Below are 72,089 nucleotides of genomic sequence, written 5' to 3' on the forward strand. Positions count from 1 at the left end.
CACAGGCACTAGGTAGGTAAACTGTCTGGAACCTGCAGCGTGAGACTCGGCTGATTAATGGACTGTCGCTCTGCCTTTTCCGGGGAGCAAAGGGCAGGCTCAGCCACAGTTCCAGCACACGTTGCTCTCCGCTAGGTGCTCCCTGTGCGAACACCTCCGCCATCCCGGCCCAGAAACACTTGAGGTGGATCACAATCGGAAACTAGACTGCGGCAGGGAGGGAGAGAGGAGCAGTGAGAGGAAGGAGCGATGAGAGCGGCTGAGAGCGGTACATTATAACCCACAAAGACTCCCTTTCTTAAGGATATTGTGAATTACTCATAGCAAGGGGCCTGAATTCGGCAATTCTCTGTCTTTGTGTTTAGTGTTTTTTCCTTCTTTTATTGGTGGTTCATTTAGTAAAAATCCACCTATAATGAGTTATTTTTGAACTTTTATGAAAGAAACTATATAGGAAATAACCCAATATCCTCAATGAAACCTTAAGTCACTAATTGGATCCATTGATAGGAAGTGTTTTGTAAGCATTTCGTTGGATCACCTGACTCTGATCAGGTGACATGGGCGGGGGCTTGCTCCTTCCTGTGACCCCCAAACGGGCCCCAACATCCTCACCATCATGCATTCCTTTGGCGTAGGCAAGCATTATTCTAGAAAAGACTCAAACAGAATTAAATCTTCTTAAACTTTATTTTACGACTGTTTGCACTCGACTTGCCTCTTAATCTGGGTGTTTTAATGACCATGTGTTTTGGAGCATGAATTTGGAAGTGGCACACGCTCACACACAGAGACAGGAAGAGCGATGCTATGCAAATCAGCGAAGAGTAGAGATGTTTCCTCATACTCCATGAATAACACAGTAATCTCATCGCTCACGCTGATGCACAATAAAGCAAAATCTGATGCTTATAATTAAAAACAGAAGCTTGTGTGTTTAACACGGTGGAGGGTGGGGCACTAAAGGTTTGCCGGGGGCTTTGATCTTTCCGGAAAGTTATCTACTCACACGTCGCGCTCAGGTCGCCACCCAGAAAGCCTGAGTAGGAGGGACCGAGAAAATACATTGGGGGTTAGAGAGAGAGAGTTGCAAGAAGCATAACCTTAGATATCATCGGCGATATCTCACAGAGTTGCCGATGTTCTCTGCTCCGGAAAAACAAATGAATGCCCGACACCACATAAAGAGATTGTGAGAAGAATCTCAGAAGCAGGTCTGGGAAATGGGATTACAGCCATCCACGTCCACAGCTCCTGGGGCTTAAACACATACCTAACCGGTGCCACTGAGAGAGAAAACAAAGAGCCAGGCCTGGAACTTCCGCGATCTCCTGTGGCTTTAGTGCCTGCCTGGCACCCTCGCTGGCCCCTCCCCCTGGAGGGAGGAGAGGGCGGCACGTGCGTCTCGCTGGATTAGCAAACGCGCCTCGTTTCGGCTGGATCCCTACCTTACGGCTTAGGCACCTGCAATGCCACCTGTTCTCTGCGCTCACAGTCACACCCTGGGCCGCGACACACCTAGCAGAGAGCGAGATTGCAAACAATGAGAGCCAGACTCACAGCCGTTCACCTTACAGGGAAAGGGAGAACGGCTCGTTATTTGGCCGCAGCCATGCTCACACGCAGGAGCGATGGGCGGCCGCTCTGCACGGATCTTACAGCACGGGGAGGTGCGACGTGCTGCAGCCTTGGTGATGTACGAGGCGGCACAGTGTCAGTGCTGGCGGCAGATTCACATTCCAACAAGGCTAACTAGTTATTTAGCAGAGATACGGCGGAGGATCAGAGAGCAGGGTCAGGGAGACCCAGGAGCAGCTGGGGTTAAGGGCCTGGCTCAAGGGCCCAACAGTGAAATCAAATTCAACCAGGGGATTTGAACCAGCACCCTTCTGATCCTGGCACAGAGTCTTAACCCACAGAGCTCCACAACATCCCCTGTGCAGAGGTGAATATTTCAAGTCCATAAATTCAAAATCCAGACCAAGGTTTTGTTTTAACCAACCGGCTGAGTCCTCTGTGATTGTGACTGTTTACGCTCAACCGATGGGTTAAAACAAAATTTTTAAGTTCTGGACCTGAACATTGCACCTCTGCCCCTGTGTTACGACTGTCAGGCGATACGGTGGCTCTGGGAGTAACACTGTAGCCTCAGACATCCAGGATGTACAGTACCCCTGTACTGGAGAAACAGCAGGCAAGATGGATGGATGGACACTTTAGAAACATACATTTATTGATCATTCAAGAGAAGCTTAGTCTGGCTGCCCTTACGCTTATATAGCACCTGAATGCTTATGAATGACACTGTCTGTCGATTCTACGTCACTTTGAACAAAAGGTTCTGCTAAATAAAACACATAGAAATCCGCTTAATCCACATTGTTTCAGCTGATAACCAAATATGGACACACTGTCACAATGTCAATTAAATCATATCATCATATGTTGGTCTCAAGCAAAATAAACCATTCAGTAAAATGATGCTTAATGAGCCTTGGGAATATCTGAGACGTATTTTGGTCTTAAGTTTCAGAGAAGGTCCAAGTGAAGTGAAGGCTTATGGCACTGAGGTGATGTCACCACACCAAAGCCCCGAGGACTCGTGGTACAGCAATGTTCTAATTAAGACCATCCGCCCCCCCCCCCCGCCCAACCTTGCACATGCACCATCGCTGAATTTTCACCCAGAGACCGATCCTCCTGCTCCGATTACCCTCTGGGGCCCCTTCATTCTCCTCTGCGAAGAGAGAGGTGTGTGGACTGCATTTATGTCCAACGTCAGATGCGCTAATCAAAACAGACAAATGCATACCCCCCCCCCCCCCCCCCCCGACAGACACACAACACTAGAGCTCCAGCCTAATTAATAGCCACTCTCTGATTCACGTACGGTGCTTGTTTGATTATTAGGACGCTTACGCTAATTGCATATGTTTAAACATTCAGACGGTTCAAAAAAGCATACTTATCAACGATAAACAAGATCGACTCTCGGCTCCGAGCTGGAAGTGAGGGGAGGGAGCCACACCCCTTTGTCCAAACCCTGGACTACGCCATCTGACCACAGAGTCGCTGTGGATGAAAGAAAATGGAATCACCCGCCATTAGACCAGGGCCTTAAGCCTACAAATGCTGACTCACCGGCTCTAGAGGAAAAGCCTGACTCTGCCTTTGAAAATTATTAATTAAACGAACAGAAATTAATTCAAATAAATGATATTAGTGCTAAAATTTCCATGCCTGGTCACCCCTGAGTTAAACACATACTGCTGGCCAGGGCGATTTCAATCCTGCTGCAGTCGTAGCATAATTTCAGTCCTGCTTTCAGGGTTTAAACATAATTTCAGTTCAGCTGCAGGGTTTTAAATGATTTCAGAGGTTCACTACTATTTCACTGCTGCATCTCGGCGTTCACACACACGAGCTTTAATATTTAAATGCGCACAAATACGCTACATCCCTAAGATCTAACAAACTGCACTTCAGGGAGAAGGCTGCGTTTTCTGCTCATCTGAATTCCTTTGATTCTAGGATCTCGACATTTTTTCCAGCGTCACACTTAATGGGTGTTGCACTGAAGCCAGAAAGTAACAAAAACTGTTTCGGGGAAGCCACGTGGACGAAAGGACGCTCTTCCTTCTTAAATTACCTTAACATAACTTTGTTTAATCCTTCTGCACTTCTGTGCTTTTAATTTTGATAATAACTGGGGCAACAAAACATATTGCAGCTATGATTCTTACGTACTTAAAGCATCAGGTTGAAGGTCATTTATACTTTTCCTGATATGGAAGAATGAATTAATGTGTTTTTTTCCCACCGTCCAGCACATTGACAAAATTAAAATACACAGTGAAAGTCAGGAAGCTGTCAAAGTTTTACAGATTATCTCTGAGCCTTTTCTGGAGTTGAAGTGCCTCGTGTGGACATCGGGGAAACATTTCAATCGCTCGGGTTGTGGGATCATTCTCTCAAAAGTAACATCAGCAACAGGCCTCGGTTCATCGTGCAACACATGTCAGAAGCTGCTATTCCGGTGAGGCCTGTGCTGGACTTGTCACATGACCGCGAGAGTATCAGGGCAGCTTGCCAGTTAGAGCACTGGGAGGTGACATGCTCTGCCAAGGCGTTCCTTCTGCTAGCACAGGTCAACTGAGGACTCAAATACCAAGTCGTTGTGTTTATTTATTTTTCCAATCAAGCAAATTTAAACCAGCAAAAATGCCCCATTTTATCATGACATGAAAGTAGCCCCTGATCACGAGTCTTCCCCACGTCTGCAGTGAGAATCAGTTCTGGCCTCCCAGGGTTAGTCTTGCGAGGTACCTTGGCTAATCACCTGTTTCCAGCACCTCTCCACAGGAGTGCCTCAGGGCTCAGTGTTAGGTCCATTTTACTGCCCCTTTCATGCTGTGTGAACCTGTGCTGCTTGGAGGTATTGTGCCGTCATCAGACTGGCAGGTCACAGTCATCACCCAAGACCCAGGAAACACCAGCAGGGGCTTCCATTATATCCCCGGGGGGGGGTTTGGCTCCGATGGCCTTCCAAAAGGCAGAGACCAAGCTAGGCTAGGAATGGATCATGTAGAAGCTGTCTGTGATTTGGGGTAGTAATGGGAGCTTGGGAACCTGTCAATCGAGCCAGGGCTGGGGGAGTACCGGGGGGGGGTCCAGTTACAGAGCTGTCTGCGGTAACTGTAACCCACTCCTCTAGTGGAGGTGACAGTCACTGGTGCCAGGCTCAAACACACACAGCCAGGTGTCACTCCCCCTCCCTGTGAGGACAGGCCTGGGGACACATCTGAGAGACCTGACACTCGTGGAAATGTTGTATGTGGGAAAATCATTCTCCGGTTCAGCCCTGCTCCTATGGAACGAGAATCCCTGTCTGAGAGCCCAAATTACCTTTGAGAAAATCCTGCAGCACTTCAATAAGCGAGAAAGCTGGAGGCCCCAAAGGTATTGATCCGGCCTTGTTTAAGTCTCTCAATGAATATTATTCAATCCAGCACATTTCTGCCGAGGTGATTTTGTTTCGCGGGTACAGGCAATTTTTCAGAAGTAATCAACAAGCGCTAAAAAAAAAAATGCAATCCACAGACAATGGAACGACAATAAATAATCCCCCACTCTTATGATATGAAAGGCAACCAAGTGTAAAATATTGCGACTGAAGTACATTTCTAAAAAAATATGAATGTAGTAATACTCATATTCATTTGTAACATCTGTCTGAGACAGATGAGACAGAAGTATACTGTAAATGCGAAGCTATCTCTCCCTTCGGTTTGTTTCAGATGCCATCATGCGCAGACGCTCTCCACAGTCAGTCTATATCCCATAATATGCCTATAATTGTGAACATTGTTGTTGTGTGGACAAACATAATGATCCCATCAAATCAAGAGACGCCAGAGTGCGGAAGACATGAATAGAATCGAGTGGCGGTGGGAAAAAAAAGAGTATATCAGAGTGGAACATGCATGGATCCCACACCCCCGGAAGCTTATTGTAGAGATAATAGCCTGGGGCCCTCTTTAAGTGGCGCGCCGGTACAGTGCAGGTTCCTGTCCAGGTTCCTGTCCAGGTAGTGAGCCAAGGATGAATGGGAAAGGAATAAGTCAAGCAGAACGGGTGTGGGGTCACCCGGGACACTTACCTGCACCATTAATAAGCCCTCTGCTGATTACCCCCCCCCCCCCCCCAACGCGCACATATCGCCAGCACTCCTTTATGAGTGTCCCACGGGGTGTTTTACTTACAGGATTCCACCTTGTTAAGGGCACAACAGCAACCAATATTTGTCTGACAATACAAACATAAAGCTGTTAAACCCATTTATACTTGAATTATTAATTAATTCAGGCCAGATTATTGGAGAGCTAAGCAGCTATAGACTGGAACATTCCCTGCGGCTGTGTCTCACGCGGTCTGGCCCGCATTGACCTGCCTCATATGCCTGACATACACATACCTGCAATTACTCCCCCCCCCAGCCTGCTCATACACATATATGTGTTTGCCCCCCCGCTGCAGTGCGCCAATTCAGCTCGCTATTACCGTCTGTGATAGCTATTATTATGGCCTCACGATCGCATAACTGTACCTGTGAATGAGAAAAGCGCTGGGCCCGTACTGCCTGCCTTCCCTTTGTTATGTTTTTTTGTTTTATTTTTTCTGCTTCCTGTATTATAATCGCGCATAAAGACGCTCGTTATCGGCGGCACAATAAATGCTCGTTTGCCGTGGCAACGCGGCGCAGGTCACTTCAGGACAGGCTGTAATTTGCCACCGGGTCTGTTTCGCTGGCAGCGTATGGGGCCCCCAGCACAATGCGGGATGGGTGACTGTGACCAAGAGCCCATCAGTAGGCACCCAAATGGGATTAAAACTCACCAGCACCTGGCTCCCCGCTGCCAAGTCACAGATCTCGGCCCCGTTTGGGACTCGGCGCAGGTCGGGTCTCTGGTCGGGTCTCTGGTCGGGTCTCTGGTCGGGTCTCTGGTCCACGTCCAGGCCCCCCCCAAGTCCACCAGCCCCACGTGGGCCCCGCCTCTCCTTGCTGGACGGACCCTCGGCCGAGGACCTGCAGGCATTACGGGAGGCAGCTGCAGGAGCGGGCAGTCTGCCAGATCTCCACTCAATTTACCCACCGGTGCAATAAGGGGGGGGGGAGGGGGGGGGGTCAGAAAAACAGCGGAAACACCTGTCATGGTGAGAATGATATGAAAATGGGGACATATTTTAGGGATGGGGGGTGGGGGGTGGGGGCGTGGGGGCGTGGGGGCGTGGGGGCGTGGGGGCGTGGGGGGAGCCCACCCTCCCTTGACCCTGTGAGACCCTCTAACTGAAGTACATCCCATAATCCCTGTCCTCACACCTTGCAATCAGGCAGCTGTCCGCACATGATTAGATGAGCTAGCTTCCCGCTCCAGGACACGCTCATAAGCAGGCCTATTGCCCCCCCCCACCTTCACCCTGCTGCAGTGCCACATTCAGAGGGCAGCCATTAAGGAGCATCGCTCCGGAGGAGAGGGGAATGGATCTCATTTCTATCATCACAGAGCTGTTCCTTTGTGGAATTCAGCTGAAGTTCCAGAACAAAGAGTCACATTAAACCATGCATGTAATAAACCGCATGGCTAATTTACCTTAGGAGGGTGGGTGAGGAGATGTCCTCTATTCCTGCTTTAGATGGGACTGTAACTCCAGCAGATATCAATGTGCTCTTGGTCCTTCATCTACAGCCTATGGCTGTTTATCTTGCTGTCTGCTGTGCTTGAGGTCGGTATCCTAGACTAAATCAGCAGAAATGTGCATATTTTGTTTTCTTATCTGTCATACGTTTTTATTTTTATTATTTTAGTTGCTCAATATGGCTGTATATTTTTCAGGTGTCAAGTTTGGGCTGCACAAGACACAACCTGGGGCATCTGGGAATCTGAGCCCACAGCCTTCCCTGCACAGCTCTTGGGATCTGAACCTACAACCTAACCTCACCACACATGGGATTTGAACCCACAGCCTACCCTTCTTGGCTCTTGGGGCAAAAACCCACAGCCTTCGCGCCACACCCATTCCCCCAGCCCCTTCCCCCTGTTCATTCGCACATGCCCAGCCCAGCCTGATAAGCCATTCTGCTGAAGTGCTGCTGGTCAATGCCGATCATGGCGTCCCACAGTTCCCTAACGAGATCATTCTCCTGCTCTCGTTCCCCTGACGCGCCAAAAACGTGCCAGGAATTAACATGCAAAGCTACAAGCGTCGGAGATGATGAGATTTTCTTTAAGTGCTTCTGATAATCAAGCGCTGGAGACAAATAGAAAGGACTCGCATGGGGAAATTACCATGTCAATCAAACGGCCGATCCGGGGGGAGCGTGGACGCTGTGCTGCTCCCGAGTGTGCCTGTCTGTCTGTCCACAGTGGGCTGATTCACGCTCCTCGTACAGCGTTCGGCGTGTGAGCAGAATCGAGACGACAGGCGGGGACATATCAGGTGCTGAAGGGCTGAGGAGGTGTTAGGGTATGGCGACAGGGTCGGGATAACAGAGATCAGTGGGTGTGTTACGACTGGGCACAGCGTGGCAAAGAAGGAAACACACAGACATCAAAGGACGAATAAATATGGCCACACATGCCATGAGAAAGGGCAAGAACGCAGCTGTGCGTGCAGACAGTGCTCACGCGTGGCAGTCTCAGTGACGTGCTCTGCGGGAAGGGGATCCGGACCCCATTTACCAGGCGGCTTCTTTTTTTATTTCTGAGAATGGACTCCCAGATAACCTGAGTGCGAGGCAGCAGCTCGCTAATTAATGAGCGCGAGGGCAAAGCGGTCCAGGGAGATCTATGTATGCAGAACCGTGAGCTCACACGCTCACGCTCACTCATACGTGAGACCCCCCGCAGGATACACGTCCGGACACGGGCTGATATCGTCGTCTGCGAGTCAGTGAAGGTCACTCTCACCTGCAGACCCCAAACGCAGCTTTGTCTGTATGTCAAACCTAGCGGACCTCACAAAAGCAGCAATTATCTCCGAAGCTGCCATCTCTCGGCCTGGATATCGAAGCAAGGTGAGAGCCTCGTGCCTCCCTGACCTAACAGCCCCTCAGTCTTTCAGTATTCGCTTTATTTTTTCATCCTAAATATCATATTTCAGTCACTTCAGTGAGTTATTGCAGTATTTCCATAGTTTCAGGCTTTATTTATCCTCAGAGTAGAAGTAAAGGACATGTTGTTTGTTTGTAGACATATTTAAATATATAATTCTTCACATCTTTACATCCCCATCTCCTGTCATCTTACACAAAAACCAGAAACTGTGACATGGCTGACTGTCAATCAGTATCTCCCCATTTGGCAGTTTGCTGCAAATGTCCAGCCAGTAATTATAGGCTGGCTAATAAGTGGGCACCTACTAACTAACTAATTAACGCACATTAAACCTGGCTAGACATACGGGGAGGTGAGACTTGCCACCTGCCCATGCCTTTAGGGGAGCATGAGAGGGGTCTTTCAGGACTGACCCCGCCACCCCATAAATGGTAAACATGCCACTTCCACCGGAGCTCTCTCCCCTAGCTGGAATTCACCCCGCCCCCCCTCCCCCCAGCGATGCTGTGCAAAGAAAGTAGGGCCATGCCCACTCACTGCAGAGTACTGGTGTGTGGGGGCAGGTGGGTGTGGGGGTGGACACCAGGGACCATTAAACTGGGGAAGAAAACGTGGGGATCAAAAAGGCCGAGGGGAGGAATCAAACGGGGAAATGCAAGCGGGGGGGGGGAGGGAGAGACATGGAATAATGGGACTGTGGGAGTTTGATGTCTCCATGACAACTGCTTCCGTGTGTTTCAGTGCTGGAAGCATTACACTAAATAGTATCCTTCTGATTACTTTATTCACAGATGGATGTGTGAACAGATTTTGTGTGTTTAAGGGGGCGGGGTGTTCATTACAGTTGGATAGAAGGTAAAAAATGTGGTTTTGTGTTCTCTGAATAGCGCGTGAATGAATCAAGCTGCATTGGGTTAATCACGGAGCCGGGAGCCCGCTTTGGCGCATTCATTAAAAGCAGGGCTAAAAATACGAGCTGAAATCACAGATCGGCCGCTCGCGGGGAGCGCAATTTGGAACGCCGCTCTCCGGGAGAATTAAAATCAACCGCACGCTGCCGCCGTTCGGAGAGGGAGCGGAGAGCGAGACCCTCGCCGGCCGGTCGCTGCGGAAAGAGCAGCACGCGGCCCACGCCTGCCGCTACCCGCCGGCCAGCTGAGGCTGTAATCAGCCGTCGCCACCGAGAGACAAACACGCAGATCTGCCACAGACCAGGTCTATCGATTCGCTAGGGATGCCCTGATCCACCAGGGGTGGGGATCGGCCCGTCGGACTGTCTCTTAAATCACACGGCTCAAGCCTGAGGAGACTTTTAACCCCCTAATGGAGATGAGCGGGTCACTAATGGAGAGGGATGAGATTCTAACAGGGCTAAGTGGAGGAATTAAAGTGGAATTTAGAAACAAAAGGGACGGAAGTGGAGAGAGATTCGGGATGGGCTCCGGGCTCTTCGCTGAGGGACTACTGCGTTTTTTCAGTACTCACTGTTGATTATTTATTTAACTAGGCGGCCTGGTTACAGAACTACAGTGTAAAAATATAATGAGGGCCTCCGGCCAATGAGGAACCCAGGGGGCGGAGCCTCAAGAGGCGGTGTTCAGGGGGCAGAGCGTCAAGGGAGTTGCTAAGTGGGTGGAGCCTCAAGAGGGGGTGCTCAGTGGGCGGGGCCTCAAAAGGGGGTGCTCAGGGGGTGGAGCCTCAAGGTGGAGTGCTCGGGGGGCAGAGCCTCAAGGTGGAGCACTCAGGGGGCGTGTCCACGGTTCACCGAGGCTGAGCGGCTTTTCCACGCAGGCAGAAAGACAGACAGCAGTAACGTCTAAGGTTGGTGTTTTTTCCATGTTGCTGCGGTGTGTGAAGCACTGGAGGCTGCAGGCTCCCCGGGTCAGTGTGGTGAGAGTGTCGCCGTGTGCAGTTTGCCGGCGGTTGAGGCTGCTCACCGTGTTTCTGAGGGCTTGCAGTTGTGCCCGCTAATACACTTAATAATCCCAAAACAAATAATAACACACTGAACCGCGCAGCGTAAATATGAACAGCTGGCACCTTTCCTCCAGATACTCCGGTTTCCTCCCGCAGTCCAAAAACATGCGGTTAGGCTAATTGGTGTCTCTCAATCGCCCCTAGTGTGTAACTATGTCTGTGCGTGAGTGAGCGTGTCTGTGCCCTTTGAAGGACTGGTATCCCATTTAGGATGTATCCCTGCCTACTGCACCAGTACCCTCACCCACCCATCCAGATCCCAATCCAAACAAACCTTCGGAAGTTGGATAGATGGAGCTTTGGCCTTGTTCGGGTTTCACCATCCTTGTGTGGACATTTTCACAATTAGCAGAGAAGGGGCTGTACTCATACACACACAGACGACACGCATCCCCTCTGGGAGGCCCCGAAAGACGGGGAAGGGGAGGGGGGGGGCCACAAGGACAAGCAGAGCACAAAAGGGGGACATCTGCACGCCTGCGTCCCTCACACAGCAGCTCCATTATTTACGTTCCAGGTGGAGGGCGGATCCAAGGGTGACCCTTGAGGTTCTCTATTGCGCTTCGGCCCCCGCCAGCTACCACACATCCAGCGCGCATGGGGCCCAGATGCGGGCCTGACGCTCTCATCCAGCCTCTGTGGAACCGCCGTCTATTTATAACTGCCTGCCCTCAAATAATGTTATTTTAGCATAAACATTCCCTCCTGACCAGGCTGAAGTATTAAAAGACGACACACTACAAAGAAGGAAAGTCCATACGGACAGGCGCTACATACAGCACTTGAGATGCTGCCGTTTGCACGTCGCCTGCTTTCTGAGCCCAGAATGGTCCACCGGCACGTTTACCAGGGAGAGGTTAGTGTGTCAGACACGTGCTGCCATTCAGGCCACCGGGAGACGGTTAGGGGCCTGTCACCACAGCAAGGGCGCTTAATCTAAACAGCAGGAGTAACATACTCCAGCTTCAGAGGCGGAGAGACGAAAGGGAAGCGAGACAGCAGCCGAGCAAGTCTCCCAGACACCGGGGTCCGCTGGGACGGCAGCTTTGTTACACTTTCATACAGGCGCAGGCGTCCACGACAACATGAACGCCCGGAATGGAGATAAAATCTGGAGGCCTCATGGGATTGCGGAGCAGAAAAAGGCCTTTCTGTGTCTATGTACCTGGGGGAGAAACAGACCCCCTCATTACCACCGTCAACGTCAAGGAGCAGGAGCATCTCTCATGTTCAGCCAGCGGCACACGTGAGCCGGACGGTTTTTTTTTGTCTTTAGCGTTGGATCGGCGGGTAATAAGAGGATCACCAGGATCAAAAGCCGCTGTGGCTATTGAGGGACCGGGTGGGGTGGGGGGGGGGGGGGGGGTATCAAGCAAATAAGTAGTTCCCACACAGATCTCTTCTGTTCTCTGCTTTTTTCCCTCTTCCTACACCTCCGACCAGGGTTCAGGCACAGAAGAATGTCCACTTCAGGAAAGCATCGTAAAGACATGAGTCATTCCTGTGCGACCGGTGGGGGGCGGGGGGAGTCAGGGGGGTGCCCCTTGGATTAGGAAGCGAGGTTCAGTTTCCGCTTTCATCCAGCAGTGTCGATGTCGTCGTGCTGCAGCGGGGAGATCGCAAAGGGCGGACTTCTTGGACGGTGAAATGTTTGGACTGTTCTTTTCTTATTTGGGACGCGAGGTGGGGGTCCTGAGAGAGGCGCTACGAGCTCTCTGATCTCTGCCGGCCCCCCTCGGACCCCCACGGTGTAATCCACGGCCCTCTGTGTTCCCATGGTAACCACGGTGGCGGCCCAGAGGAGCCCGCTCCCTGACAGCACGTAAGGCTTTGCACTCATTCGAGTGTCCTCTCTCTCGCTCGCCCTCACATCCCTTCGCGCGGAAGGAGAATCCGGCCTGATTACGGAGTGATACACAGACAGGTGGCTTTTTGCTTCACTTCCGGATCTTGATTTGACTCTGCAGCCTAATCAGCTGTTTACATTGGTTTCCGTTTTTTATGCTTGTTTTATTTCCTGTGGAGAAAATGCCTTTGAAGATGCAATTTCCACCATGCCTGAAGACAATCTGTCCCTCTTACAAGTGATGTACAGACGTGTTTCATTTTTGATTTCTTAGTTCTTTACTGCATCACAAATGCAGGAGCGGAATGCAAGTCTGATTGCGATGATAATGTTTGATGCTGATTATACAGTTGCTGTGCAAAGTCTCAGGGATGTTTATAAACATTTGTGTCTGCTCGTCACCCTCTGTTCCAAACCGGTTAGACTGGAGAGTCAATGCTCCGATTGCAGTCACTCTGTTGCACCCATAGGGGCACTAGTGAGACTTGTGATTTCCAGCACCTGAGTTCCACACAAGAAGCTGGACATCATCCGCGATCTTCCTGCCGGCACACACAAAACAGACTACAAGTCCGGCCAATTCGGATTGGTGTCGCGCTCCCCCAGCTCCGGCTCGCAAGGCTCTGACCAAAATTGAGGTAAAGTCTAAGGACAGCTATCACATGACAGCAGCGGCCTGAGGCAAGATTAGCCTCCGTTCCTACGGCGCCAGCGGGCAGCTGCTCCGAACACACCTGTGAAACTCCGCGCTCGCTATGCAGTAACTGAAGATGCTGGGAGGGGCCTTTCTGTTGAGAGCAGTGCTTTACCTGGATGGCGTCAGCACCGGGAGCTGTGTCAGAGGGCGTAACTCCCAGGAACGCCAGGAATGCCAGTCATTCTGCGCAAAATCATTTACAGAAGCAAGTAAACAATGATACAGAAAGGGAGCTTTTTAGTGTAGTTTGTGGGGGGGGCAAAGGAACCGAGAAAGAATGTTTTTATATATAATCCGACGTGTTTGTGTTTGGATCTGCTGTTTCCTTTCCTTTGGGCTCATTCCCCAGCCGCCCACCCCCACCCCACACCCTTACTCTCCTCTCTCCAGCCCTCTTCACCCTCCCCCCCATCCTTTCTTCAGCCATTCCCCACTTCCTCACCGCTGACCCCCATGACCCCCCGGGTGAGCCATCTGATTGGTCAGCGGGCAGCTTCATGGCCCCCGCTCCTTCTTCTGCCCCTCACAGTACCCTGCGAGACACGCCTCCATGAGACTGACCCTCCCCACCCCCGCCCCGCGGTCCCGGCAGGGGCTCCCTCACAAAATGAGTTCAAAGAGATGTGAGGGAGAGCGGTCACAGACTCGCAGCCGGTATCCTGCACACCCCATTTAACGCGGCCCAGCGAAGGGCCGGGCTTTCAACCCTCTGTGGCAGGAACCCGGTGCTCACTCTTTGTGTAGCCATGCGTGTGTGTGCGTGTGTGTGTGTGTGTGTGTGTGTGTGTGTGTGTGTGTGTGTGTGTGTGTGTGGGTCACAATCTCATAAAAAACCTGTTATTTTGATGATGTGGGAACCACCTACATGGTCCCCATAAGGGGAAACTCATCTATGTCTGCAATTCAATGACTAAAAATACCAAAAGTTTTGTATTTTCTTTGGTTACTTATGGTTAAGATTTTATAAATGAAAACAAGTGTACATGTGTGTGTGTACAAGTATCCAGACATGGATGTGGATGTGTGTGTGTATGATTTTCACCGGCCATTTTCGGTGCCGCTGTGTGTCAGCGGGGGGGCGTAGGTCACGGTACCCACAGGTCTGAGGTACGTGTTTGGTTTGTGTGACTCCACACTGCAGCCTCTCTCAGCATAACACACACCTGCTGCTGGTCTTTAAACACACACGCACACAGGGGCTAATTTCACTTCAGAAAGGTGCCATTAAGGAAGGTTCCGGAAACTGTGTCGGCGGTGACTGTCGATGAGAGTGAAAAGTCGCCAGCTGTTGCGTGCCATCGATTTTATCCGACTTCGAGACCCGGAGGCCTCCCGGCAATTCAGGGAAAGGTTTTAAAAGGCAGGAGAATAGTGAAGGAATTGGGCTGCTATTGATTCCGGCAATGGGGGCGAGTGTGCGGGTCCGGGGACCCTGAGAATCTGCACACGCTGTGCAAACAAGCCTGCGAAAACAATTACAGAAACATCACTGTAACCCCACATTCCCCCCCCCCCATTACCTGCCCCTCGGCCGCCCCCCACCTCAGGAAACTGGACGCGTGATCTCCCAAACCCTGAGGCACACTGGACCTGTCGGCTGCCTCATATCATCTTTCGGCCTGAATATTAAAAAAAAAATCCCCGCTCACAAGTGCCTGTTTGTGCTCCGGGCCTCACGCACGTCCAGCAAACGCTCACCGCCCCAGGAGATCCCAAAATAGACACCGGTTGGATATTCCTTCCCTGCGAACGCTTCCCATTTCACCTGCCGCTGTTCCCGCTCATCCTTTAATGCGGCTTTTGGAAGAGCCGGCCCAGAAATGGCGCGATGACAGGCGTCGTGCACACGACCCTAAGCCTAACCCTTCGTTTGATCTCCCTCTCGCTGAGTATGTTACCTCTGCGTCATTGATGGCTGTGTCCTGATTGGCTTGCTGTCCCAGTGGGTCCAGTGCACTCCTGCATGTGGCCTCCTCCAGTGTTTAACATCATTACGCACTGCAATCCAGAGCGCCCATTTGTGTCACAGATGAACATTTCTGCACCATCATGAGCCACATCACTAAGCAGCGATTTTAGATAGCACAGCTCGTCTTATTTGCATGTTCGGCAGAGAGCACAGGCAGCGGCTGTCGCCTATTTGCATGCTCCTGGCCACGCAGGGGAGTCGGGGGTCTCATTGGGCACGTGGTCTTTGGTCCGCGTGGCACACTGCCCTGATTGGCCGCATCGGGACGCCTCCCTCAGCCCCCGCTCTGTCAAGTCTCTCCAGCGGCACACCGGCTTGGCCACGGTTCTGAGGGCGGCCCGGGACAGAGGCAGCTTTTCACTGAGCCGAGATGCTATCTCTGCCCCGGACCCCCTTCGCACAGAACCAGCACTGTTCTGCCCCCCCCCCCTTCACCCAACCCACACTCAGTCTTCACCTTTTTTACCTAAGGGAGGACAAAGACCCCTGCTGCTCACATTCCCCACCAAGGGGCACTGGGTGACACCCCCAGGAAGAAAGAATATACAGCTGGGTTTGGACCCCATTTTAATCTTACTGTGATTGTAATGATGTTCTCGAATACATTATAATACATAATTAGACCACTTGTTATTTCAAAGATTTGAAAAGTGTTGATAGTCTTATAATTAAGATTTCAAATGCATTTAATTCATCTCAAATACAAAAAATAGGAACATTTGTCTTTATTTAATTGCTTTTTTAAATATAACAAACTCTACTCCCTACTGAGCAAGAACGCACATGGAGGATAATCACTTCCAGGTCGTGTCTGTCACTTCCTGTGTGTCCAGCACCTGGACCTGCAACATGAGTCACAACAGAGGATCATCACTTCCGGGTCATGTCTGTCACTTCCTGTGTGTCCAGCACCTGGACCTGCTGTCAAAATGTAACTTCCGCTACTACATATGCACACATTCATCATGCATGTGTCCACGAAACCACATTTTCCGGCACTTCTTTATTATGTACAGTTCATCCCTTTGTATTACATCTCTCTTTCTCAGGCACATTGGGCATTAATGCCCTGTGTGAAATAAAGTCTTTTAAAGTGAAGTAAAAGTCGAAGGTCTTCATCATTATCCGGTTAAATCTTCTCTTTCCTCTCTCTGTCGACATTCTCGTCAAAAATCAACAGACGATGAAGTGTCACGCGATGCCGTAAAAATAGCAGAAGCAGAAGTTGTAAGTGTGCGTATGCATAGTAGTGGATGTTACATTTTCGGCAGGTGTAACATTTTTGGTAGTGACACCTGCAACATGAGTCACAACAAAGGATAATCACTTCCGGGTCGTGTCTATTACTTCCTGTCTGTCCAGCACCTGGACCTGCAACATTGAGTCACAATAGAGGATAATCACTTCCGGGTCGTGTCTATTACTTCCTGTCTGTCCAGCACCTGGACCTGCAACATTGAGTCACAACAGAGGACAATCACTTCCGGGTCGTGTCTATTACTTCCTGTCTGTCCAGCACCTGGACCTGCAACATTGAGTCACAACAGAGGATAATCACTTCCGGGTCGTGTCTATTACTTCCTGTCTGTCCAGCACCTGGACCTGCAACATTGAGTCACAAGAGAGGACAATCACTTCCGGGTCGTGTCTATTACTTCCGGTGTGTCCAGCACCTGGACCTGCAACATGAGTCACCACAGTCCCATTGTGAGGCTCTGTGTTCCCAGACATAGTCCCTCACAGGGGTCACAGGTCATCCCACAGGCATGGCTCCTGGGTGATGACACAGATCTGCTTTTTACAATGGTAATGGAATGACTGTAACGTCCACAAAGCCTTTTACAGGAGAAACTCCTTCACTGTTACGGTAGGGCCTCCTAACCTCGACACTGTGGACACTCTCGAAAAACTCCTTTTGCAAAGGCACTCATAGTGAAAAGGTCTTGAGAAGAAGGTATTTGGTGAGAGTTTGAAGTAACTCCATTAAAGTTCATTTTGTCTGTTTGTGTCTGCCCTGCCTGATGTCCACAGGGAAAGGTCGAGCCAGTTAATTCCTAAGCAATCCAAGTATCTTTGATTAGCTAAGTCTTGCATACTTACTGAAGGGGGGAGGGCAGTGAGGGACAGTGAAATTTAACACAGGAGGCTGTTCACCAACTCAAATTTACAAATATACTCCGAAAAATGTGTTTTTTTTAAATAAGCATCCCTTACTGTCACACAGTCATTAACACTTGTTAATCACTATAGCGAAGAGCTAATTTGGCAATTTATATTTATATATGCAAAACCTTAGCCTGCAATTAAAACACTGCAAATGAAAAAGAATTGGCTGCTTATTTTATCTTTCCCAGGATTTTAATCGCACCTATTTGATTTCGTCACACTCCACAAAACATTAAAAAATAATAATAATGGCGGCGGGGAGCTCTGATGATAGACATCTGCTTTATTGAGGATCAGGAGACAAACCCAGAGCCAAATGATAGGAATAATGAGCAGCAATCTAAGATCGAGCTCCTTGAAGGCCGGAGGTGAACTGAGCGCATTTACTGATAGGTTTCCAGAGAGCGCCGGTACTGGCACACAGAGACCGTGTCAGAGTTGGAGGGGGCGGAGCCTGTGTGGGCGGAGGCACTCACTGACACGCTTCAGAGAAGGGGGCTCAACTGCTCCACACTTATATTACATTACAGATGCTTTTTTTTCAAAAGCAACATACAGTAAAGGAAGCCAGGCCAGCCAGTCCCCTGGGGTTAAGGGCCTCGCTCAGGGGCCCCACAGTGACATCACAAACACAGAGGCCCCCCTACACCGTGTCATTGCCGTTTCTTATAATTTGCATGTATTACATCATGACTCCTATGGCGTAGTTGTATTTATTTGCTGTTGTAATCCTGCAGTTTGCTTCTATCTATCTATCTATCTATCTATCTATCTATCTATCTATCTATCTATCTATCTATCTATCTATCTATCTATCTATCTATCTATCTATCTATCTATCTATCTATCTATCTATCTATCTATCTATCTATCTATCTATCTATCTATCTTGAGACTCCCTACAGTTCCCCACACATTGCTATAATTACCTGCCTTTTCCACCTGCTTCACTGTGCTACAAAAATATCTATGCAACACGTATCAGCGCATCTGAATTTTAGCACTTTTCTTCATGTGATTTCAGTACGGAAGGTGGAGACAAACAGAATGCTTGGGCGCCGGAATTTGTACATCAAAAGCATGAAAGTCTGAAGAAGCTATTGGGTATCCAATGTAATAGGGCCCTACACACATGGAAGCAAACACACACACACACACACACACACACACATGACTGGTGCCCCTGCCTAGAGCATTCAGGCGGGAGGAGATTCCAAAACGCTTCCTCCAGCCCAGAACACCATGTGCTTACCTTGCAGCAAACCCCAAGGTGCTGGGCTGAAAATCACACCACCCTCCACTATTTGAAAAACCATCGATTCCATGCTTTAGAGAAACATACATATGCAGAGCAGGAAGTGAGGGAGCAGTCATTTAGGCATCTTTAGATTTCTTTTTTCCTGGGGTGGAGGACACTGGCCAAAAAGGGAGCAGGTTTCAGTGGGGCTCAGAGAGACAGAGATCCTGTGGTCTTTACCATACCTTTCAGGACCTCAGCCCTCGGGGCAGACCTGTCCAGCTTAAACACCCTCAGCGCAGACCTGCCTGGCTTAAACACCCTCAGCATAGACCTGTCCAGCATAAACACCTTTGCTACAAACCTGCCCACCTTAAACACCCTCAGCGCAGACCTGCCTGCCTTAAACATCCTTAATGCAAACCTGCCTGGCTTAAACAACCTCGGCACAGACCTGCCTGGCTTAAACACCTTCAGTGCAGACCTGCCTGGCTTAAACACCCGCAGCGCAGACCAGCCCAGCATAAACACCCTCAATGCACACCTGCCAACCTTAAACACCCTCAGTCCAAACCTGCCCAGCATAAACACCCTCAACACACAGACCTGCCCACCTTAAACACCCTCAGCTCAGACCTGCCCAGCATAAACACCCTCAACACACAGACCTGCCCAATATAAACACCCTCAGCGCAGACCTGCCCAGCATAAACACCTTTGCTACAGACCTGCCCACCTTAAACACCCTCAGCTCAGACCTGCCCGACTTAAACACCCTCAGCTCAGATCTGACTAGGGGTTTCGCAAAACCGGTTAGAAGCCCAGAGCCGTACATATAATGTCTTTCTACCCCAGTAGAACCAGGTACCGCAAGTTCAAAAGAAAGCAGTTTCTGGCCCAAAAGGTTGTAGCACATCTTCCTCCCCTGGAGCAAGGAGCCTTGTTCCAAACTCGCCTCTGGCAGGTGAGCTCATCCATGCTCATCGAAACAAAAAAAGAGGCATACTGTACAAATATCGTGGGGCGGATTTGACCAGCAGTATGTGCGTGGATGTCTGTGTGGAAATGGCAGCCATATTTGCTCGACAAAGGCCAAGATGCTGCTTCATAAACAAGGGATTACAGAGAATACTGTGAAACTGGTTTTGGTGGGCGAAACCAGCTCTGGTCTGCCATTGTAGTTCTCTAGGCCTCCAGAAAGTGTCAAGCAGCCTTGTTGGTTAAAGCAGGATAAGTGACGAGAAAAAAAAGCAACTCCTCGGAGAGAGCTACCGTCGTCCTAACCTCTCCACCAAGGGGTGTCCAAATGCATCGGAAGTCAGCTATCTTTCCAGCACGTATCTGAAGTGTTCCTCAGCTCCACGTCGACGTCTACCTGGAAATCGACATCTGGCAACCATACTATGTGGTTAACGTAGGACATGTTTACATGATGTTCTCCTGTCGCGCTGATGTCCCTCACTGCCCCACCTGCCCACATATAGAAGTGTTCCACAGAGACAGTAATAAATTATCTTCTTAGAAGAGGTACTCAAAAATAATCCGAAATTACCTGTCAAAGGTTCTAAAACAAAACTGCAGTAATGCGTGTTTCTGTCACGTGAATTCGGTCAATTCCAAGCTCAAAATAATTCTGCCTGATCACCATTTGTTCTGTCAGGTTAGCCACATTCCGAGCATTCCGCACCAAAAAGACACTTTATTTACAGTAGAGACGGCGAGCGTCACACGGAAGCGGCCTTTATGTAAATAAAACGCTCGCCCTGTGTCAGAGCCTGCCTCCCGTACCACTTTCATCTCACACCTCTTCCTTGTTCCTCCTGAACATGTGCTGACTTCTCCGCTATGCACTGAGTGTCCTTCAAAGGTTTCACGCCGACGTTACAGCCAGCCTGTCCGGTCCCGGCCCCAGGGGGGTGGGGTGGGGGGGGGTGCTTTTAATGCGGGAATTTGTGAAATGCTCTACCAACGTCTTCTCACGTATCACAATATTGTCGTCTATGCTATTGTATTGCTAATTGAACCCGCTTAGCATTCTCCTCGAACGCTCCCCACCCCTCCTGCGTTTGAGGGCAGCTGGGGAACCGGCACTGTCCACAGGAAACGCCCTCCCCACAGTGACCTTTCATGATGCACACTTACAGACAATCCACCATATAGATAGATCACCTGAGGCACGTGGAGAGTGTGTCCGTGGCCAGCAGGGAGGATGCGGTAGCTCAAACTGATCGCCACCCCCCCCCCCTCCAAACAGAGGCAGATCCTAGCCTTCCTGAGCTCAATCTTTTCCTCAAAATATTTTATTTACTACTTAAGTTAAAAAACTTTAGAGACCTTTACAAATTTCTTTTTAATATAACGTAAAGTTTACTGAAGGTGTTCAGGGTATTTTGCCTTCCACCCAAGTATGACAGCGCTTCTAGAAACTTCTACCTGAAACTATCCATTTTTAATTGTAATTCCTGAATGATTACCCTGCCTCACGCCCAGACTCTTGTGACAGATATCAGGGCTGGGTGACTGCGAGGACGGATTAGCAACACGCTCCTTTGTTTCGCTTTGCCGAGTCACAGGGAACAGTCGGAGGAGTTCAGCTGAGTCGAAAGCAACCCCAAGCGCCCAACTCCGGCCTCGCCCAAGAAACAGCTGTCACGCACGAGGATGTCATGCCACGGGACAGCCTGGCGAGCCCTTGTCGCACTACCATATGCGTGACATCTCCTCTGTGTTAATGAGTCTTCGGGCTGGTCGTGTTTAGGCAATTGCACCCGGGATTCTGACTCGCGAGTCTTTCTGCGCACTGACTCACGTTGGAGCTCTGCAAGTCACAAAGAGCATCACCCTAAAGCACAGAAACTTCACCCAAAAGCAAAGCAAAGAAAATCTCCCTCTTCCTATCCAAAAAGGGAATAGAAACTAATTTTTGGTTTGACTATCGCCCCCCCAAAACACACAGTGACCTTCTCAAGCAGAGAACTTAAAAATGAATCGGGAAGCCCTTCTCCAGAATCGACAGAATCGACAGCCCGGAGGGAGATAGCAGCCATGTTTCAACAATCTAGACAACTTGTTCCAACTTATGGCACCTCTGAGCTCCTTTATACAACTCTCTGCGATGACCTTCTGATAGCTAAGCAGGAAAAATTCTGCTTATAGACTTTACAAGAGAATGGAATCCCTTACTCGAAACAGCAGAAAGCATGGCATCCGAAAGGTCAAATCAGAGGAATCGTATCTGGATGTGAACGTTCAGCCCTGGCTTTTATCTTAAGAAGATATAGTTAGCCTCGTACGAGCCAGCGCTATCCTGAAGTAATTGGAAATTATTTGTTGGTATTTTAGCTCTGGTGGGAGTATGATTAACACGATAAGAGATGTAGTGGAATGTTCTGAGTAATGTAGGTGAGGTAAACCAGGAAAACCCCAAACAGGGCAGGCCCAGCTGAACGTTGCACAGGCCCGGAGAACACTTCATCCTGTTTATCGTACTTAGTCGTCACTGGTGTAGCCTTATCAAGGAAATGATCTTATCATTTAGTCGTGCTGGTATCTGAATGATTACAGGGAGAGAGACAGCGATTCACACTTTGTTTACATTACGCTGAGTTCAAAGTGTACGTAATTATGAAGCCGAGCCAAGGCGCTCGGGGTAACTAATGAACTGGAGTACATTTTACCAAATGATTCCTAGGTTTGTTAGCTATAAAACGTTTAATTTTTCTGAAAGCTGACATTAAACAAACCAAACACTGCAGTGAAACATCATAAACAGACCCACCTGCTCACTGTTTGGTTGCTCGCCTTTAAAAACAACTGTAAACACAACCGTATCTTGAAGTGTATATTAGTATGGCAATATACAAATTTTGTAGCCTGGTACCAATTTACCTGTTATGAGGTACTTTGTTTTAAGCCGGACTAAATGTGACAGGGAACAAATATCTTAGACTACCTTTCGCAATAGCTATTTGGCTGATTTACTATTTTAATATTTCTTAAAGATGCACACAATATTTTTTAAATTACTCTTTTAAAACAAAGTCATTTTTCACATACATTAATAAATACTTTTCGGTACCACGAGTCATGAATAAAAACACTGTTTCGCATTTGCAACCAACCTTTATGAGCAACGCTTATCATTTCCTGTCAAATTTGTCCTCAGAGTCGCAGCTTAACCAGTTCTGAGTTATATGGCCGCCGCCCTTCCTTCAAAGAGACTAAAACAATGACCTTGAACACAACAGCATACTGAAATAACAGAAAGCACAAAAAAAATGCATTAACCATGATTAACTTTCCCTCCCGGCAATGCTTGCGGCTGTTATTTTCATATCTATGCAGCTGAGAAAAATTGTACAATAGATTCTTTTATAGGGGTTGGTTACGCTGAAAACAACAACCTCAAATCAATGGAAACTTCACAAAATATGGATTAGGGCTGCGACAATGGCAGTGAGTAAACGTGTAGCCTCATACCTGGTTCCATTCCTGAGATAGGCTGGGGGGGCCGTTGTACTCTACAGAAGTACGATAGCACTTCTCGCACCCTCCGCTACCCCCGAAGCTAAAAACGTTTACCGTCCACGTGAAATTCAACAAGGCCCGGTGCTGCCCGCTCTCCGATGCAGCCGGCAGAAATCCGGGCAAGAAAGTATGCAAGTGAATTTGGTCACATGTTACTACTTTGTTTACCTCAGATAAACAACTAGGAATTAATATACCTGCCATTGAAATACAACAATTAAAAGATGGTATCCCATTCCACACTCACTTTCTGGTATATCCTCGTTCCAAATATTGTGCAAATATAGTAACACCGTTGCGTAAACATTAGCTAGTGTACTAACATATGGCGGATGATTAAGCTGTACAACTGTCTCATAAATACAGTATAAGCACTATATGCTGTCTTACGTCAGTGGCCATTTATACGTTTTATGGCACAGTTATAAAAATTTATTTTGAATATTTAATATTGAAGACATTTGAGGATGCACCATAGTCAAATATCTCACTGCCATTATACTTACTATAAATAAAATATATTATCTTATTTTTATTATTTATTACAACAAATTTACAGTGTACAAAAGGCAAATTATTTTGGAGAGTACTCTAGAGAAGTATATTATCCTCAGTATGAAATATGTTTACAATGATTCAATTTAAATGCATTGCATTACTAAAATATGTGGAAATCAGAATGGTATTTATGGCATATGACATATTTTGTACATTTCAGCAGTTATATTACAATGGTTTTCTAAGGCAACTGAGGAAATGGTAAAAATCCACAAATCTCTTTTGAAGATCAGCTAATCATTATATTTATTATAATTTTAAAAAATATATATCGTAACACTTTACTTAAGACCATGTTTTTATCATTTCTAAACTCATTGATAATGCATTATAATACATTCATAAAGCATTATGAGCATAACTATATTTAAAATGTTACCAAATGCATAAACTGTGTCTAAAATCCAGGTCAACAGATTGCAGATGATATGTAGCTCTGTAAGGTCATCTTTGCTGAAATGATGTCGTCAGATCCGTTACCACTAAGACTGAAGGAAATAATTCACATGAACCGACACACACACACATACACACACATTTATGTTAATGTTTCTTTGTGGGGACTCTCCGTTCATTTCTATGGGGAACACTCTCAACTTGATGACCTTAAGCCCTACCCAGCCCTAACCTTACCCATAAGTAATCAAACAAAATACAAGAGTTTTCGCATTTTCAGTTTTTTGATTGCAGTCACAGATTTTTTTATCACATTGTTTCCCCTTGTGGGGACTGAAAAAATGTCCCTACAAGGTAAAACGTTACAGATTACCACGTTGTGGGGACATCTGATCCCGAAAATGGAGTGATTACATAAACAAACACAGACAAGCACAGAACCTTAAAGCGATCGATGCAGCCCCGTGAAAGACACAGGTGTAGGTATTCCCACTCTCTCCGGCGACATTCAGCTACCAAGGAGTCCGAAATCCATTAAACTGAAATTTCAGGCCTGCTGTGTGTGGGGGAGGGGGGCCTCCCTGATCATATCACAAGCCCGATCTAGATGTGCAAATGTTTGCATTTTTCTATCATAGGATTGCATAGGTCATATACACTTAACACAGCTGGTCATGTGACCACCCTTGGAATGGAACTTTAACCAGGAAGGAAAAAAAACAGTTAAGCTGGTTGAGTCCAAACTGAAGGTTGTTGGTTCAAATCCCAGGTGTGGCCTCCATGCCCTGAACAGATACAAATTCAGTGTAGGGTCAGTGTGGAGTACATAGAGCGTGTGAACAACTACGATGCTAGTAGAGAATGCAACGTATGCTTCCGGCGGTGACCATTGAAAAAATAACGGGGAGCCACAGACAAGAGGGCTGTATCCATAGGAAACACATTTTATTGAAAAACAATATCAGTTTGTAACAGACTGGTGGAATGTGTGTCATAGTTCCTTTTCTCGTAAAACCCTTTTTTCACGGACTGGCTATTTCAACTGCAGGGACTGAACCAGAGCCATAAGTGATCCGTAGGAAAAAGACAAAATAAAGGCGGGGGAAGCCGACATACAAGTGAACCGTAATACTGTGTTACTTACAAACCAGACGAAAGAAAAGGGGATAAAAAAGGAAAAAAAAAAAAAAAAAAAAAAGGAGAAACAAATTAAATAAATATTCATGGTAAACATGTATGGCACAAATATGCAGCAGTCGATTTGGCAATGTTTGCTGTACGCTTTTTTTTTTCAATCCGTTCGTTTTCAAACCAAATTCTCAATGAACAGTGCAAAAGGGAGGTGGTGGTACGTGACTGACTTCTTCAGTAAGCTCTAGCTAAAATACATAGCAAAAAATTCAAATTTTATACAAAACATCTTACTCAGGAGTTCATAAAAAAACTCATTGGATCTGGTATCGATATTTACACAAGCTGGTTACCAAAAAAGTCTGTTTTTCTTAAGCATGATGCGGATTGTTTTTTATTTATTTTTTTCCTTTCGAGTTTTCCCGTTTTCTAAAAAGGTGAATAAGGCTATCGTAACAACCCGGATTTCATGTACAATACAAACAATAACGTATTTACAATATTTAAACTACAGATGTACGGTGCAAATTTCAAAGTCACGTGACCAGGGCTGACCATACAAGCAAGGCATTTTACAGTAGCCTGAAGAAGCGATTCCCGGCAATCGCATAACATTCTCACAACGTTGCTGCAACGGTACAGGTGGGTGAAAAATAACGAAAATAATTACAAATTAAATTAAATCACAGCAACATAATGAGAGTGCTGCACGTTAACTGGGTAACGACTTCAGATTTAAAGAAACTAATAAGATTGTCATATTCTGCCCCAGGACGAGCAGCAGCTGAACGCCTATCAGTTTTTATTGTTGTTGTTTTATTGTTCTTCTTAAATAACTTCTCGGATGAATTTAAGTCCTATTGTGTTTCACAGCTTACCTCCTAACGACAGCACAGTAAGAGTGTTTCTAAAGGAACGTTCCGGAGGAAAAAAAAACAACGTGATCCTAGAAAAATAAGAAATTAACAGCAGATTCACATAAATTTTGCTTAAGGTGTATCGTTATCAGTGGTTTAAGAACACTTTCCTTGGGTAAAGTTTTTTTTTTTTAATAGTTAAAAAATAAATAAAAATTGCATATTTGCCAGTATTGTAGCCTCAGACAGAGACACAAATTCATACAAGGCTTTTACTTTAAGTGGGAGCAATGTAATCGATGAGGAAATGAGGGATTCGAACTGAAGAAGTCTGGGGCGAGCAGAGGCGCGCGGGTAACCGAGACTCGTAACCAGGGGCGACCGTCCCGCGCGGCTAAATCGGCTTCCGCCTCGCGGAATATCGGTCAGTCGCCTGAAGAGCACGATAAGCGCAGAATATTAACAAAATTTTCACAGCCACGTTCAAGCTGACCGGTTTAACATGAGGTACAAGTGAAGGTGCCCGGGCGTGCGGGCGTACGCACACGAGCACGCAGTGGAGCGCAGCCGCGCTAGCCGGGACGGGTACATAAACATTCCCGTCGCCCTTTGAGGAGACGCTACAGTGAAGCATTGTGGGATATTATGGGCAAACGTCAGGTCCAGCCAGGCTGATATACCACTGAATCCGCCGGGGGTTCAGAGAGCACATTCAAGGGCCCTGTTTTTGTGCATTTACACCAATCCTAGCTATTTTTGGACCAGAGCTATTTTCCCAAAGGCAGAGGTCCAAGTTAACCCTGCCTCCTTTTCTTCCGCACCAGCCCTGTGTTTTAAAAAGGCAACTCAAGATATTTGTGTGGGAATAAACGAAAACTGGGGATTTCAGAACACAAACCTACCTTGCATAATGTGCATTTACCATAATATATTACTAAACTTCTCACAGTCCCGAATAACTCCTGTCCTCTATTCTGCTATTATAAATAAATTCCTCTTCTCAAGTTCTTTTCTTTCTTTCTCTAGTTCATCAGAATTTCCCCTTAAAATGTACAATTAAATCTTAAAAGGGGAGGCTTAAGAAACAGCGAACAAAACAAGAACGGAGGATTCCTGTGCTTTATGTGTTGAGGAGAGCACCAGTCGGTCCCCAGCCCCTCGCTCTCCCCCTGTCCCCCACCACCTATGGCCACGGATTACAGTACCTAGGTGAGCTACAGGGGCTGAAGCAGACCAGGGTTCTCTTCACTCTTACTCAGGTAACACAGCAGTAAGGCAGGTAAACTCTGGCCTGTACCTCCAGATCGCCGACTCTAAACACCCAGCTAAATGGAGAAACCCAACTCAGAAGTGTCATTTGGTACTCCGTCCTGCAGGGGGCAGCGTCAGGGAATGTCAAGCTTTCTATTTGATATAACTAAAGACAGACCTTAAGCTGCAAAAACAGCGGATGTTTTACTACTCCGCCGGCATCTGCTGATGCTAGTCCTTGGCACACGTTTGCGAAGGAACCAAAAAAAAGTGCTGCTTTGATGCGAGTTCCCCACCATTACGAAAACCAGCTGTCCAACCAAGGCGGTGAAGCTCTACACCTAGATGGGCAGCCAGAACAGACCAACCATATCGCGCCTCTTGCCTGTTCACCCAATCCATCTCCCCATTCTTACTTTCTTAGCTCCTCCCTCTACGCCCCAAGGCAGCCGCCCTTCTGCATGCCACTCCCGTGACACAGCACCCGGATGACCAGATCCGTGAGAGTCTCCGGTACTGAAGCAACCTTTAAGCAAAGAGCACTGAAATGAAAATGATGTCAGGGTGTGTGTGTGGGGGGTGCGTGCATACACTAATAGAAATGGTAATGAGAACGTTCAGGCCTTCAAGTAACAAATACTGAGAAGAGTCAAACTAAAAAATAAAAAACAGGTGACGGGTGACAAGAGCAATGGGGGAAAAAAACGAGAAAAAGACAAAAGCGATCCATGGTGGGTGGGTGGGTGACCACTGAAGTGTAGGTAAGTCAGATCCCTGCCTTGCCGAGGAGGTTCACTCCACTCCCTCATGCTCCCATCCTCTAGATTGTCCCTGTCAAAGAAGAGGCACAGGACAGCCATCGCCGCAATCAGGTCACGGTCGGCTGCTGCCTCTCTCTCCATCCCTCCTTCTCTTCCCCCTCTCCGTTTCCTGTCCCAGGCAGGAGTAACATCCGGATAAAATCCCGGAGCGAAGTGGGAAGGCGGCCCGCCCGCCATTCCAGCTTGCTCCCTCTCTCCGTCTGTCCAGACTCCACGCTCCATTCCGGCGCGTCCATTGCCCCCCTCCCCCCCCCCCACTCCCCCAACGAGCCGCTCCGCCGGGCAATTCCGCGACGTCAGTCTTAGTGCACAAAACACGGGGCCACCAGGGGGAGCCCTGACCCATTGAGCAGCGAACTAGGAGTTCTTCCGGAATCGTGATCATTTATATCGTATTAATAACCATAATAATAATACTAAGAAAACACACAAGGACATGGGCCACCCACAGGTGTCTCTGGTGGATCTCAGACCTTGTAATAGATGTTAGCCGGGCTCTGAGGCGGCATCTCCTGCACTATATAGACTGGGTGTCCGTAATCCCCGCTGACCTTCTCGTAGTGCGGGCAGAAAACGCTGTCAGCAGTCCTGAGCGGGATGATGATGTCGCTAGGCTCCGAGCCGTTGTTGTTGCCACCGCCGCCACCGCGTTTTGGCGAGGCCAGCGTGCTAAGTGAGAGCGCGGCTGCATGCTGTGGCGAGTGCTTCCGGTGTCTCCGCCGGTATTTGAGCAACAGCAGGACCAACATGACGATGACGGCAACGAAGATGACACTGCCCGAGGCGATGCCGGCGAAGAGTGCCACCTCTGAACCGATGACGCTCGAAGATTTGCCATCCGAGTTGTCCACGTTGTCGTCCTCCACTGTGGTGCCTGGAGGTGGCAAAAGAAATGATGTCAGCGTCACCAAAATCCAGCAGGGCGGCCCCCCTGAAGTGTAGGTAAGTCAGATCCCTGGTGCCTAAAAGGCAAATGTCTGCTGGTATAAAAGCGAGGTGCGAATAACAGAGCTGGCCGCCGTGATGAAAGGCAACAGGGAAGCGGGCTTCACACAAACACGGCGGCTGTGTGCGTGTGGAGCAGCGGGTGGCTGGCCGGGGGGCCGGGGGGCCGGAGGGCAGGGCTGTGCGAGCAGTATGATGAGGATGTCTCCACAGCACACGGCTCCCGCCTTTGCCAATGCGACTGATCATGAGGAAACCTAAAGGAGAGCAGGAAAGCTTGGGGCTGGAGCAGACTCCATTTCCCAAATCGGGTTTTTCTCTTTTTTCCCTCCATTCCATCACTGCTATGTAAGAAAGATAAGAAAGACTCACGGTTCTCCTAGGAACCGGAGGGGGTTCCACAACCCCAGGGCGCTCTTGAGAAACCGCTCTCCCAAATGTGGACGGCTCTGCGGCTGCCTATAGCCACTAAACCTGGCCGAGCCATGCCAAGATACTGTGATCGATTTGACTTTGCTTACAGCGTGAATCTTTCAGCCATTCTGGGCTGGGTTGCTGAGCCTGGGAGCGAGTAAAAGCAGACGACCCCGTGTTCAGATCTAGACCGCAGTTGTACCTTTGATCTAAGCACATGATGCACATTGGACTAGATGACACCACGGAATTTGGCAAAACCATGCATGTGATTGGAGGTGATTCCCACATACCGTGGCTGCCGTCTGTGTTGATTGAGTTTCTGTGGTCCTTGCCGTTGCCCTCCTCATTGTCTGGAGGGTATCTGGTGGGGTTGTCTTTGGTTGGCGTCTTGTCTGAAGGACCTGCAGCACGTAAGTGACAGGGACACATCAGACACCCTTCTGATGATTAGGGGCGCTCCCCAACCCCACCTGTGGGTGTCACCGTGGAGACGAGGGCTAGTCGAGTCATTAATTATCGTTGAATAAACACGAGGCTATACCTGGGGAGATCATGGGGTGACCATACGGGAATATCCCTGGCACTTGCCTCGCCAGCATACGGATGTTGGGAAACCATGTACATATTTGTTTAGTATCAGTCACACCTGGATTACACATGTGACGCGTGCAGGAGCCGTCTCTACATGCAGCGACTCAACGACAAAGGCGTGAAAGATGCAGCCTGCGCGCTTGCGCATTCGAGGCAGCTGGGGAAGCCAGCAGAGTAATGAGAACTGGCCTGGGAGAATCAAACCGAAAGCCTCCAAAACGGCTTTAGGAATCAGGGTCTGCTATCAAAGTGCCTTTGCGAGTCCAGACAAAATAGCAGATGTACATAGGTACAGGCTCAGAGCCGTTTGTACTCTGCTTTCTGTGATAAGCGATGTTCCCAACATTGACACTGTCAGCAGCAACAGAAAGACTCGCGGTGATGTGTGCCAACAGACTGTACTCACTCTGGCCAACTTTCATGGTGATCTTCATGAACTTGGTCTTGCAGACGCCCCCCTTCTGGTTGTTCAGGCCCTCCATGGTGCCGTTGGACGTGGCTGCGGGACAGGAGGGGACAGGCGGGGGTCAAGCTCGTGGTTACAGCCGACAAGGGACAGACAGAGCGGGACAGGGATCAAATCCTCCCCCCGCAAGAAGGGCCTCACAGAGAGAAATCAAACCTCATTGTGTGTGCTTCAATGAGCATAATAGAAAACGCATGTAAGAATGAGGAATGGATGGATGGATGGATGGATGGAGTGGGCAGCCAGACCAGCGGACGGGCCTCTCCTCTCTGAGAGGGGAGACGAGGACAGCAAAGCCGCAGCTGGACTTAAATGTATTCCACACACCTCATCAGCAGTAAGTCCAGAGAGGGTGCCAGGGGGGCTGGGAGGGGGACGCGAGGGGCAGCCAAAGTGGGCCGGACACTGGGGGAGGGCGTCCCGCCAGTGGGGCCTGCTCAGGGGACCAAAGCCACAGCCGGTCTCACCCAGGAGCGACAGGGGAGCGTAATGGCTGTCTGGGGAGTGTGAGAGCTGGCCGGGAGGCGAGACCGGCGGGCACAAAGACGTGGGTGTGAGCATGCCCGCTCGCACACTGACACACAGACACAGAGCCATGCTCAGCTCCCTCTTTAACAGCCCCCTCCAATGGTATCCCACACTGGACCATGGAAAGCTGACGGTCCTGCAGCCGCCCCCCACCCCCCTACTGAATTACCCCCAAGGACGGCAGCTATAATACGACTAACCGTAATGAAGCATCCCGGGGAGTGAGCAGGACAGTGAATGGGGGGAGCAGGGCGGACATGGGAAATTCCTCACCGCGGTATCCGTCATCTTGTCCCGGGGGGTGGGTTAATTTTTACACCAGTGCGGAACGCGGGCAAGGAAACAGGGGCTAGAAGAGTTAGGGATATTTCACAGGCCCGTGGATAAATGTGCATCAGGGGTATTATTAGCGGCTTTAAAAAAAATACAACGTAAAAATCACCCAAAAAAATGGAAAATATTGCTTTCCTAGGGGGCAGTTTGGGTTTGAGGGAGGGGGGGTCTGGGAGCAACAGTCATGTGAGCCCAGGCCATGTGCTGCACCCCCCTGCAATGGCTCCGCCCCTTCCACAGCTCCACCACCTAGTGCCCCCCAGCCGGCAGCAGTCCCAAGCTCCATCAGATCACTGACACGGCTCTAATGAGATTCAGCCTTGGGGTTGGCTGCCACCCTGCATGCTCCCTACCCAGAATTCCCGGTGCGTCTCTTCTTTCGTCTCCTCCATCTTTATTCAACCGGAAGAGGGTTTTTATAAACAAGTGTTCATCAGCCAGCTGTAAAACCCCCTGCGAACGGTGCCCTCTGCTGCTGCCCCCATTGTGGCCACGTGGAGTTACATGTGAGGTGCATTTTAATGGACGGCACAGCATTCTCCAGGAGGAACACAGAGCGGCTGGTCTCTCTGTGCTGCGGCTGGTCGCTGTGTAGACAGCTGCAGCTCTCGCTCTCTCTCTCTCTGCCACTCTCTCTCTCCATCCCTAACCCTCCCCAGAATGCAGACTGACTTTCAGGGGCTGCAAACGAATGGGAGCAAGAATATGAAATCTCCTTTAAAGGCTTATGTTTGTTGTTTTCACAAATCCACACACAATCAGACATTGCAGTGACACATAGACTCACACAGAGACACTGCAGTGACACAGAGACACTGCAGTGACACATAGACTCACACAGACACTGCAGTGACACAGAGACTCACACACAGACACTGCAGTGACAGAGACTCACACAGAGACACTGCAGTGACACATAGACTCACACTGAGACACTGCAGTGACAGAGACACTGCAGTGACAGGCAGACATACACATAAACTGAATTTGGGAAAACACTTCTTTACACAGCGTGTAGTTAGAGTATGAAATAGTCTTCCTGTTCATGTAGTTCAAGCTAAAACTCTGGGTTCCCTTAAATCAGAGCTTTTATCAACTCTGAGCTATTAGTTAAGTTCTTCCCAAACGAGCTTGTAAATTTGTAAATTTCTTATGTTCTCATGTACTTACACACAGACTACCACAGTCCCAAAGCCACTTGTGAGTTCCTTGTCACGTAACACACACAGATATACACAGACACACACACAGTTCGTACATTGCTGTCATTGTGGAGACTTTTTCTATGGGCAAAAGCCTAACCCTAACTGATAACCCAAACCCCTACCCAGCCCTAATCATATCCATAAGGATCCAAACAAAATACAAGACTTTTGGCTATTTTAGGTTTTTGATTGCAGTCACAGATTTTTTTTATAAAACTGAAGTTTATATTGGACCTGGAAAATGTCCACATAAACTAAAAAGTAACAGGCTATTTAGTCCCCACAATGTGTAAATACAAACCCACAGACAGACATGGCTTTGACACACACAGACCTACATACTCCCAAAGCCAGTTGTGAGCTCTCCTTCACAGGCACACTGCAGTGACACACACACTGCAGTAACACACACACACACTGCAGTAACACACACACACACTGCAGTGACACACAAACACAAAAGAAGCATCCAGAGCAACTGAGACACTCTCCAAACTCCTCCCCTTCCTGAACATCCACCCTGGTCCCATGATACCAGCACAGCCCGCCCCCAACATCCCTCAGCCCCAACCTCCCCCCGCCCCATGCCCACCTCGCTCAGTACCTCTGGGACCAAACCATCCTTAATATAGGAACACAAACCTTTTATTTCACAATATGTGAAAGTGCATGCGTTTGTGTTTGTGTGTGTCTGCGTGAGTGAGTGTGTGTGTGTGTATGAGATTCATTCCCAGCCCCGGAATATGAAGAATGAAATGCGCAGGCTGGTGGGTGTTGAGATAGGACTGCAGCCGACAGGCGCAAACGGCAGAATGGCCTTTCCATGCGCTCAGGCTGGAACGAGCCACAGCACCTCAAACTCCTCCCCCGAGAGTGCCGGTGACAGGCGAGGACGGCGGAGGTCAGGCGTGCGGCCCGTGATCGGAATGTTCTGGTCCTCGGATGAGACGGGGAGACAGAGACTGGACCCGGGGTGGCACTGTGACCGGTGGTGGGATGGAGAGGTGAAGAGAGGAGAGGGGAGAGAAGGAGGAAGAGAAGAAAGAGGAGAGAGGGAGGAAGAGGAAAGAGGACAGGGAAGAAGGAGGAAAAGGGGGGAAGAGAATAGAAAGAGGAAGAGTGAGGGAGACGAGAGGAAATGGGAGGAGAAGAGGGAGACAGGAGAGAAGGAGTAAAGGGGGAGAGGAAGAAAAGAAGGAGAGGGAGGAAGGGAGGAGAAAAGAAAAAGAAGAGGGATTAAGAAAAGAGAGGAAGAATGAGGGGGGAGAGGGAGAAAGACAGGGAGTGGCTGTCCTGCGGAGGATGGCGTTGGGTGTAGGTCACACCGCGGCGCTGACGCCTCCCTGCCTTATTACAGAGACACCCCCATTCGCTCGGACAGTCGCACACACCCGCCCCCCATCCCATTCTGGATAGTTCCCACACCCTCACCACCATGGCAGAGAGCACGCCTCCTGTGTCATGACGCCACTCTGTGGGGGGGGGGGTCTTTCCAAAACAAACAGGCAAACAATCCCTGTCATTCAAGATTAATGAAACAGCCCTGGAGATGCCCGTGTATGGCGACACCCACCACTGAGGCCCCGCCCCCTGCGCAGTGTGTGTTTGTGCCTGCCAGAGAGTGTATTTATGTGTTGGTATGTGTATGTAAACTCTGCACTCAAACCAAGACACACACTGCAGAATGAGAATGACCCAGAAACACAACCAGACACCTTAACAAGAACGCAATCTTCTGCATATAACTAAATAACGTGAGCGTCGTCACGGCCGTGGTCGACCCCTGGCTCCTCCCAGAAAGAGCGCAGTCCGCTCAGCCATTACTTCTTTCATTACGTTTTCGGTCACTTACAGAATTCGCCCAACCTTGAGCTGCTCACATCTGCGCGGGAAATGGCATGGAAACCATAGACACACGGCGGCCGGTGAGCCGGACGGGAGGAGAACGGGGAGACGGAGATGAGGGTGAAGGAGGACGTGCAGGGGGAGACAGATGGAGCGATGATATTAACGATGCAGTAATTACCCCCTGAGCATCCCGTGAAGCGTGAAGGCATCGCCATGGCGCCGAGGTTACGAGCCGGTTAGCGCCCGCTCAGTGCCGGACAGCCTAATTCGCAGCGACAGTGGAGCCCGCAGGCTGGACCGTCGGCGCAACTCCGGGACCCCACCCTGACATTCAGCCCCACCCCCAGTCCCATCCCGGTTGGGGATCCGCAGATAATCTAAAAAACATGCCGTCAAACGGCTGGGGGAATTTACTGGGCCGGTCCGGAAATGCCGACATGCGCCCCCATCTCTCCTACAGGACCCGCGAGCATTTTTTTTTAAAAGGCCCGAATCCTGTGTGGCAGTTTTAAGAGAACTCTGGGCCACTGGCACACAGACAGGGACTATTTAGATAGTGCCCTCTTTCTCTGTGCTCCCGGCTGGAAGCCTGGCAGCCTGAAATAATGACACCAGCCGTGCATGTGAAGCCGCCTGCGGGGGGCGCCGTAAGGACAGACTGCGTTCCACACGGCCAAAGGCGCCATTTACCTGCCTGGTTTTTCTTTTCACGACGCATCTGTGGCTAACGGCATAGCTGACTGGTGGGTGAGCAGCTAAATCAGCATTAAATCCATTAATCCATTAAGCACACCAGTGTGCGGGGGTGGGGGGTGGGGGGGGGCAGTCAGAAGCAGTCCCAGCGTCGCTCCTTGCTTGCTGAGCAACCGGGAAAATGACTTCCCTGAACACAGAGCTGACTGTGTCGGGCTGTGGGGGGCACCGTCATGCCCCCCCCCCCCCCTCCCGACCCACTGCAGAGTTCCCCGCAGGCACAGACGACTGTCCTGTGCCGGCAGATGAACCGCAGGGCAAATCCTCAGCTTTCGCTGCGCCTCAGGGCACACCGCCACCGCCCCCCCAGCCTGCCACCCCCCCACACCTGTGCTGAGGGTCTGACTTGGCAGCACGAGCTCCAAGACAGGCAGAAAGATTTTCAAAGCCGTGGGCAGTACTGTGTTTCAGTCAACGACCCACCCCACCAGCAGGAAAATGCCCCCCCCCCCCAAACAAGAAAACAGAGAATCAGAAACAGAGAGAAGCAGAGCATCTTCTGTTTAATCTTACACATGTACTAAAAATACTTTTTTATAATAATCTCCTGCCCCACCCCCTGTGCCCCATAACTGCATTTTCTATCTAACAGATAGAGGGCGTGAGGGAAATGTTTGCCAGTTTTCCATCTGCGGCGTGACGGGGGGGCGAGGAAGACAGGAGGCGCTAACTGCTTCTGTCGCCAGGCGGGACGCGCAGCCATGGCGGAACTGCGCCGCAGCGGTCATGTGACTGCAGCCCTGTGCCCTCATTGGACAAAGCGGGCAGCCAGTGAGACAGTATCGTCTTTGGCAAAGTGAGTCCCCCCCCGAACTTCCAGGCATTATAAAGATGTCCTGCCCCCCCATTTTCAGCAAGGTCGCACATACCCTCGGGCCTCCGCCCTACATCACTACCTGTCTCCACAGTTGCTCACCGTCCAAACACGCAGAGACCCACCTCCCCCCCCCATCGCCGCCCAGGAAACGACCAATATGCTCGCTGACACAGATGGCCCTGTCCGTGCTGTCCCGCCACCACAGGCCCCCGCGCCAATGGTTTGGTCCGTACCACCCCCGGGTCTGCTACATAGATGGTACGGCTCAGCAAAAGGGAGGGGGGCACGGCCGAGCAACAGAAGTGGGACAGGGCAGCACCAGGGTGGCATGACAGTTCAAGAGCAGGATCCTGAAGATGTAGGGAGAAAAAGTGCTGAGGGAAAACGGGCCAATGAAGCAGGAGAGAGAGGCACTCACAGATGATGTGGTAGTCTTTTCCCCGGAAGAACTCCAGGCCCCACAGGTTGGGGCTGAACTCCTGAAACTTGAGCGTGAACTTAACGTCCTGGTCAGGCTTGTCACAGTTCAGCAGAGGTGTGTCCGCCTCCGTGACCGCACAGGCTTCCAGCTGCTTCCGTTCCACCATGTAGAGTTTGTAAAGCTCCACCCCTTCTGTCTGCCCGCCCTCCCCCCGGGGGCACACGATGTCCATCTTGTCCCCGATCTGGGGGTACAGCACCAGCCCCTGTCCCGGCACGAACCTGGGCAGGAAGTAGAGGGAGATGGAGAGAGGGAGAGATAGAGGCGGAGAGGAGGGGAGGAGAGAGCAAAGAGGCACTTAGTTACTTCATAAAAGGATGGTGGCGTTGGGGCGTTTTAACTGATGTTAATAAGCAGCTTTCAAACAGCAATGTGTCTTTCGGGCTGTTTAGATGGCTTTAGCACAATACAGGTGTTCCTGCATGTCCTGGCAGAACAGGATACGGTTCCAGAAAAGTAATGAGAACTAATTAGCCCTACCCATTACGTAAAGCCAGCACAACAACTAAAAGAATTTAAACAGACACGTCTTTAAGCACGAGCTATAATTATTCCCAACAATGCTCAAATTTATTTATTCGGGATTCAGGATCCCACCAGATACCCCCCTTGGAGTTTCAGCAAGCCTGTCAGCCTCTAAGTCCGTCTGTCTGTTCACCCCATATCTCCCTGCCTGTTGCTCTCCCCGCGTACTGAAAAATGCTATAAGCAGGAAAAACACAATTTCATGCAAAAAACCCAGTTCAAAGGCTTTGCGACAAGCCTTGGCCACGGTATGACTACGTAGCTAATTAAACTCCGTAAAAACGATGGTGCTGAATCACATCAAGAAACTGTCATTGCCCTTTTGTCTTTTTCCAGTTACAAAATAAGGAGCCACTAGATATCAGCCGGTGTTCTTATTAGTCTACTGGGGTGCGTTCATCCCTGGACGGTGGAGGGGGGGGGTCACCCGAGCAGCACTGGTCTTTACAACCTCGCTTTACAGCACAGTTCTGGGTCACACCCACCAAAGCAGAGGCAGCCCCCTTCCCCCCCGGGCCTGGGGCGACCAGCGGATACGAGGCCGCAATAAAAAGAATGACCTCATGAAACATAAATATCTCCTTTGTTTGTTTGTTTGCCTGAGCACCGTGAGATTATGTGATCTGGCATGACGCCCAGCACTCGAACTGCGACCTCTAGGGGCGTGGCCCGACCTGCGATGGGGCCGTGGAGGCAGTAATGCAGGTGTTAACGCTGGACAGCGAATCGTGCAGCCAGGCAGCTGCTACGAGGCGTCGATGCATACAGACGCCGTACGTGACCAATCTGCATGGTACAGGAGCACAAACACATGCACAGACGCACACGCATGGCTGAGGAGCTCCCTGCCAGCCTGCTCGCAGCCCAGACAGACGGGCAGCGGACGCAGGTGATGCAGGCTACAGCGGCGGCAGACGGGGTCACCGCCGCAGTTCAGAGGGGCTAGAGAATGGGGGCGCCATCTGCCAAGCTCATCAACACTACTCAACCGGAGCCACACTAAACGAGGGAAGGAGGGGGGCAGTACAGACATGTCCATGGATGTTCCCACAGTGAAACGATGCCCTCCCAACACACACACACACACACATATCCAGCTATTCTTCATTCTTGCCGCGGTCTCTGGCTGCAAAATCAAAGAGAGGGACAGGCGTGCCGCGGAGATGCTATCGGTGCATGCTGCTCTGTGTCTGCTGCCCGGCAAGCATGTGTGCATGTGCGTGTGTGTGTGTGTGTGTGTGTCTGTTTGCGTACGTGAGTCCCTCTCTTACTCCCGGCCATGTACCCTGTCCATTCTTTCATGTCCTGATTTAATCTCAGTTTCTATATGAGGAAGTTGTCTGGCCTTGTGTGTTAGTGTAATGGGACATCTTTCACACACACACACATTTCAAAGGATGGCTAGGCTCTGCTGACAATCGCTGGTTGACACACAGTACACTGTGGACCCGCATACTCAGGCGACGTCGCCGAATTGAGCTGCTCCATCGCACCTATGACCTATCAGCGGGTGGCATCGATATGGAAAGCCGATTTAATCGCAAAACATAAAAGTGAGGCAGAGCGAGAGCGGTTAGGAAACCTGTTTGATGTCTGCCGGCGGGCCTTTGTACCTCACACCCGGGTCACGGGGGCAACTCGCCTGACCATAAACTCCGAGGCCGACACGCCAGGCGGTGGATAGACGCGATCGATGCTGCCCACCCCCCCCCCCCCTTCACTTAAGCAAAAAGGAAAGAGAATACATGATTGGTTAGTTTGTCTATGTGGGAGCAGTAGCTGGGAGGGGGGGTTAGAGAACACGAGCTGGTCTCTTTCTCATGCAAGCATTATTGCTTTAACCCCTGGTAGAAATGCAATCAACCCAAACCCCCAGCCCCCAACGGAGGTCATAAATATTCCAGGCCAGAGAAGAAAAGCCGGCAGGGGCGAAGCCATCAGCACCAACTTGGCAGTTAACATGCAAACACTTGCCGTAATGAGGACATTATTGGATTTATTACTCTTTAATTTGATCGGCTCGAACGAGTAACACAGGTTTGTCCTGCTCCAGACAAATGAAGAAAAAAAAACTTTCGTTTTTTTCAGCTCATTAACATGTTTGTTTTTGGTTTGGCCTAAAAATGCTATTTAAGGCACCACTAACAGAGTGATTTGCCTGTATGTTGACTGGCTTAAAATGCAGAACATGAACAGAGCGAAAGAGTGGGGAGAGGGAGGTGGTCGCATCCGAATGCCCCCCCCCCCCAAGGAGGAACAGGGAGCAGGAAAACGTTCAGCTTTGTCTGGCATGAACATATGACCCAGATCACACTGGGGGGGGCTAACAGTCACCTGATATCTCTTCTGTTACATGTCAGTTTTCTCTTGCTGATATTGCTGGACAACAAGGGACCCAGACCAACAAGTCTGCTGCCGGAGAATCATGACCCAACTACCATCCCACCGCACCACAATGTTAGCCAGTCCCAGATTTTAACAAACACCAACAAAAAACAACACCAATCACATATACCGGACCTTCAGGCTTCACGCAGATTACACTGGCAGGAAAACGGCTGACATTGCCCTGTTCACTGCACCGAAAACACTCTCTTCCTGTAAATTAGCAGGTAGAAGCGCTGCAGGCGGCACTGCCCTGGCCCTGGGGGAGGATGGGGCCCTGGGGGAGGAGGGGGCCCTGTGAGCGGCCCTCTCCCTGTAACTGCTTACCGGCCTCCCCTGCATCCCTCTCGCGGGCCCTGGCCCTGGGGGAGGCGGGGGCCCTGTGAGCGGCCCTCTCCCTGTAACTGCTTACCGGCCTCCCCTGCATCCCCCTCGCGGGCCCTGGCACTGGGGGAGGCGGGGGCCCTGTGAGCGGCCCTCTCCCTGTAACTGCTTACCGGCCTCCCCTGCATCCCCCTCGTGGGCCCTGGCCCTGGGGGAGGTGGGGGCCCTGTGAGCGGCCCTCTCCCTGTAACTGCTTACCGGCCTCCCCTGCATCCCCCTCGTGGGCCCTGGCCCTGGGGGAGGTGGGGGCCCTGTGAGCGGCCCTCTCCCTGTAACTGCTTACCGGCCTCCCCTGCATCCCCCTCGTGGGCCCTGGCCCTGGGGGAGGCGGGGGCCCTGTGAGCGGCCCTCTCCCTGTAGCTGGCCTGTAAGGCTCTCTCTCCCGCTGCGGCACAATAACCCCGGGGCCAAGGCATTTGGGTCTCTCTGGCTGCACACTCTCTGTCTTCCTTTTACTGCCGCCCCCCCCACCACATACCCCCCAAGCTGATATGCAGGCTGGAGTGGCAGCTCCCTCTCTACCCGTTTCCATGGGGAACAATCTCTTTTAGCCAACTACCTTCTTGCAAATTGCATGAAAAACAGACTTTAACTTTCTCCTGAACACCCCCCCTCAATTCGAAGTCCTGCCACTCGCCTCTTGTAAAATAAGGAGACAGGGTTATAGAACAATTACACCATGGGGGGGGGGGGTCGTTTTACAGGACCAATGAGACTGTCTGCTGTCCCTGGGGGGGTTCAGAGCACCCCTCCGCCACACCAACACTGCCACCCCCCCGTACTCAAAGCAGATCTGAATCCCTGTGCACCATCAGAGTCACAAAGGGGGCTGTATGCTATGTAATCTCCTAATGAACTACACCCGAGTCAGGGGGGGTACATTCCCTTTAAATGAAATGTGTTAGGCGGGCCTGGCCTTTGTTTCTGAAACCCAGCTACAAAACAGATTACCGGGGGCTCAGCTCTCAAAGCACACGCACTGGGTTAAGGCAAAAATCAAGGCAACAAAGGCCTTTCTCCGGCTGCACCGAGCGGGAGCCACACTGCTCCCCCAGAAGGTCCGTAAACTTTAACTGTGAAAGCAAATACGGTAGCTGGGGGGCTCCGTGGGGTTTACTTTCACCTACTGCTTTTTTTTTCAGAGCAAAGACGGGGAGGGGATGGGGGTTATGTTGTTAAACAAAATGTAGAAACAGTGGTAGTGAAGAAGAAACAGGTTAACCACTGGGAAAATTACTGCCGAACAAGACATTAGCGGGACGCTAACACTGTGTCAGAGCATAATCTATACTGGTGTTTATGGGACACTTAACGCGACAGCAAATTCTGCTACACCAGCGAATCGCATTACAGTCACATTTAAGAACATATACGTGCGTAAAACAGCACTAACAGAAGTTGATCGTCTTTCCAACTACAACACTCTTCCTTCACGACCGCAAGACGCATTAAGGAGACAAAGGCTCGACAATAGGGTGCTTTTAACCTTTCCTGAACAATAGTGTCCATGGCAGGTATCGATTTCACACAAATGAACAATGTAGCACGTCCATCACCTCAGATGGGACGGCAGGAATGTGACCTGGGATGGGAGCACGGCCCCGCTTTTCGCGGTCACACGCCTTCTGAGAAAAAGAGACGCTGAAGAGGCGAGGCCTTCGACGCCAGATGGACAGAGTGCCATGTAAAATGGCAACATTATAGACCACTCAGTAGCAGAGGATCTGTAATTTAAAATAAGTCCGAAGAGATACATATATTTGTACTCCAGGAACTTACATTATTAAATAATAAATGCACCTGTAATAAATGTACTTGGGAAAACTTTGCGTAGTCGGCCGAGTAATATGAAGAAACGATTTAAAAAACATCTAATATAGTTTTAAATATAATTATAGAATTATACTATAATATAGGCTACGTATTACATTTGTTATATTACCTTGTATCATTTTTATATTTTTTTATATCATTTTTAGTTAAAATTGGGCCATTCTGATGCTGTAATGTGGTTAAATTAACAAAAAATGAAGAAGTACAGCATGGTTGTGCGTTTGCATAAACGCCGTATTTTCCGTAACGCCGGCGAGCCCGCAGCGCTTCTTCCCCGCACGGCTTGCCCGCATGTTCTCGCCAATCTCCGGCTCTCCTCCGCCCCCCGACTGCCTGAGAAAGAATGATCTGATAGCGGCACCTCATCGCTCCGCCGCATCCTTCCAGCAGATTGGGAATGGCAACCGTGCGTCTATGCCGCAAACAAAAAACCACAAAGAAGAGCCTAGATGTCTCCTAATTTATTTCTAAATAATAATACGTACGTCGACAGCATATCAGATTGCTTTGAATGCGCGGGTTCTCCTCGGATAATCTTTAATAAAGTAACAATTAATCCGATTAAAAATGCACATTCTCTGCAAGTTCAGAAGCATTTTTTTTCTTGTGACATTTTGCATTAGACTGGCCTAAAACCGAGCCGCTTGCGGGGATGTGAAGGACGACGGAGTAGCGGCCGTAAAAAGCTCCCGCGGAGGGAGGGGGGCAGGGGGGCGCACCTTAGCGGAGCCCAGCGCAGAAAAAGCGGCAGCTACCGGGGCATCGCTGGAGCCTTTTGGCAAGGGCCGGCCCGTCACGCAAAAGCGTGCTATAGTTAGGCGTTATAAAAGGTGTCACCATATAAAACCATCAGAACCATAGTGTGAACACGGACCGGCCCTCTGACACTCTGCTTTCTGCCCTTTGTAAGTTTCGTAGGGCCGGGGCGCTTAATAAGCGCCCCACTCCCTTCTGACAAATAATACAAAACAAAATTCGAACATAATAGAGTTATTATGGCTGATTAGTAATATGGGAGTGAAATTTTGCAGATGTTGCTTGAGTTTTAGGTGCGAAGAACGGTGGGACTCGTATGCCCTGTGGGTGAAGGGCGCCTGTGTGAGTCCGGACACCCGCTCCGCATGTGGCCGCCAGCAATTCATCATGTACCTGCCTCTGCAGATGCGGCCACAACTAGGAATGCGAAAAATATTAACACCAGAAACCTTTGCATTTCAGTCTTTGGTCCCTCTGCATTTGCACGAACAATTTCAGTGGGAAATGAATGCGCAAAATCTGCAGGGATACTTTAGTCTGCTTTGGGCCAAACACTGTAAAACTTAAGTGTAGCTAGGCCCCGGTACTGGTCCGGTTAAAAATAGCCACTTAAACTATAGTCAGAAAAATAGCCATCGCAAAGGAAAAGCAAAATAAACTTCACTACGTAGGCGTATAAGATTAAGAAAATATCTGTCGTAAAAAAAACCTAAACTAAACATAAAAGAGTCGAGCTGCCGTTTTAATTAAAATACGTCAACAACAATATATAATTTATGTGTAATTAAACACAATTACTCCTAATGTACACTTTACAGCTCGTTCAAAGAGAAGTGATTTATTACTGCTTGTATTGCAGGCCTATTGATGATCTCACTATTATAAGTAATCAGAAAGCACTGAGATAAACTGCAGTTTATAAGGATTTTAACATTGAAAATTAGAGCGGTCACTTTTATATTATTCAGGCCGACTGAGGTGAATAAGGCAGCCAAGGTCTGGTTGCAAATCCAACTGACTCGAGAGGTATACAGCATGCACTGAGCGTCTATATATATATATATATATATATATATATATATATATATATATATATAAGGTGGAGGGCGCCCTTCACCCACATATATATATTTTTTATTTTATTTTATTTTTTTTGAAAAAAAAATTATCCACTGTTCTTTATGTCCTAGCTGAGCACCGCCGACGGGTTAGAATCAAACGACCTCCCGGGATAGGCCAAGCAGGGCCATGAGTTAAGGCACTTGATATGCCATTTAAACTCAATAATTTACCTCAGTATTAATGATAAATGCTGAAATACACAATAATAACAATGGCAATTACCCGGACACTTCTTACATTAGCACTGTCTCGGAAATCACTGATCGATGTTTGAATAAACGGATCTTAATTGGAAATATGGGCATGCTTGAATAAACAGGGTGAAGGATGTTAAGCGTACTTACTTCGTGTTCGTTGTGTTCCAGTAGATAGACTCTAAAATAGCCGCACTGGGCAGGTTCACCTTGCAAGCAAAAACCATAACTCCAAAATAGTATCTCCACATCGCATCCCCCATTATTGCTTTCACCAAAGCGAAAGGAGAATAATTATAATAATAATTATTATAATAAAGCAACTGCGTCTCGTCTAATCGAGCGTCTGGGGTAATCGGCAACAAAACTCAAATCTGTAATCCTGATCGGGGCCAGAAGATTTGATAAATCAAATGCAAATGATCCACGCGAAGCGACTTTTTTGGAGTTAGTCCCACCGCGGCTGAAAAGAGATCGCGTTTGCCGAGCGCAGAATTATCCCACGCACGGCGAAAGATCCAAATCCCGTCCTGAATGCACAAGGAGAAGGAGAAACGGGAGTCTTTTCATTCAGACGAAGCGGCGCTGCCTCTCCTCACTGCTCCAACATGAAGGAAACACATTCCTCGGTTCAGAGCGACTCTCATCGATGCATTCTCCCTCGTACATCGATGCGTGATACAAAATAATCCCCCGTTTGTCCAGCAATTGCAAAAAAAGGAGGTATCAATCCAAAGGCATGGTTTCTCCAAGAATAGCAGCAGATAGAAGACCAAAGCTTTTAATTCCTTTGGCTAGCTACAAAAATCATTAAAATAATTCTAAAATGGAGAAATGCAATAATGATGATGAATGAGAAATGAACGAAAATAAATTAACTAAATTCAGATATTAGTTCTCATGAGTACGTCTCTCATTTCTCAGTTGGAAAAGACCGCTGCGGAGTTGTGCGGGTTCCGTGGACCTGCTGGCCGAAAGGAGACTATAGGGAAACGCTCCGAGCCTCGCATGCAAGTAACTCGAAGTGACTGCGAGACTGGATATTTGCGACCAGTTCCCCCCCCCACCACCCACTGGCTCCGCCCACTCCGCTCCTGATTGGCCAGGGCCCAATAAGTCAATGGGGGGAAAAAAAGACAGTCAATCAAACGCAAAGACCTCGACGACCAGTTCAACCGCAAATCAGCATCCAAACCAGAGAGACGGTATGGAAAGGGACGCGGGGGGCAGCGCGGTGACACACTCACTGGCAAGATGAAACACTCTCAGTGGCATGAATTCATTAACACTGCATCTCAGTTCAATAGGCCATGGCTTTGGAATATTGTATAGGATACGTTAATATTTTCATACAGTGTTCTGAAACCTAGGGTCGCCAATAAAAGTCACACACGTCTTTTTTTTGAATACCCATTTTAACAAGTGAAAAATAATTATAAATTGACATTTATTAGTCCTACAGACGTTGAACGATATTCAGTCATCAGGATTTCTTCAAATGAAATGAGGCAAATGTGTTAGGACAAGCGGGTATGCTGAATGTTATAGATAGGCCTATTGGAAATGTGTCACTTTGCATTAACTAAAGTGCTTTTTTCATTTAACACATACTTTTAAACCAAGAAACCAACAACGTAAAAATAATCCGATTAGTTGTACAGCTACTGTGGTCTGAGCTAACAACGGTACGCCTCATATTACCAGGCAATTTCTTTCAAAGGGTAACAGCGGCAACTAGCGGATGCATTGCGAATACGTTTCGCGACTTTTATAGGCTAGTAAGTTACAGCGCGCTAATTCCAACGTTTCTTCGGCAATTCATCTTGTCTTTGTTTTAATAATATACATTTACACTTAATCACAACTTATCGACAAAGTATGTCTCTATGCCTACTTGTTCATAAAGTGGTGTTTATTTAATGTGTATCTTGTATTGGTTGTTTCGAAAGCAGATTTACAGTAACTCTAATAGAACTTTGAAATCCGGTTATTCTTTTACTCTAATACTTTCTTTACGACTTTATTTTAATTAATGAATTTCCAAAATTTAATATGTGGGTAAACGAAAAAACAACAAAAATTTTCCGTATTGGTACTGAATTGTGGGAAATTTAAATAAAGTATTTTGTGAAAAGTTTAAAATGTATAATCTGTGAAATGAGAATATTAATGTATGGTAGTTGAATAGTATTGCCGGTAACATCATTCGAATTACAGCCGATTTATGTGCTTAAGTCTGTGTGAAATATAATACAGCAAGAACGTTATCGCAAACTACATCAAATGTGTCAGGAAAAAATGTTGTTTCCCACGTTTTAACAAGATAATTGAGTCAGTGAGAATTTAGGTGTAAATGTGTACTCTACTGTTTATTTGGGCCCAGATCAAAGAGGAGATTTCGCACGCTGGAGATTATGGAAGTTCCGAGCGCTTTAATTCCAATAAACACTCGGAACTGTGTCGCGTTTACCGCGACTGGCAGCCGCGTAGCTGTATGTGCTTAATATGTACCGACGAAGGCAGTGAATCACATTCAGTGGAAGTTAGAAAGTGAAAAGAAACTATTTTCATTTTTAAAAAGCCATAAATTTGGACGATTAAATTTTTTTTTTTATTATTTGATCATGTCAAAAACACGTGGCCATGGAAAACAGACCCACTAGAAAAAACATACGTAATAATCACAGTGAGGTTTATAATTATTAATATTATTATTGTTGTTGTTGTTGTTAAAAATAATAATAATTTTAACCTCTCTATATTTATAGCACGGAAGATAGAACGTTTTCAACTTTGATGTTAATAATGTTAATACGGCTAAACGTAGTTTAATTTTTGTATTACGTGTTTATATTTATGTATGAGTCATAATAGCTCCATTCAGACATCCATAAATATACACACATCAACGTATCATAACGAGAGTACTATTTATATAATGAAATAACCTTAATAATAATTCTGGATAAAGATTTTGAATTATTTAAGTTAACATTCCTTATTCGCCGTATGTTGTATATTCGGTATGCATCGACAGGATTTGCTGTTTCATGTAAAATGAGAGTATCTAAAGCAAGTAACTAATGGTTTATCATTGTGGATATAATACAGATTAATATATATTATTTATAATTTATAATATAGATATTATGGAATTGACTTTAGGAAAGAGCCGCATGTTTAAAATCTGACTGCAACGGACTATAGGCCTAATCAGTGAGAGTACTGACGGCCCGGGCTCTCCATTAACGAAAGGAGGGAATGTTTTTACAATGAATTTTTAAGAAAATTAGTGTTCTTAGTACGAACAGGCCTGGTTTAATATACGTATAAGCTAACGCGTTTGACTTGTATTTCACAAACAATCTGGGATTTATTTTTCTTATCGCAATCTTAAGTCAAACACTTTTCCTTCTGAAAAGAAAACAAAACAAGTAGTAAAAGCTTTTGTTGCCAATATTTATTCAGTTGGTGGATCCCATTCCGTCTACGTAAAGTGGTGGACTTCCTCTGTAACTGGCCATTGTTGGATCAAACACAATCTTAATAAATTAGTTACCGTAAGCACACACTTGTCTATCACTAGTCAAATGAAAGATGCAATTAAATCGTCTTTTGATAATTTCAACGAAGCATTACATGTAGGCCTATTGTACAGGTGAAATTTTAATGATGTTCCTTTCTTTATGATAAAAGGTATTTTGGAATTATTTGCCGGTTTGTTGTAGATATTGTATAAGTAACGCCAGAGTTAACAATTAACTGAAAACACACTAATTATGATTGGCGGACAGTTTAAACATCCATCCATCCAGTTTAAACATAAAAAATAAAATGTTCGGAGACTAACCACGACTTGTCTAGCCGACCCGTCCTTTGCAACGAGACCCGACTCCCCGACTGTCCAAGATAAAAATACCTTCTGCATGGGCAAAAGTTACAAGCAATTCGGAGCATTTAAGTCCCCGGATTTCTGAAACACGCAGAGATTTAATCAGTAGGCCTGTCTGAGGTGGAATGTTGAGATGTTTTGTTGGCTTAACCTTTGACCTTGTACTAGTTAAACATTTTTATCAGTAGGTGTGTAGCTGTTCATATTGTATTCATACAGCTTGCGTCTGGTAAAAGTCAAGACAGATTGTGCATAAAGCTTCACTATATGCGTTTCAAGTTGTGCTTAAAGGTAGGATCCTTTCACTGAATATCCTGGATGTGCGTCCGTCTGCTTTTTACATCCCCTCCGCGAGACTGCAAAACCTCCTTTAGGAACCATCGGCGACACCGCGGCTCCGCGCATTAGGGAACCACATCCCACGGTGCAGATGGAAACTGACCAATTAATAAAGTACTGACACAAAGAACGTTTGGACATTATTTTTTTATTCCTTTGGGGCATAAAATTGAATTTCAGGCAAACAAAAAATACACAAATGGTGGGCACGCAGTCGAGGGTTTTATTAGTGAATGTACAGTCTCCAGAACAGGAAGAATACGCAAGGTTACACCACAAGTAACGCTCTGCCGCTTTCTGTAACCCCAAGCCCTGCCCTACCCCCATTCCGACACAACTCACGCTCGCACACACAGACACACACACACACACGCGCACACACACACAAACACACACGCGCGCGCGGACGCCTCTTACCAGCTTCACCATGCAGCTAGTTATGCTTACCTGAACCAGGGCAGCTTAAGAACAAGCAGGGCTTATGTATTATACGGGGAAAAACACGCACGCTACTATGTACAAGGACGACGGGCGATGGTGTTTTCATACGGCTGAAAGTAAAAACACAAGCCTGAGCAGGGAGCAGTCCGTTTGACACGATGTCGCACCTCACAGCGCCCCTACCGGCCGAGCCCGCAACTGCGAGGTGGCGCGGGCACCAAAGCGTCTATGGAGAGACATCTTGCAAACTTTACGATAAAACGACAACTGCTTCGTGATGTTTAATCGATCGGACGACTCTACCTCGTTATAACATCATGGTAACAAGTGCGTTGTTACGCTAAAACGTTAATCTGGTACGTCCAAATGAAACTGTCCACATTACTTTTTTATTCTTGACATTACAAAAAATACTAAAAAAAATCAACCTCATTACGTGGAACAATAAATACGCTTCTTCCCGAAACAAGGCATAGCAAAAAGCATTAGTCAGTGTTTGCTTAAAACAGTGCTGATGAGAGCGTAATCTGTGAGATGTCGACACCTTGACTCGGACACTAAAAATACTAAAAAAAGAAAAAAAATGAGGGGAATATCCTTCTAGGGGAAAAACGAAAAAAGCAATGTGTGCCACAAGTTCATCCGGAGTGTGGGAACACAGTCCTTTGTGTATTATGGCGCCCCCTGCTGTCTGGCCGCCAATCTGGAATAACAGTGACCACCGTACCCTATCTGAGCCTCACAGCCCCCCACCCCCCTCCCCATGACATCTTCCATCATCCCATAAATTTTGCAAGCCAAGCTGCCTTATGTTACCTGACAGCTGATCACCTGTATCAGTGGATGCGGTAGACTTAAAAAAAAATAATAATAATAAAAAATAAAAAAAAGAGAAAAGGGGAACATATATAGTTAGGAGGCGGCGGTAGTGTGGGAAGGGGGGGCACTCATTTGGATGGATGGTGCACGCACAGCCCATGTGAGCAATAACAGAAACCTGGATGTCTGAAGGAACACTTCAACATGAAGCTACCATACAACAGGGGGAGTTGGGGTGGGGGGGGGAGTTGGGGGGTGGGGGGTTCCCCAGCATCCGGGGCCTCACTCCGTCGCCTTCAAGGAGAAGGAGAGTTTGGGCCTGGACTTCCCTTTGCCCAGGATAATTTTCTGCTCCTCTTTCTGCTGACGTTGTCTCTCCTGTTCTAATTTCATCCTCTCTTCATGAATCTTTCTCTGCTCCTCCACAATTCGCAACTGTTCCTCAGCCTGGGCAGAGATTCCAGAGGGGTGGGGAATGACAGAGAGAGAGAGAGCAGCAGGTCAGATGAGAGGAAAACGGGCACCACACCAAGCCTCCAAAGGGCCAAATGCAGGTTCTCCCACGCTGCTACTTCCTCAGCATTGTCGCACTTTACTACAAAGCCAGCAGATCCAAATAATTTCTATGCCCAATACAGCAAGGAAGCAGACGGTACCCAGCCAGACCCAGCAGAACAATGTGAACACAGACAGCGGTTCCCAGCGTCGGACTGGCACCCAGACTTGGCCCCGCAGATGCCACCACTGCCAATCTGTGACATGTAGCTACAGGGTCACGTTTGACTGCGAGCTTGCTTTCAGTTGCCGTGACAGTGCACTTCTTCGTGCCCGAGCCAATCGCCATGTACCGCTGGGTATGTTTGCGTCCCGTCAGGACACAATAGGATGGCTTTTAAAACGGCCGGCCACTTCCCTGTCTGCTAGGTCAAGAGACACGTCATGACTTTGGCATTTCGTCGTTCACTATTGGGGGGCGTGTTGGTGTTAAAGGCACGGTGTCAACCTGGCGAGGGTCACAGGCCGCGCGTGGAAAGGGCAGCCTGAACCGCTCTAAAACCCTGCAGCTGTGAGCTTGTGGCGCGCTGTCAGGCAGCTTGGTGACATCATGTTGCCTATGAAACTAAACTCACATGTGGGGTTGATAATGTTTGGCTATAACCAACAAGGAAAATGGTCTCCTTTTCAAGGAAACATTTACTCATGCAGAAATGCCCTTCACCTTTGACAAACACATTGAACGAGCGAGACAGACCACATACAGTCGTCACGTACCAGTCTGGCTTGAGCGTCAGCGATCTTACGGTTATTTTCCTCCAATATTTTCTCGAGCTCCTCTCGTTTAGATTTCTCCTCCTCCTAGACGGGTGAGACATCGTCATGTTAGACCAAGCAGGGCTTCTCTGGACTGCGATTACAACTTGCGCTCTCTCTCTCTCACTCTCAGGCAACACGAGGAAAACCGTGAAACTACACGCACACACACACACATCAACACACAGACGTGCGCGCGCACATACACGCAACGAACAGAAAAATCCTCTTCTCCCTCACTAAGTCACAGAAAACAGCCCAAGCTAATTAAAGAACCACAGATAATCCCATAAACCCTCCCCTGCAGTTTTTTAAAGAGAAACATTTATATGCATTTATAAATCATAAGACCTACGTACGTAAACATTTTAAACAAAAAAGGGAAAAAAAAAAACCTAAAGACTATCAAAAGATACATCATGAAGTCAATGGGTCTCTTTTTCTCTCTTAATAAAAGCATTATCATCATAAGCAAGAGAAAAGTAAAAAGGTTGAATAGTTTTGGCTCACCAATGCACGTATACCTACGTAACTCCTTGCCTGTGTACCTACAACTCCGTTAAGCATCATCATTTAAAGGGGTGAATATTTACTGTCTTGTCCAGTGTGTCCTGCAGAGAGACAGAGAAGCGCTTCCACTCGAGGGGGTGCGTAGGTGGTGTGGATTTGGGGGCACGTGGGAGCCAAAGGCTGCCTCCTTACAATTGTACTGTAGCACTAGCAGACACAGGACAACTGCACACGTTCACCTGTTGTCTTAATTTTTTTTTAATAGCGTCTCTGACAGGGAAAAAAATTCCAAGGTTTTACAGTTACAATAAAATGGCGAGGGGGGGGGGTGGTGGTGGGGGCGCAACCAGTCCATCTGGGGACTGGCAAAGTCTTTGCAGGCGGTTCTTTGAAGAACTCAAAAAAAATAAATTAAAAAAACAAACTATACAGTCCCTAGAGCAAAACATTTCATGAGGAAATAAGAGTACATGTGAACTGGTTAGTTATAACAAAATATCATTGACACACAAGGTTAACCAAGAAAGTCTGTCTCGTAAAACAGGAAACTGAAAGGAGAGGGACCACAGCCACCCTAGTGACATGGAAAATTTTGCAGGTTTTCTCCATCAAATTCTTATAAAAATTTGTCCCTTTGAAATGTGAATTTCAACAAACGCATGACCAAGGCTCCTGACACAGGGTGCAGAGAGGCCAATGTGAATTTGGTGAGTCGTCACATGACTGAGCTGAGGGGGAGGGGTCAGCGATCTCCGTGAGAGTGTCGAGTTTACAGACGAGACTCTCCCGTTTGCTATGCTGGGTGAGGAAGAGGCGGCCGCCTGGACGGAGGCCAGGCACAAAGACTGAAGCATTAGCATCGAGCCGCTGAGCCGCGAGCCATGAAACGGGGGGACTGGCTCTTCTTCGGTTACAACACCGGAGCTATAGAGCCGAACAGAGCCACTGTTAACCAAGCTTTTAAAGTCAACTTCGGCATGACTCCTGGAGGAGTTTTAAAAGGCCTCTAAAAATCTGTCAACTTAAAAATGAAATTAATCAACGTCTTTAAGCATCTACAAACCACTTCCTGCTTGGATAATGACAAACACCAGCAAGAGCAGAATATATGCAGATATACACACAAATAAAAGTATATTCGAGCTCCTAAAATGTACAGCACCTAGAGAGGTCACATGATGCTCGACAACAGCCGCTCATACACCATCTGCTGGAGCACTAAAGTGACCCTCAGTCTTATAGGAGTAACTGAGCGAGGGGGTGTCACAGAAGAGATCCCGTGACTGATCAGTCACCCGCATGACGATTCAGAGACGCTATGGCTGGAAAAGGAAGCGTTTTAACGGCGAGCTCACAAAGATGCTGCCATCTGTGGGAATTATGTGCCGACAAGGAGGGGGAGGGAAAAAATAAAAGCAGTTGGGGGGGGGGAACAAAAATTCATTTTGCAAAAGCTTTTTTATTAGGGACAGCAAACTGGTGAGGTAACAATCTCAACAAAGTGGGCAGGAGTTAAGGGGAAGGGAAGCCATTGACAGGGAACGGCTAAACGTTTCCATGGCGACAGCTTCTTAGTTTCCCAAAAGCTTATGAGCGCATGTTAGCCCGAATAAGGTAAACCCACTGGGTCTCCTCCTGCTAAAACTACACGGGGTGTTTTTGTTGTTGCCAAATACCGTTTTTCAGGTTTGTTTAGGCGAGCTGCCCAAAATGTTCAGGTGTGACAGGAGGACACACCCACTCCTACCAAGCCCCACCCCCTTTCCATGACTTGCCCCGCCCCCTAACTCAAATACACCCATTGCAAGAGCTGTGCCATGGAGCTCCCCAGCGGGGGTGGGGAGGGTGGTGGATTGTGGACAGCGCCTGTGTTCCCAACGACCGAGCGTTACCTCTCTGGCCTTCTGCGCAGCCAGCTCCGCCTGCCGCTGCCGCTCCAGCTCCTCCAGCAGCTGGCGCTCCATGATGCGCTTGGCCTCCTCCACCCGTCGCAGCACCTCTCGCTCGATCTCATCCCGCCGCTTCTCCAACTCCTCCTCCACGCGCTTGGCCACCAGCTCCTCCACTCTCCGGGCCGTCTCCTCCTCGATCAGCTTCTCCTCGATCTCCTGCTGGCGTCTGTTGGCAAAGGACACCAAGGTGATGGAGTGGGGGGAGGGGACATGAGAATCATCCCCTTTTAAATGTGTCTTCATTTAGAAAGTCAGCCCACACACCTGCAGCAAGCGAGACCGAGGATGTTCTGCTTAGCAAACCCACTTCATTTACACTAACGGCCTATGAAACGCAGACATATTGATGGGGTGATGCAAAACGGATGTTGGATGAAAGGCACGGAGATTGTGCCAGAAGAGAGAGGCATCTGCACATGATGCAGGGCTCAGCTCTCCTGCAGCGCGGATAAGGGGATGACGCATCGTACGCCAGGTTAAGATCGCAACCTTGCTCTAGGGCCCCAACGGTGACATCACTCTGGTGACCACGGGATTTGAACTGGCAACATTCTGATCAGAATCCTAAATCAAAGAGCCATGCAGCAGTGCCATTTCACTCAGCCAGCCTGACAGCTTAAGGCACATGGCTGCTTCTGCAGGTCACAGGGTCGTCCCTCTGGGTAGGTGAGGGCACTACAACTGGATCTGGGGAGGAAGCACAGGACTGAGTAACTTGAGGACACTGTGCTTGACCGCACCAGAGGATGCAGATAATAATGGGGCCAGGAGAAATGGGGCACGGACGGTGGGGGGGGGGCACACAAAACAACCACACAATGGCAGGGCAGCTGTGAATGGATTAACTTGCACCTGTAAACAGGAAGGGGACAGAGGCCAGGCTGCCAGCTTAAATGTCACCCGACCGATGCGCTGTGCAGCTCTCTGGTAGTCGGCCCGCAGCACGAAAGCCAAAGAACCATTTAAGAAGAGCCGCAAAGGGGGGGACACGCAGCTAACGGTGTAAGCAGGCAGCCGCCCCAAGCAGCAGGTGACTCCCAGCTTCGTGTGGGGGACCTGCCTGATACCCAGCTGCTCCTGCAACCCGGGACAGCTGGCTAAGGGACAGGCGCCGCGAACCCAACCCCGTCCCCATACACAGATATAAAGCAGCTTAACGCAACAGGACAGTAAAAGGCATTTTGGGAGTTGCCTGTTTTGCCTCCAAGAAAGGGGGAGGTGGGAGCGTCTGAAAATCTGAAGTGGTGATTTGAGTTTTACAGGGCCTAGATTGAGACCTTCCAAGTTTAAAAAGGGTGCTTTAGTTTATTTCCGATTACGTGATTAAAAACACCTCAAGGACAGAGGGGCTGTGTTGCATTCTCGTGTGCATGTGTGTGTGTGTGTACGTGTGCGTGGGGGGGGGGGGGGGTAGCTACCCTGCCTGACTGCTCAAGACCAGGATGTCCTTCTTGCACAGCCAAACCCATGTATCTGCAGGTTGGACAGGGTACAAACCCTGATTTCAGCAGGATGCAGCCTTCCTGGGGCTGGAGGACAGAAGACCAGGCAGCCACGATACACACACGGTCGCCAGGAATGCAAACTCACCCTGGCTAGCGCCACCACCTCACCCTAATTTGCACAATCGCCCAGATGCTTCCAGGTGACATGGCAACCGCCATCTCTATACACACAGGGCAGCAGTCAGACCATAAAAGAGGCCAGCACCAGGTTCTGCATGTCAAAGATGCGAGACGTCGGCAGCGGACGAGCCAAGATGCCGAGCAATAGTAACTGTTTTTGTACAAATGCCTCCAAGTACATGTAGGATGCCCCCAAAATTTCAGTACAAAACACGTGCCATTGGCTTAACTACACGCAATCGCCTTTGTCAGATCATGGGTTTTCATCCCAGAAATCGCCGAGGCGCTGGACGGGTAGATGATAAATTGCTGGTCCGGCTCAACGCGGACTTACAAACACGCAGTCACATGATGGGATACATACAGAATCAGATGCAGAATCGCATCGTTTCTTAATCCTGGGTTAAATCAGTCATATATTTTACTTATTTCCAAGCCAGTTCTGGTATAAAACTGCGACCGTGCCTAGTACTCGGATCAGGCACGTAATGCAGCTCAGTCATCCGTGGGACCTCAGAGGCGCGGAGGAAGTGTAGGCCCAGTGTGCACGCTGCCGTGGGGTGACCACTTCTCACCGTACTGATCGCACTATTTACCCCAGCCCGTATTCATAACCTCCCCCCAGGCCCAAAGACACCCCAAAACATCGCACCCGATCGTGCAGCCCGATTGCAGTAATCAAGGTGTGCACAGGTCGCTAATACGGTGCAGCCCCGGCTATGATGCAGGATGTGGGGGAGGGAGCTTACATTTTTCTTTGTCTCTCCATCTCAACCTTCTTCTCCTCTTCTTCCCTTTTCTGTTTCTCGTCCAAAGCGCTCCTCTTACTCAGCGTGCGCCCGAATATGTCGATCCTCTCATGCGGCGAGGAGACCCGGTCTCGGTCCCTCTCCCTGCGGGAGGAGGCGTTGGTCGAGCGGGAACGAGAGCGCGACTCTCGCCGCCGGCTCCTCTTCGCCTCCCGGGACTTGGAGCGCTTCTTGGCCCTCTCCTTGTCCCTGGACCGCGACCTACTCCGTTTCTTGCTGTGCTTGCTGCTCTTTGAATGTCTCGAGCGGGACGAGCTGCGGCTACGCGAACGACCCATGGTCACTTTTCACGGTAACTGGATGCCGGTAGCTGAGGTTGAATCGGCTGCCCAGGACAAAGTTGAAACAACACTAAGCGTTCTGTTGGCCCACACTACTTTTGCTATGCCGAACAAAGGTACAGCGTCTGTTAAAATATTGTACCAAACGTGTTTGTTATTGCAACCCGATTAGTAACTTTATCCATGCAAGATGGCGACCGATTCCTCTCTCCCAGAATGCTGTGCTTTCGGCGTTTTCCGACAGCCTTCGGGTTGCTATGGAAATTACGAAGCGGAGACGCTTATTCGGCGATTTCCGAAATGGCTGCGAAGCTGTTAAACGAAACTTTAAACATTAAGTACATAACATAATGTACAATATTTTAATATATCTATCGTAGTAAAAAGGGCATTAAAATATGTTTCATTAAACCTACCAAAAGAACCAATTAACACGTTTAACGAATTAAAAACGGAACATAATTAATGAAATTGGTCGGAAGAGTGACAACGTTTTGTAGTTTGTGTAATGAGAGGTATCTGATATAGACTATAATCTCTTTTTATTTCTACGTGTATTTGTGTAATTGCTTCTGTTGTCTGGGTTTCTTTTAAAAATATAGGCCTACGCATTTAAACAAAATATAGACTAATACAGGCTAAAAGAATTCTGTTGAAGTCCTTTGCTCGGTGCATTAAAGCACTGCCCTGCTTGCACTTAATCGGGTGTGGAAAGTGACAAACAATGATGTATAAAAATCTTATGACCGCATCATGTGTTTGGGAAATTAACATTCTGCAAAACCATTGTCAGTGTCCTGTAATCTTTCTAGCGGTGCTCTAAAAATAGCCAATTCCGGGGTATAAATTACTATATTTAGACGCGCTGAAAGGCTACAGCCTGAAGCAGTAAACAAAAAGGGAATATGTCGGTCTTTGGAGGAATCAGTATCTCTAGAGAATTTCACAGGAGTTTTAACATTGAAAGGCCCAGTGTTCAGAATTCAAAGTTCCGATAAGATTATTTCTAATTATTGGTTAACAGTAATGCATGATTATCATTCAAGTAGATCAACTGAACTCTATTCAACTTTTGTCCTGCTGCAGTATTGAACCGGGTGATATAGGACCGGACCCACTTTTTAAAAAACAGATGAAGTGCATGAAGAAGGATCTCAGTAACAGAGAAACACAAGGTTAATTGAAGCAGGGCCGAATGCAGATTCGCATCCCCGCTCCCTCTCCTCTGCCCATTCACGGAGCCACAATCCATTTCCTCTGCTCGGTGCTCTAAAAGATTCATAAGGGATCTTCAGAGAGCCTCGTTAAGGTGCCCCGGCGCTTACACCGCTTTTGATGAATAATGGAGAGCATCGCATAAAGGGGTGATATCGCTAATATGACAGCTAAACTGCCCTCTGTGTGTGTGCAGACAGCGAGGCATTAACATGTGTAACCCGGAAAGCTGTTTTGTTTAGGTGTATAAATTAATATTATTTTATTACAAAGCTGATTCTCTTACTCGGAGTCATCGTTTTTTTTATTCCTTTCATGCGGCTGGCTATGTCGAACAGAACGAGAGTCTAGCCCCCCGATCCCCACCCTCATCCACAACTTGTTGATCCCTTGTCAAGTTTCTCAACATCCTTCGCTGTATGACGGTATAATGGGGGGGGGGGGGTGATCGTCATTTCCAGTTCGTTACAGCAGCAGGACAGTAATGTCGCTGTGTGGCCGTGGGAATGACTGGAGGGCATCCGACGATCTGGCACCTTTATTGCGCACGGATAATGTACACTTTGTTAAATTCGTAATGTTATAACACAAAGTGTAACTGTAGTATTCCTATATTATCCAGAAATTCTGTTTATTTGAATAAAAAGTGCCGCCTGCCAAATGAGCACAGCTAATTGGCATTCCAGCGGTTATTCCGGCGTAATCCTATCCGAAAGATAGAATTATTCTGCCCCGCACTCCGCGTGCATTTTTCGATAGCACATAGCCCTTCTTAAAGTCTTAATCCATTCAAGTAATTACATTTCTAAGGTTACAACCCTCCCAAACAAGAAGATAATTACGAGCCACGTTCGAATTTCTAATAATTTTAGCAGCCTGAGGTGGTTCAGTGTCATTATATTAGTGATTTTTTTTTTCTGCGCGTGTGCGCGCAGGCGTGCGCGCGCGCTTTCAGGCTTTGTTACATATTCATATTTTTTAGATTCTGCTGAGCTAAATTGCTAATGTCTTGCAGCTTCAATGAAACGTGTCTTTAGGAAAATTCTAGTCCTACTTTGTACTATAAAGTAATAAGGATATTATGTCTGAGGAGGTATTTATGGATAAAAATTCTGGGAAGTTCTCAGAATTGTAATGTCCTTAAAGAAAACATGGACAATTTATTCCCTTTAAATATAATATATTGAGGCACTTAAGCAGGAAGTCAGTAAAGTGTAAGAGCCTTATAGGTAACACCAGGCTTAGATGGCATAATTCACATATACTTGGGGAAGAGCTTTCTGCAGTGAACGTGGCTGAGTTAATGAAAAGTATTTTCTTCAGAAAGCGTCCAAAGCTTGCTTTTAGATGGTCAGTTTCTAGGGCTTTGGGCTTTGCCCTGGGTATTCTTTCAAGGAACATGGTTAACAAACACAGGATCTGTTTTCAAAGGGCTGTGCATTGTTGCATTGTAATGGTGATTTCTCAAGGGTCACTGCTGAAAGGGGTATTGAGTGGAAAAATCTGAAAGAAAGTTTTTTTTTTTTTTGGGGGGGGGGGGGGGTTCATCCACGTATATGTGGTGCGTGTGTGGGGGGGTCGAGAAGGAGTTTCTGGTGTCGGGGGTCAGTGGTCACCACTCCGAAAGACTCATTCAGCCCCCCCAGAGTTTATTCTTCTTCCTGGTCTTCTTCTCCTCTCCAGAGCAGCACACTCCTGATTGGCTGGCATCTGAGCCCCTCTTAAGACCTTCAGCTAAAGGTTAGACCATCATGGGGGAGATTCCAGGTTTGCGGAAGATAATAAAACTCGTTTCCTGAAACCTGAGAGCCAGGCTGAGATCCACCACTGAGTAAAGCCAGTGTCACGCTTACACTGATGTGGACGGCAAGTCCTCCGCGACGCCAGATTAGCCGCTATGCTAACTGAAGCGCAATCAATAGAGACTGATATGTTTCCTTCCTTCCAGTAGCTCTCGGGGGTAATGTGCGAAGAGCACAGGGATTCTGCGGGGTGCAGACGGCAAGGTGGGCTAAGAGATCAGAAGAGGTTGCTTGTTTGTTTGTGAGGAGTTGAATACGGAAGCTGATCCCGCAAACCTCGGGTTACCATTAGCTCGGCCAACGTCTTTCTGCCTTCCGTTCTCCGGATAATAACCCTGTGGGTCAGGTTATACAGGCAGGACATCACTGGCCACATCTCTCAGCCTCTGATGCCTCAGCTGCTCACATAATGTTTTGCCAGCTTGTGCACATTGTCTGTTTTTTTTCATTGTTATTTCAAATCAATAAAATATCTGTATGTTCTTGGGTTGTATCTCTCTGCTTTAATGCTTTTCCTCCTTTTGCGCTCGCAAAGGACTCAGTGGTGGAGGTTGATTTCAGTTCTTTTCTCAGAATGAAAACAAGGGAAATGGGGGACTTCCGCTTGGACCGGGAACGGGAAGAGGGTCTGCTCTTTTCCCAGAGTGACCCCCACCCCTCCAACACCAACTCCCCTGAGACAATGGACAAACCCAGAGGAGCCTTGTTCACCAGGCGAAACGGGACAGCGAGTGGCAGCGTCGTGTGTAGAGTCAGAACCGCAGGGAAGCTCGTTGTCGGCAGCCATGGTTCTGCACAGTGGAGTCACATTTTTCAGAAACGCAGTTCCATGTTTGCCCCGAACCACTGCTGAGGTGTTCAGCTCAGGCTTGACGTCACGCAGGTTTAGAACTGCGGCTTTGAAGCACCGAGGATGAGTGCTGTATCCATGGCAGCCATTCTGTCTGGATGTAGATGGAGGGTATATGGGGTAGGCCGGGCTAGAGTACCTGCAAAGATTCATTGCCGTGTTTTTTAGTGTGGGATGCAGCTGTGCCCTCCAAAGGGGTCTAGGCTTCTTGCCCTTATGCTGCACAGCTGTGGGGGTGGGGGCGGGGGCTTGGGGGTGCAGGGTGTGAGGGACGATCATATTTGCGTTCATCACACCCCCGAAGTTGTGAGGCCCAAAGAGGAAGCTAATTTCATTTTGGTTTGTGTTTGTCAGGGTCCTGTTTCTAACTGACTGCGATTGGTGGTGGGGGGGACGGGCAGCTGGTGTCCTTCAAGCCCCCACTAAAAGAAGAAATGCCAAACACGGCAATGACGGCCCCTCTCTCTGCCCCCACCCTGCTCATAGCCGATCCACACCTGCGTCCATGAAAGCTCAGCCCTCTGTGTGGTCTGTGGTCTCCTCCATCCCCTCTAAGCTGAAGAAGGTTCCAGAACCAGCATTAACTCCCCCCCCCCCCCATGTCATCCCTGGCTGCAGTGTTCACTTCAAGATAAAGATCTCCATGTCGCTCTTCTGATCACATGCTGCTAAGAAGATTGTAGTTTAAACCATTAAAAACTATTTGATATTTTAAACTATTACAAGCCGATATTTCATATGTTAAAATCCTTGATGTATAATTACCTTTATTTGTTTTTATATACTGTGTTTGTGTATCTTAGGGAAATGGGAGGTTTTTCCTGAGTCAAACACACTCTAATGAATTGAGGTGAATTAACATTAATCCCTTCCTTGCATCCAGAGCTTCCAGGAGAGTCTCCAAGCCCCCACCATTCCACATAAGACCAGCGACTTTGGAAGATGGATGGATGGATGGATGGATATTCAATAAAGACATGACCTGTCTGGATATGTTTCTACATGTATACATAATACGTTCTAACCCCCCTCCCCCAAACTTCATACAAGGTCTTTCAAAGGCTTTTAAAGGATGTGACTCTGCGGTTTGGGGGGGTCGCTTTGTGCCTGTTGGCGCACTCCCCCATCACGATGCTGTATGCTCTTCTCTCAGGTAGTCACATGGTCATCAGGCAGCCACATGTCACAGGAAAATGTCCCCCCCCTGCCCCAAACGGGCTTGATTGATTCACCCGGTTATGGCGGCTCTCCTGATTGATATTGGGAATCCATCAAGCGTGCCTGTTATCCCTCCTTCTGGCCCCCCGCTGCCCCCCAGCCCATGCCTGCAGGCCCCTGTGCACGGACCGGGGGTTGGGGTCCAGGCACACTCTCCATCATGATAAACGGCCCTCGCAGGCATCCTGGGGGCTCTCCCTCCACCCCCCTGCCTCCTCGTCCATCTCTCAAGCTTGAATGTGTCACCGACCCCCCACCCCCCAACAGTAAATAGGACAGGCTGCTCCTAGAGGGCGTGATGTTTCAGTGGGGGGGGGGGGTGATGAAGATGCACACATGCCTATTTATTATGCCCCCCCATTAAACCACAGTTACGAGCACAGAAGTGGTTGGGGGATCCAGGCATCAGATCCATCCTGAATTCACCGTGTTCAGAAGATAGAGGGCAACTGAGACAAAGAGGGCCTCCTATCAGCATCAACGAGTCCCACATCGCCGGCCCCCCTCCAAAGAAGCAGCAGGTAAGACACAATGAGGATTAACGTCAGCTCGGCGATGGAGCCCGACCCCCGGAGCGAGGCAGATACGGGCGATACGGGGGGCAGAGAGCCCTGCTGTAGCCCAGGGTGTCATGAAAAAGTTTATGCCAAGCAACCAGCACAAATACTAACCGACGGCTGCAGTTCTATATCCCTGGGCCTCTTTCCTCGAACGAGCTCCTCGCCAGTTCTGGGCTGCGTTTGGGGGGCGTTGTTCAGACAGCAGTGCTCCTTCACAGAGAATCTGGGCAGGGTGTTCTGAGTGGATCTGCGCAAGGTGTTCACAGCCCATCAAAGCTGCAGATGATCCAGAACAATGGAGGGTCGCAACCCAAAAGTGGGTCACAGGGCCATTTTTTGCAGAGTGTGTGGTTAAAAAATGTTATTTGATTTTTTTTTTCTCCTGATTTTGGTTGTTTTTTAAACAGGGCATGAAGGCATTGTGCTATTGTGATTGCAATCTGTACTGTTAACTATTACTGCAATGTCTTTTTCTGAAATAAATTTGGTTCAAAATGTTTAAAATTTGGACTAATGGCAAAGGAAAATTGTGGGTCACAAAGTTGAACTAGTTCAGATCCATTGATCTAGCGGATCCCTTTTTGTAGACATTAACAGCCGCAGGCCGGGAGCTTCCAGCATGCTCTACTTTTCATATTCCTCCTCTTCCTCACGCTGCTATTGGCTCCCGCATGGTGCCCAGATATGCGATTTCTTAGCCTATCATAGCCTCCCTCCTTGGGATCAACCACCAACCCGACACCTTGGCATCTACGTGTGTGCTGCAGCCCATAATGCAAGCACATGGCCCTGTGCGCCACACGCACATCCTGCAGGCTGTTAAGGGGGGGAAACAACAACAAATTGGCTGTTTTATTCAGGCACTTAATGTGGATTTTGTGGTATTAACATTTTTATAGTTTAAGCCCTTCCTCAAGGGCGCAGTTATCCCCTGTGAATTAAAATGCATTGTGTTTTACTCAGTTTTTTTACACAGTCCAAAGACATGCAGTTAGGTGACCTGATATCCACTCTCCATAGTGTATGTGTGTATGTGTGTGTGTGTGTGTCGGGGGGGGGGGGGTTGCATTGCATTGTGAGGACCACATGTCCCCACAACGTGATAAAAAAGGCTATGCTTGGGCTGGGTAGGGGTTAAGTTAGTCATTACTGGGATTAGGGTTTTGCCCGTAGATTTGCACGGAGAGTCCCCACAAAGATCAGCTCCGTTGCCCGTGTAACCACAAGTGGGAAGGAACGGAGACGTCGTTTTCCTCAGCGTGACACATTACTGAAGCAGGACTGTGCAGCTTAACGCCGGGCCTAGCAGGAAGCCATGTCAGAACGCATGTGGATATTCACGACCCGTCTGTCCCACAGAGACACGGTGGAGAACATCTCCCCTCACTCTGCGAGTCGCTGGATGTGAAGGTGCAGCATCTGTGTCAGCCGCAGCGGTGACAGAATCACGGCCGTTAGCTCGTCAGGTTATGGCACGTCGCCACCCTGCCGGGGGGGACGGGGAGGGGGGGTTGACAAAAGCGCGGGCTCCGCAGTTGCCTTTTCCCTCCCTGGCTCACGTGTCAGGCTGACGCGTCTTTCGGGATTGATTGCCGCGGTGGAGATTGCGTTACAGTCGCGGTAACAGGTTGAGTGGTAGGTTAGGTGTTTGTTAGCTGGAGGATCAGGCACCTTTGATCTAGATATTTAACAGAAAAGCTGGGAGAACATAAAACATCTGGGCGTGTAGATGTCTATGACAGAAATAATGTCAACAGTGTCATCAGGTCTGGAGGAACACACTCAGTACTTAATCATTGTGTCATTAGAACAGGGAGACTTTGTTTATCCCTGTGGGGAAATTGTCCTTTTATCTGTCCAATCTTGCTCTCCATGAGGTATACAAACAGGTGAGAGCAAACTTGGGGGTCACAGTACTGGGCCAGCCAATGCTCAACACCCCGGACTCACTGGGACTTACGGAACTCCCTCAAGGGATTCGAACCAGCGACTTTACGATTCCAGATGGGGTCTCAACCCACTGAACTGCAGGCCTCACTTCACATGCTGTACTGTATGACATACTGCACCTCGCAATAACCTTAGAGAAAATGATGTTTAAATGATGTTCATGTTGATGTAAAAGGATGACATTTTGTCTGTCAAATTGTGTCAGTTTAGTCATTTCAAAGCCTCTTCTATAGTCAGCCCAGTAACTATCCAATACACCCATATAATTGTTGACTCAATCGTGAGCACACCTTGTCTGGCTAATGAACACCACATCAGGTTATTTTACTAATAAGTTGATTAATTAAAAGAGCTGGCGGGGAAAATTATAATATCATGGAATGGCTGTGGTGACCCTGAGGAGAGGTTTGGATACCAAAGCGATATTCATCTAGCCGTCCAACTACATATCAGTAACTTTTTGGAGAACAAAAGAATATATTTTTTGTATAGTTTTGCAGTTTATTTGTATATAGTCATTTGCCTCTATTCTTCTATGTTAAATTGTGGTTTTATTAGCTAATATACATTTTCCTGGCCAGAGAAATAGCTTTAAACACTTGTTTTGACTGCCTAAGACTTTTGTATGGTGTGAATAGTAAACAAACAAAATTATCGGAGAGCAGATTCCTCACACCCGTCTCCTATCCTAAATGAAGGGAGATGGGGATTCCTCAGTCACCCTCCGCTGTCCTTGCTATGGGTCAGCCGGCTTGGTGACTCCTCCACAGAGGGATTCCGCCCAGGCTTACATTCCCACGCCCCCCCCCCCCCCCCCCGGGCAGATTCAGACAGGCCTATCACCTTTCAGCCAGCCACGCTAAATGAAGACACTGGGACCCTAAACCTTGCAGTGCGGCCTTCAGTCTCGGCTGTTTTCTCTCAGCCCTGTGGTGATTAATCCTGCTGCTTTCAGATCGCCACGGTTCATGGTGTGTATAGCTGCCCAAGATGCTGCGATCTTTCACGTCTTGTCGGTGGATCTCTCAGCCAGCTGGGTCACCCCTGACTTGATATAATGATAAATCCTTTATTTGCCCGTCATACGGGTATATTGGAATTCTGTTCGTTGCCGACCCCCATCTTGCTCTCCATAGCCTGAGGGTCACAGCACAGGGCTGTGTACATGGTGCCCCTGGATCTAGCGATTCGGGGCCTCGGTCGCCAGCCCATGGATATGTGACTCTTCTGCTGAGGTTGGGGCTGGAACCGGCACTTTTCCATTCATGGGCAGTGAGGCTGAGCCGCTCACCACTCGGCTCGTCCGGGCCTTGGTAACGTCTCGGGACGTCTTCGCTGATGCAGCTGCTCCAGACTTTGGCCTTAGATTAGGAGCTGAAATTTAGAACTTATTAGTCTCCTGGGAGAGTGTGGTGCCTCTCTGGGATGCACTGTGACCTCACGCCTCCCAGGATCTGGGTTTCAGTCCCACCCCAGTCCCTGTGTGTGCATGCACTTTGTTTTTTCATGTCTGTGTAGCTTTCCTTCAGGTCCTCCCACAGTCCACGCACATGTGGCGTTCGGTGAATTTCCTGTAGTGTGTGGCCCCTGCAATGGAGTCATGGCTGTCCTGTGCTTTTCAGGCTCACTGTTTCCCAACCCAGTCCTTCGGGACTTGCAGACAGTGCACGTTTTTGCTCCCACTCAGCTACCTTCTAGAGCAAAAATGTGGACTGCGTGGCAGGGAGCTGGAAAGGACTTAGTGGGGACTCCCTTCAAGAAGCTGCAGGCAGCACAAGCAGAACTGCTACCAGCTAATGAATGTTTTTCGGGATGCTTATTTGTGTGCTTGCTAACGTCTACGTTTCTGGCCTTTTCTGGGTACCTGTCCGTCCAGATAATCCTCGGTTCTGTGTAGCTAAAGCCCTGCAGTGTATGAGTGACAAGCCCAGGAGGCAGGAACTACCCAGCCCTGCCCTACCCTCCAAATCCTGCAGACAGGGCATCGCAGCAAACACGGCATCGCAGCAAACACAGCATCGCAGCAAACACGGCATCGCAGCAAACACACGCCAGCATGTAAACAGGACGGCTGTGCTGGAGCCGCGTGACTCGCCGCTGATGAATTGCTCCCGAATTCGATTCCTATCAAAAGCACCCCTGCCATCCGCATCAACAAGCAGCCTTTGATTCACAGCTGCCGGAATAAACAATCCATTGGCTTTGTTACCTTTTCCACACTCAGTAAGTGGCAGGCAGTTCAATACCAACCTTCTGCTTGGTATTTTTCTTTCGTTTCATGACCGACTGCATGTTTTATGTTGGTGTTTTTGACTGGCCTGCATTCAGCAGAGGATTCTGCATTGCAGGATTGTTTTGTGGATTTGGGGATTTTAAGAGTTCATATTTTTTGCGGAAAAAAATCTATTTCTTTGCATTTACAATAATCAAGAAAACAATGTGTGATATATTGGTGTTTAGGTGAGCCAGGCTCATGATTAGGTGGATCAGGCTCATGGTTGGGTGGATACACTGATCACTGGGTGGATCAGGTCCATAATTGGTTGGGACAGGTTCATGATTAGGTGGATCAGGCTCATGGTTGGCTGGGATGGGCTCATGATTAAGTGGATCAGCCTCATGATAGACTGATGATTGGGTTGGACAGGCTTATGACTTAGTAGGACATCCTCATAAGCCTCATAATTGGGTGGATAGACTGGTGATTGGGTGGCTCAGGCTCATGATTAGATGGGAGAGACTCACGATTGGATGAATCAGACTCACGATTAGGTGGATCAGGCTCATGATGGAATAGGACAGCATAATGATTAGGGAATAGACTGATGATTGGGTGGAACAAGCTCATGATTTGATGAAGCAGGCTCATGATTGAGTAGGACAGCCTCATGATTGGGTGGATCAGGCTCATGATTGGGTGGATCAGGCTCATGATTGGGTGGATGGACTAATGATTGGATGGGACAGGCTTGAGTAGGACATGCTCGTGATTGCGTGGATAGAATGACGATTGGGTGGGACATGCTCATTATTAGGTGGATCAGGCTCATAATTGTGGCAGACAGTCTCATGATTGGTTAGGCCAGGGAGAGCCTCGCCTGTGGAGCCTGACCTGGTTGTTGCTCAGTAAACCCACTGTGTTTTGCATATTCATATTACCCCTTATTTTTACTGGAGCTGCTCAGGTTAAAAATCTCAGGACTCCTGCCAGGGCTGGTATCCCGCAACCTTCATGTCCTTAAGCGCTACGCCACCCGCTGCTGAACACGCCGCATGGTGCTGAAGCCAAAAGGCAGGAAGAGGCATCCGTCTGTCATTAGACACCCGTGGGGAGATCGGACGGTCGATGCGGAGCCCGTGGATGCCGTGCCAGTTCAGAGGCGACGTCAAGGCCCACGCACCCCCCTGGCCAGCTAGTGCACAGTACGAAAGCCGTGCATTGGGCATTACATCACCGGAGGTTAGAGCTCACCTTTGGAGGAGGCTGGGGGAGGAGTCACTCAGCCCCCGTCCCATCTGGCAGTGGGCCTCATCTTGCCCCCCCCCCCCTCCGCAAAAACGTCCACTGCAGGCTCAAAAACATCCTGTCTGGCACTGTTACCTGGACAGGATGCAGACTAGTGTCTGAGGACTCAGACTCGCCAGTTTCTTCTCGGCTGCATTATGAAGCACTTTCCTTATGCTTCATTATTTACATATTCATGCATCCCTAAAGTGCCCCTCAGGCTGCTGTGACCCCTGAACAGGCTGTGTTTTTGGTGGAGGGGGGGCTGTTACGTTTGCTCTCTTTGGTTTTATAAGATGTGTGGGTCACTTTAGCTCGACCACGCGATGGTTAAACCAGTAGCCAGACAACTGAAGTCACCTATCTTCACTGGAAAATCTGTTTTTCAGTGAATGTTGTAAAACACATACTGATTATGATCTAGGTATTAAAATATTTGTGCAAACATACAAGTGTCATTCATCACCAACCAGTCAGAAAGGGAACTGGGGTCATTCTCAATATGTGTACTTGACTGTACTTGGATTTTATGTCAGCTTCCACTGCCAAAAACCAGTTCCAATTCTCAAGTACAGAAGCACAGAAGATGGTAAAAATCCCAGGATGTCGGTCTTGCCCCGCCCCACATATGAAGGATTCATTGATCGTATCCTCGCCAAATGAGACCAATCCCATGATTCATTGCACTCCAAGTTTGTTTGTGGGAAGCAAGCTAGCAAGACCGGTCTTGCCGAGACCACAGATGTGACCGTTGTGTTCTTGGTGGTGAGAAACTTCCCTGCAGTTTCTGGAATTTGTGCTCCTGCAAAACACTGAAAACCTGAATGTTCTTATTGAAACATCTCTGACCTGAATCCAAAAGGATCTAAGAAATGAAAGTTTTCCGGGTGGCTGTGGAACCTGGTTCCGCTCCGTTCTGTGCCGTCTCGTCTCGGAGCGCCGGTGGGGGTGTGGAATCGCTGCAGATCTGAGACCCCTAGCAAGGGGGGTCGTGACCTGAGGCGACTCCATTGTCTACAGGATGAGAAAAGAGACACAGTAATGAAGACTGGCGTACGGATACACGCACAAACACACAAACACACACATGCACATTCATTCCGAAGGAACAATGGACCACTGCCCATCCCTCCATCAGACACGTGGCTTGATTGATGGAATGTTTCACATTAGACCAACAGGCGCAATCAGTCTTAAAATACAATCTAATTACCTGCCTGATGTTGTCTTCGCATCCTCAGTCCCCTGAAGTCTACATAAATCTCGCATTACCTCTGATAGCTTAATACCCCAGTCTGACTCATAGAACAGTCTAGAGTGCATCAAGGAGGTTGAGAGCAAGGCTTCCTCTCAGGGTCCCCCGGGGCGAACAGGTCTTAACAGAGGTGCCAAGCAAAACCTACAGCATTTATCAGGCAGCAGGAATACAGGGCTGTGTCGGGTGATCACCATGGCAACAAGAACAATGATACTTTTCAAACCGCGTGGAACAAGGTGCCAATAAATAAATAAAATAACTTCCATAATTTACCAAGGAAACATTACAGATGGATACAATGCCGTCTCTATGGCAACCCGGAGTCAACAGTGGTTGACAGCCTAGTATTAATAATATTGCTTAGCAGATGAAACTTACTTGTGCCATATTTACCTCTTTTTCACGTTTTACACATTGTAAATCCTTTTGAATAAACAGGGAAGAATATTCTGTTCACTTATCATGTTTAGTGGAATAAAACCGAAGTCTTCTGGAACCAAGCCTGAAAAATTGTGGTTCCAAAGAACCATATTCTAATTACCAGAACACCTGTCGTCAGAAATAAACCGGCAGCCTGGTGACTTTGTATTTAGCAGGACTGATCTTTCTGTGTCACTCCGGGACGTCACACCGCACAGAGCCTGCTGCCCACGTGCATCACAATCCCAATAGCCAAACATGGCACCAAATTTACAAGGTTAGGGGTTAAAGCCCAAACTAAAATGATAAACAACTGAATTTTAGGACATTCTCTAAATCCAGAAATACACGCTCACATGCATATACACACACACACACACACACACACACACACTTTCACTCCCAGCAACTATTTTGGCCAAGAGACCTTTGCCAGAATCCTGTGATCTGTGCTGGGAATCTTCACACACAAAGGCACGAGACACAGAAGGCAGCCGGGCGGCACTGTCACCCTTGTCGTCATCCTTTGGTCAAGATGTTATTTTCGTGACTGGAGGTGCTCCAAGGAGGGACACACGCGCACAAATGCACACACAGCACGCACACACACTCGCACAGTGAAGCAGCGCTCCACTCAAGACAATGGCCACAAAATTAGCAACCTCTGGGAAAAAGAGCAGAGACTGACCGTCCACCTCGGAGAGGGAGCGTCCCACCCAGGCTGGGGCTTCCTGTGCGCCACACAAAGGCCACAGCATTGTGGGACCTTTATCTCGAACCTTGTCTCATCCTCAACTTGGCTCGTGACCCTGAAACGTCTGCCGACTTCATTCGGACGAGGGAAGCGCAGAAGACCAGGAAAGGTATCCTTTTCAATCTGCGATATTTAAAGTGCTTGGAAAGCTTAGCGTGACCCTTGGAGTGAATCTCACCCCGAGGTCTTCACCACTCTTCCTCCAAAAGTGGTTTGCTTTCATATTGTTCATCAGAGTCTTCATTTGTGCAGACAGCGGCTGTTTTGAGGCGTGTATTGTACAGGCCTGTGAGTGTTTACACCTGTGTGTAGGTGGATGATCAGATGTAAAAGTGATAGAAAATCCCCAGTGGAATCGGAGCCCAAGCAGGAGGATCCTTACAGCTGAGACCAGGCGCAGGGAGACGCAGGGAGACCCAGCTCTGACGGACAGCAGGACAGGCTGGAGACCTCTGCTCTGTCCCACGGCTGCACTCACCCTGCTGGGCCTATGAGGAGCCTCTGGGGTGTCCGGGCGGCCTCTGGGGGCTTCCCTGACACCAGCACCAAGGACTTGCTGATGCTGCCTGTAGCTCATCTCCAAGGACCAGCCTTTAGCCCCAGAAACTCAGTACTGGGGCTGCACTGGGGTTAAAAATCTGCCCTGGCTTTCAGGGTTCCCCATAGCCGAGTGAGGGCTACGGCTTTCCTCTGACCCCATCTGAGCCCAGCACTGAGCATTGCTCTGACCAGCACCAATCTAATACCCCCAGTTTCTTTGAACTGCCTCCCCACCTCCTCCAGCCCCCGTCAGGCTAATTCTCTTGATCACATTCATCAGCTGACAAAACTTCCATTACACCCTCTATCCGCACGACTGTGTCTCTATGCTTTGTGCTAAAATGTTATTATCGGTATTCTTAACGAGGGGCCGATTTCACGGCCGTCAGCTCACGCCTTCCTCTGTTTTCTGCTTGGCGATCAATCTCGGTCCTCGAGTTACAGAGCAGCAGCACTCTGACACGTCGCTGAAGTCTCCTGCTAATTAGCCCCTCGTCGAGTCTCACGTCAGTATCTCCTATCATCAGCTGTTTTCTGGAGCAAACAACCAATCAGCAGGCAGGCTAGGCAGTGTGTATGAATTCTATTTGCTTACCCAAGGTCGTATGACACATTTTGATATAGACACGACACAACTTAATAATTTAAATCAGTGTTTCCCAAGCCAGTCCTCGGGGAACCCCGGACACTCTTTAGCTTCCTCTCAGCTCCCAGAGCACCTTTACTGGGTATTGGGTATTCCTGATTGGCTAGGAGCTGAGAGGAAGCAAGAACGTGGAGTATGTGGGGTTCCCTGAGGACTGGGTTGGGAAACTCTGATTTAAATACAAAGGTTTGTTTTGGGGGCGGAAGAATGAAACCAAATGAAATATCGGGAGGTGCCCCCCACTCAGCATGCTCACAGAAAAGACCTTACTTCTCCTACAAGTTGTTGTTGACCTATTATTGCAGTCAGTGCTGAAATCGGATCAACAACACAACTCCTATCACAAAAAAGGCAGAACAGCCTGTATACCGTGGGGCCGGGCAGGGTTCCAGGACATTCTGTGTTCTGCTGGTTCCTCCATAGGATGTAGTAGGAGAAAAGTCATATGGTTTGTTTGCATAGTAGACCATATTTTTCCGGAAGATGGTTTATGTAACAAGCTTCCCTTGGGAGTATAAGAGCTGCTTCACCTGCCGAGGACTAAAACAACAGCGGCTGGGTAGGTAGGTAGGTATGTAGGTATATTTTATTGTTCCCCAGGCGGGTAAATGATATTTCTTCTACAGGTTCAGGTACAAACAACAAAGGCAAAGATCAAATGTAATATATAAATGAAATGCAATATCATACCGATAATACAAACAAGCCAACACATGTGAAATCTTCTATAACAGGAGCAAATTAGAAAACAAATGCAGATGACAGGATGAGGCCTAGAACTGCTTCTCGCTGCATGGTGCTGGTACAGTCAGCTAATGCTCTTGGTTTATAATGCCAGTGAGTTTTGCCTGCATCCCGTCCTCAGCCTTGTTTAGGGACAGCCTGGTCACTGGATCAGCCTCTTTAACCGCTGGTCCCTTTGGGTTGCCAGACGCTCTCATCGCTCATTTGTTTTCTGCTCCGAATTTTCATAGCGAGGTCACCGTGGGAACCAGACAGCATTTGGTGCGGCCAAGTTTCTCAAGGAACTGCTGAGGAACTCAGAAGGAATCCAGGGAGCCTTTGGTCCCCTATCTCAGGAAACGGCATCGGCTACGACGCTCTACCGCAACAACGCAGTGCCCACCGTCTCCGGCACAAAGGGTTCCCAGGCCTCGGCGTCGACCCCCCCAGCGAGACGTCTGCGCAGGATGGCTGCGGGGCTGCCAGCTCTCACGCATCAGGCGTGACACTCACACTCTCACACTCTCACTCTCACGCCAGGAATCTTATGCCAAATCTGTATTATTCCATTATAAACCTAAAAACATCTATATCATGAGAGCTGGAGTACTTTGCAAACCTCTCAGACTGTTGCTGTTGGTAGCCTGCTACCACTCCTACCTAAATGGACGTAAAAATTCCTCCTGGATAACAGCAGCTGCTGAATGAAACGAGTGTAACCAGGTCGGGGGTTGGGGGGGGGTGTTTGCTGATCACTGCAGGTAGAAAAGCATGTCTCATGCTGGTGGTGTGGCCCAGTGGGTTAAGGCTCTGTGCCAATATCCAGAAGCTTGTGGGTTCAATCCCCATGACTGACAAGGTGATCATATCACTGGTGAGCCCTTAAGTGAGGCCCTTAAGCCCAAATGCCGCAGGGATGCTGGCCCGCCCAGAGCTTTCTTCCCTTTGGACGAGGTGTCTGCGAAATAAATGACTGCAGAGGAGTTTTCTGGGAGTGTAGAAATATTGTGAGCCCTGGAGAATAGAATGTAAGGAGGG

At 48.5% G+C, this 72,089-nt stretch overlaps 2 protein-coding genes across 2 annotated transcripts; both read right to left on the bottom strand.

The window, feature by feature from the left end:
- Positions 1-28,301: 28,301 nt before the first annotated feature.
- Positions 28,302-44,655, bottom strand: efnb2a (ephrin-B2a). The gene is made up of 5 exons (XM_048978211.1): positions 43,782-44,655; positions 36,370-36,653; positions 30,408-30,500; positions 29,701-29,811; positions 28,302-28,922 (listed from the first exon to the last, which is right to left on the bottom strand). The coding sequence occupies exons 1-5, from the start codon at positions 43,892-43,894 to the stop codon at positions 28,516-28,518; spliced, it is 1,008 nt and encodes a 335-aa protein (XP_048834168.1). The 5' UTR covers positions 43,895-44,655; the 3' UTR covers positions 28,302-28,515.
- A 4,705-nt stretch (positions 44,656-49,360) lies between these two features.
- arglu1a (arginine and glutamate rich 1a) lies at positions 49,361-55,850 on the bottom strand. Its single transcript, XM_048978389.1, has 4 exons — positions 55,270-55,850; positions 52,836-53,061; positions 50,395-50,478; positions 49,361-49,569 (listed from the first exon to the last, which is right to left on the bottom strand). The coding sequence occupies exons 1-4, from the start codon at positions 55,605-55,607 to the stop codon at positions 49,405-49,407; spliced, it is 813 nt and encodes a 270-aa protein (XP_048834346.1). The 5' UTR covers positions 55,608-55,850; the 3' UTR covers positions 49,361-49,404.
- Between the last annotated feature and the right edge of the window lie 16,239 nt (positions 55,851-72,089).

The sequence above is a fragment of the Brienomyrus brachyistius genome, chromosome 16 (genome assembly GCF_023856365.1).
Source record: "Brienomyrus brachyistius isolate T26 chromosome 16, BBRACH_0.4, whole genome shotgun sequence".
NCBI classification, from domain to species: domain Eukaryota; kingdom Metazoa; phylum Chordata; class Actinopteri; order Osteoglossiformes; family Mormyridae; genus Brienomyrus; species Brienomyrus brachyistius.

Bases quoted from the DNA above. Each gene is read 5' to 3' on its own strand.
- efnb2a (XM_048978211.1), bottom strand. From the start codon at position 43,894: ATGGGGGATGCGATGTGGAGATACTATTTTGGAGTTATGGTTTTTGCT. The intron at 30,501-36,369 runs GTGAGTGCCTCT...CCTGTCCCGCAG, and splicing joins AAAAGACTACCACATCATCT to CCACGTCCAACGGCACCATG. The intron at 29,812-30,407 runs GTGAGTACAGTC...TACGTGCTGCAG, and splicing joins CACCATGAAAGTTGGCCAGA to GTCCTTCAGACAAGACGCCA.
- arglu1a (XM_048978389.1), bottom strand. From the start codon at position 55,607: ATGGGTCGTTCGCGTAGCCGCAGCTCGTCCCGCTCGAGACATTCAAAG. The intron at 53,062-55,269 runs GTAAGCTCCCTC...CTTTGCCAACAG, and splicing joins ATGGAGAGACAAAGAAAAAT to ACGCCAGCAGGAGATCGAGG. The intron at 49,570-50,394 runs GTACGTGACGAC...ATCTCTGCCCAG, and splicing joins CTGACGCTCAAGCCAGACTG to GCTGAGGAACAGTTGCGAAT.